This window comes from Myxine glutinosa, chromosome 9 (genome assembly GCF_964187855.1).
Source record: "Myxine glutinosa chromosome 9, kmMyxGlut1.1, whole genome shotgun sequence".
In the NCBI taxonomy this organism is placed as follows: Eukaryota; Metazoa; Chordata; class Myxini; order Myxiniformes; family Myxinidae; genus Myxine; species Myxine glutinosa.
The window spans coordinates 71,965,390-72,037,478 of record NC_136269.1 but is presented as its reverse complement, the minus strand read 5'-3'; the positions used below and the strand labels follow the sequence as shown (position 1 = coordinate 72,037,478).

Below are 72,089 nucleotides of genomic sequence, written 5' to 3'. Positions count from 1 at the left end.
AGATACATTCAAAGTACACCGCCCCCATGCCAAATAATTAAATATCCTACAGCGCGGCATTGCCGGGGCGCCTCCGGCGCCCGGCAATACCGCAGTGCACCTCACAGAGGCTGCATTGGGAGGGAGAGGTGTACACTAATTGATTGATTAATCATATAATTAAAATCAATAAAAGATTATCACAAAATATTTTCTTAATCAATTAGCTAATAGCATAACTAAACCACTAGTCCTTCATCTGAAGATGTATCTTTTAGAAATTTAATTAAATAAGTCATTAATAAAAAATTAAATTATTAATTGATTAATCAATAAATAATTAATCGATTAATCAATAAATAATTAATTGATTAAATGATTAATCAATAAATCAAAAATATCCTTGATAGCCACATCACTTGGTCACTGTCATGTCCAAATATTAGCCTCCCAGCTCAAAAGGTGCCTGAGATATTGGCCAAATGAGAAAGAAAATAAATAAATGATTAATTAATGAAAATAAATAAATAATAATCATTAAAAAATTAAATTATTAATCAATTCGGTCATAGAACACATAAACCACCACCATTTCATCAGAATCTGTAACTTTAAAAAAAAAAAAAAGTAGTCATTAAACGAATAATTAAATAATTCATTGATTAATTGATTAATTAATAAATCAAAAATAGCCTTTGCAGTCAAATCACCTGGTCATTGGCATGTCCAAATATCAGCTTCCTAACTCAAAAGGTGCCTGAGTTAGTGGTCAGAAGAGAAAGGAAATTTGATTAATTAAATAAGTACTTAATTAATCGTTAATAATTAAATAACTCCTCAATTAATTGATTAATCAAAAAACAAAAAATACAGTTTTTCACAAAGGACTTGCTCACTATTGTGCCGAAATTTCAGCTTCCTAGCTCAAAGGATGGCTGAGATATCGCCTGGACAACCAAGAAAAGAAGAAAACAAACAACCAGAGTGAAAACTGAGTACTCCCTTTCAGCGTGCGTCACTGCCGAGCCCCCTTCGGTGCCCAGCAATGACGATTTGCAATGCCTGGAGATGGCATAGGAAAGGAGCGGTGTACAACAAACAAGAAAACAACCAGAGTGAAAACTGAGTAATCCCTTTCAGCGTGCGTCACTGCCGAGCCCCCTTCGGTGACCAGCAATGACGATTTGCAGCGCCTGGAGATGGCATAGGAAAGGTGCGGTGTACAACAAGAAAGAAAACATCCAGAGTGAAAACTGAGTACTCCCTTTCAGCGTGCGTCACTGCCGAGCCCCCTTCGGTGCCCAGCAATGACGTTATGCAGCGCCTGGAGATGGCATCGGAAAGGTGCGGTGTACAATAATTCTAGTAGCGGGATCCGAATCCGATTTTCTTCACCAAAATCTAATCATTTAGTCCTTGTGACATATGCTACATCTCTGCCAAATTTCGTCTGAATCTGTCCACAACCTTTTTGATATATCTTGTTCACAAACAGCCCAGCCCGAAGTGGAGATCGGTTTCTGAGGTTTGGGACATGGAATGTAGGGACAATGACAGGGAGATCAGGAGAAGTGGTGGAAGTATTGGTCAGAAGAAGAGTGGACATATGTTGTGTGCAAGAGACGAGATGGAAGGGAAGTGGTGTGAGAATGGTGAAGGGTAGGCAGGGACAGAAATACAAGTTTGTGTGGCAAGGGTGCCTGGAGGGCGTGAATGGTGTTGGTGTCCTGTTTTCTGAGGAGTTTGTAGACAGTGTGGTGAGTGTGACTAGAGTGAGTGATAGGTTGATGATGGTGAAAATGGGTCATTCCATGTCAAATCATCAAAGAATCTGCCGTCATCTCTCAGATTTTTGTAAAACTTTGGGAACCAATTGGGACCCATGAAAAACGGCAAGAACTCAAATATTTTTGCTAACAGCCTCTTAATTAGTGAGATACAGACTAACGAACTTTGGACTAATTAGCGCGACGTCGCAAATTCAAATGGCCATATCTCTAAAAGTATAACACCTAGAGAGCTGGTTTTGGTGTCATTTTAAAGGTATTTTCATGCCCTATGAATTTGTCTGGGCAACATTTTCCTACCTCCAACCACAAAAAGTTATCACAAAATATAAACTTCAATTGTGAATCCCCAACAAATGTATCCTTCAAATTTCCTCAAATTCATCCCAGAGGTACCTTATGATGTCAAGAAGCTTCCACATAAATTTTGTGATGGGCACTCCAATAGTTTCTGAGATATGAGCAATAATGTACATGTACGTATGGCATATAGGTTCGAAAATCAGCATTTGTAATGTATTATACAATCAATAAGTGAGTTCAAGTACACAGTGTTCACTAACCTGACTTAGGCTTTCAATTTCCTCTTCAATGCAGCAACAGCAGCACTTGTTTCTTTCTTGGAAATACAATATGTCCTTCCAGTTGCAGTGGTTGGTTCAACAGTAGTAAGCACATCCTGGTAGTCAATAGTGAGAGGGTCTGCTGGTTCCGGAAATGTATATGATGGGGATGGTCCATGTGGATGGAGGAACTTAACATCCACCTCATGCCTCTCTGGGGTATGTTCCATGACACATGCAACCCACCAGTGACCATCATAATCCACTGTAACATAACCAGTTATGGCTGAGACATTGTGATCGATCATCCCAGGTGTAAGTTTCACATGTTCCTTTCGTTCTTCGGCTGAGAACGAAAAGGCTCGAACTGTGACTTTTTCCTTAGACACAGGAACAAAGCAATGTAGCTTTAGTGTACCTGGGATTGTGCGGGTCTCTTCGAATCTTGCTTTGAGTAGTTTTGATTCTTGTTCATACTGTTCTGCTGTTGCAAACTGGCAGTTGACATTTGCAATCTCTGAATCAGCAAATTCAAAAAGTTGGCGAGGAGTGATGATCTGTTGATCATATGGTCGTTGGAGACTGGCTTTAGCTGCTAACCGCTTAATTGTCCCGCCAACTCCATCAGATGGTCCCTTCCCATGCGACGTAGCAAAAAAGTGCCATTCAGCTGGGACACCGAAATCCTCTTCATGGAGGCATAAATTGCTGAAGTTCTTCCGATTCTTGTACTGGGCTGCACATCCGTCGGAGAAGTAGCAAACCTTTTTAGGGCGCTGTCCAAATTTGGTGGTTAGGAATTGAAGGAACAGTTTTTGGAACAGATGAACTGCCACGGTATCATGAATGTTGCATTCTGATATGATGGCAAAATTTATGTGTTGAGGAGTTTTATCTTGCATGCTTTGCCGATAGTAGCACACAAACGGGTGGATTGTGGCCTGCAGGTTGTTCCAATGGAATGACTGAGATGCATCCTGAACTACAAAACTATAGTTCTCCGCAAAGTCTGCAATGACCAGGAACACACCAGGCTCAAGTGTATTCTTCAGATTCTGTAGGTAACGCGACTGCTGTTTGGCAATGAAACTGTGTGGTAACAGTTTCTGAAGGCTGCTTTGGAAAGAATCCAGAAAGTCAGCAACTGTCTGAACTTTCGTCTCAAGGTTCGACCGATCAGTTGATGTCCACTGTTTATACTGCACCTGGTCGATCATGTTCTCTTGCATATATGTTTCAAGCTTATCTCGAAGACCCGCCATTCCGGGACACTCTGAACACTTGCCAAAAAAACACTCAATGCGAGGTGGGTTGCACTGAATAGCTGCAAGACAGTGACTGTAGTCTTTAAACTCACCACCGGTCACAGAATCCAGTTTTGCTCCAGTGAACATGAGCTTTACATTTTGATGTGTTGTGCAAACACAGACCGAGTGTGTTCCACTTGATCCTGCTAGAACACACTGCCTTGGACGGAGTTCAGCAAATTTTGAAAATCCAATCTTTACATTCGGATGGGCCTCCTTGAAAAGCTCATATGCTTCCTTCAGATTACATAGCACTAAATGTTTTTGCATATGTTGCTTTTTCCCATTGACTAGAACAGAAACAAAGTCTTTCATGCCAGGCATTTGTCTGCTTATGGTCTCTGACAAGTAGAATTCCCTGACCTTTTCCTCAATTTCCTTTGAAATCGCTTTTCCCGTCTTTGGGTTAGGCATGGTGAGAATTCCTTGTTCTCTGACCAATGCCTTTGCTTTCCTAGCCATGTAGCTTGACACATCAAACTCCTCTGTGATCTCAGCAATTGTCCAGCTTTTTGGCAGAACAGTCAGCACCTGCACTTGTTCACTTTTCTTGGTCGTTGATTCAAACTTGTGCTTGAGTTGTTCTATCATCTCCTGTCCTGCATCCTGGAGTTTGTTAGATGGCAATCCTGTCGCGATTTCCAATTTTTTCTTCACAGTGTCACCGATTTTCTTGGTTTTGGATTTCACATATTTATCTGCAGCAAGTCTCTTTTTTGGAATAGGTGATTCTCCAATCAATCCCAAAGACTCATTCAGTGTATTCAGTTCCATTTCAGGAGAATGAAATTCAAACTCCCCTGAACTGCCTGGTATTGGTGATTCACCTCCACCATCATTGTCCTCACTACTGCTAATAGCGCTGCTGGTCACTGGTAATGGTATTTCACTCTGAGTCTCTACCACACCTGGTTGCCTTTTTGCCAGTTTCTTACGACACTGGGTACAGATTTTCTGTGCACTTTGCAGTTTGAGGCTTGGATGAGCGGCTATGGCTTTTTGGCTAACAGCTCTCAAGCCAGACGACTTTGGTTTTTCATGAGCTCCAAAGGGATTGCAGCAGGATTTCTGCTTCAAGATGAACTTTTCCTTGGCAGTCGTCATTTTTCTGCAGCTCCTTCAGAAGTGAACTGCCAATTTCTGTTGGTGGCAGGCCTAAGCATTACACTAAGCCAACTTGGACTTTCCCTGGGGATCTTAGACTGTGAAAGTTGCATCACCTCGAATTACCCACATGGGAAATCCCAGTTGGAATTCCCCAGATGAGAATTCCCCTCAGGCCCAGTTGAAAATGAAAGTATATGATACTTCAAAGCAATTGATGGTTGTTCCCTGTGTTCCCTGTCATGGCTAGGTTAGAATGATTGTATAATACATTACAAATGCTGATTTTCGAACCTATATGCCATACGTACATGTACATTATTGCTCATATCTCAGAAACTATTGGAGTGCCCATCACAAAACTTATGTGGAAGCTTCTTGACATCATAAGGTACATCTGGGATGAATTTGAGGAAATTTGAAGGATACATATTTTTTGGATTCACGATTGAAGTTTATATTTTGTGATAACTTTTTTGTGATTGGAGGTAGGAAAATGTTGCCCAGACAAATTTATAGGGCATGAAAATACCTTTAAAATGACACCAAAACCAGCTCTCTAGGTGTTATACTTTTAGAGATATGGCCATTTGAATTCGCGACATCGCGCTAATTAGTCCAAAGTTCGTTAACCTGTATCTCACTAATTAAGAGGCTGTTAGCAAAAATATTTGAGTTCTAGCTGTTTTTCATGGGTCCCAATTGGTTCCCAAAGTTTTACAAAAATCTGAGAGATGACGGCAGATTCTTTGATGATTTGACATGGAATGACCCAAATGATGATTGGAAAGCTCTTGGTGAACATCATCTCATATGATAACGTCATATGCTCCGCAGGTTGGTCGGAGTGATGAAGAGAAGGACAAGTTCTGGTGTGCGATAGAGAAGCTGATGGAAAACGTGAAAGATGAGGAAGTTGTTGTGGTAGGAGGAGACCTAAATGGACATGTGGGAAGGAGTATGGATGGTTTTGACGGAGTTCATGGGGGTTACGGATATGGTGTGAGAAATGGAGAAGGTGAAAGGATTTTGGAGTTTGCTGATGGAGCTGATTTGTTGATTTGTAATACTCAGTTCCAGAAAGAGGATAATAAGCTTGTTACATACACGTCAGGTGGGTCGACGACAACCGTTGACTACCTGATGGTGCGTAGGCGAGATAGGGGGCACCTGCGAGACACAAAGGTGATCCCGGGGGAGGAGGCTGTTTCACAGCACCACTTGATTGTCTGCGACGTAAGGGTGAAAGGTGCGAGGAGAGCTCGGCGGGTGAAGTACCAACCGAGAATGAAGGTGTGGAGGTTGAAAGAGGTGACAGTAAGGGAGGCATTAAAAGAGAGGCTGAGTAGGGTCGAGGATGATGTGGTTGAGCTTGAAAGTGGTTGGATGTCAATGAAAGCTAGTCTGTTGGGAGCCGTTGGTGAGGTATGTGGATGGACAAAAGGACCACCGAGGCACTCGGAAACATGGTGGTGGGATGATGAAGTTGGAAAGAGGATTGACGAGAAGAGGAAGAAGTTCAAGGAGTGGCAGAAGGCGAAGGGTACGGGAGCAGAAACAGCAGAGCATGAAAGTTATAAGGCAGCCAGGAAGGCTGCAAAGAAAGAGGTAGCAAAGGCGCAGGAGGCATGTAGGAAAATGTTCGGAGAACGCTTGGATTCGGAAGAGGGTCACAGAGCGGTATTCAGGATTGCAAAGCAGATAGCGAAAGAGAGGTGTGATGTGATGGGGGTGAGCTGCTTGAAGGATGAAGTGGGACAAATCGTTGTCGACCCAGATGGAATTAAAGGAAGATGGAAAAGATATATGGAAATGCTGTTGAATACAGAGAATGAATGGGATGGCAACATAGAGAGTAACCCAGTTTTAGGACCGGCAGAGAAGATAACTGAGAAGGAAGTTGAGGAAGCGATAAAAGCAATGAAGGGTAGAAAAGCGGGAGGGTCGACGGGAGTTGTGGGAGATATGTTGAAGGCAGCAGGAAGTTGGGGTGTGAAGAGAATGACAGAGATCTGTAATCTGGTGGTGAAAGAAGGCCGTATTCCAGTGAATTGGGAACTGAGTACCCTCGTCCCTCTATACAAGGGGAAAGGTGACCCTCTGGAGTGTGGCTCGTACCGAGCGATAAAGTTATTGGAGCATGGAATGAAGGTATTGGAAAGGGTGTTGGAGAGGAGGATAAGGAAGAAAGTGAAGATCGACGAAATGCAGTTTGGATTTATGCCAGGAAGAGGAACGACAGACGCGCTTTTCATTGTGAGGCAGTTCCAGGATAAGTACATGGAGAAGAAGAAGAAGTTGTTTCTTGGGTTTGTTGATCTGGAGAAAGCATTCGATCGGGTTCCACGCAAAGTATTGACATGGGCATTGAGGAAGTTAGGAGTGGAGGAATGGTTGATCAGAGTAGTGATGGCAATGTACAAAAGAGCGCGCACAGCTGTAAGGACGAAGGACGGGAACAGTGGTGAGTTTGAGGTGAAGGTGGGAGTGCATCAGGGGTCGGTACTAAGTCCACTACTATTTGTAGCTGTGATGGAGGTGCTGGCTCAGAATGTAAAGGAGGGTTTACCCTGGGAGTTGTTGTATGCAGATGATCTGGTGTCGATTGCGGAAAGTATGGATGGACTGAAGGAAAAGATGAACACGTGGAAGGAATGTCTGGAGACAAAAGGTCTGAAGGTGAATATCGGAAAGACGAAGGTGATGGCAAGTGGTAAAGCATGTGGTGAGGTGGAAAGAACTGGGAAGTGGCCCTGTGCTGTGTGTAGGAAGGGTGTCGGAGTGAACTCCATTCAGTGTACAATGTGCGCTGAGTGGGTTCATCAAAAATGTCGTGGTCTGAGAGGGTCATTAACCAGTGTGGCAGCTACATTCAAATGTAATGTGTGCACAGAGGGAGCTGCAGATGGAGGAAATGTTGAGTTGGATCTTGGAGACGGTGTGAAGCTGGAAGGTGTGAAAACATTTTGCTACCTCGGAGACATGCTGAATGGAGAAGGTGGATCAGACTCGGCAACGGTTGCTCGAGTGAGATGTGCATGGAAGAAGTTTCGGGAATTGAGTGGCGTGCTGATGATGAGGGGAGTGTCGTTGAAGCTGAAGGGAAAGGTGTATGCTGCATGTGTGAGAAGTGTTATGATTTATGGGAGCGAGACATGGGTAATGAACGTAGAGCAGCAACGAAGGTTGGAAAGGGTGGAAATGCGAATGGTTCGACGGATGTGCGGAGTATCGTTGAGAGAGAGGAAGACAAATGATGAATTGCGAAAGATGATGGGAATAGAGCCTGTGATTGATGCTGTGAAGAGGAACAGGTTGAGATGGTTTGGTCATGTGTTGAGGAAGGATGAAAGTGACTGGTTGAGAAGAGTGATGGAAATGAATGTAGAAGGAAGTAGAAGACGGGGAAGACCGAGAAAGACTTGGCTAAAGATGGTGGAAGAAGAAATGCGGGCAAGGGGGTTAACAAGGAGAGATGCAGAAAATAGGGCAAAATGGAGAAGATTGTCATGGGGACCGCAAGGCTAACCCCCGCTCTAGCAGGGAAAATGGCCTTTTAAAATGCATGTTGTGTTGTTGTTGTTGTTGTTCACAAACAAACGGACAGACAAACAGAGAGGGGTGAAAACATAACCTCCATCCACCTTTGGTGGCAGAAGTAACTATAAAGAGCAGCAATGATGAAAAGGTACAAAGCTGGAAATTCAATTTCATTAAAAGAACTAAAAAATAATAATAGTAATAAAACTTGTTCGGAAGTCACCAATTCAACCAGGAAGAGGAAGCACCAGGGGTGTGTTCAGTTACTATTACTAAGTTTCTTGCGGAGCGCTCGCCAAGCGGCTTAAGCACTCAAGCAAGAACTGCAGTCAAACCCGTTGGTAAGGAACAGCCGGCTTGGCAAGCAACAGCTAGCCGCTTGGAAACTGAACACACCCCCGGATAGGCATGACAGATACGGTCGGGGCCCGGGGGTCCAGTCCTTCATTTATCGACTTGCATTTCATCACAGACGAGTCTCGTCACCCCTGCTGTTCACATAAAACACAGAAGAAATACACAAAATGCCGGGTGGGCTCTTCCACGAGCTTCGATCACGTATAATTAATGCTGAATCACCGCGTCGTCCCGATGGTGTGACCGGAACCCAAATGGGATTGCGAAGTGACCACATCGACCGGAATGCTGCATTCCTGGAGGATATGTCAGCAATCAAGAGTACCCACCATTAGTTTAGATTCATAACTTTTTTTAAAGTAGAGCATATTTCACCCGGTGTCGATAAAGTGTACCCACACCGCTCACCTGCCGCCGTGAGAAGCATGGCGCCGGCGGGAAGAGTCGAGCAACCAGAGGAAATGATTCCGTGAAAGGCAGAACAGCACCAACAATGCGAGAAGCGAAGCTGGAGAAAGAGCTTAACTGCAATGGGAACAAGCTCACAAAGTTCGACTCATCGGACTAAATGCCCAGGCCTCTGAAGGACCGCGAAGGACCCCGTAGGTGGAGGACCTTAAAGGGCGGTCCGAAGCGAGCCTGATCAACATTGCGCTAAACCTCACAACAAATCATCTGCATGAAATCTTGAGGTAAATATATTGTATTATTGATAGAGTTTACAATTCACTGTGAACAATTACCACGTAACTTTGATATTCCAGTCAAAATATTCCGTTAAAAGTACCCTGGCAGTATTTTCGGGCGATACGATGACAGCGCGTAGTAGTGAGGATCATTTGAAAAGTGAAATCGCCCTGAAGGTTGAAACTGCATGAAAAAGTGCCTTGAAATCACAATTTTTTTCCACGGGGAAAGAGGGATGATTGTTGGAGAGGGAGGACGTGCGCGCAGCTAACAGCTGAGAGGGCTGATGGAGTTATGAAGGAAACGAGGAGGATTTCAGGAGGTGGGAAGGATAAGGGATTTAGTTAAACTAGGGCATGCCCGTACTATATATAAGCTAGGACGTGCCCGTACGTGGGTGCCCGTTCCTTGCCAAAAAAAAAAAAAAAAAAAAAATTTGTGTAGGGGTGTGTGTGTGTAAACATCCTAGGGCGTGCCCGTACGTGGGTGCAAAAAAACATGCGTGCAAACAACAACAACAAAAAAAAACTTTGAAACCACGTGGCAGTAACGACCACAGAACCCCCCCCCCCGGCCCCCTCTATTTACATGAATGGTTTGGTCCATTCGCAACGACCACAGAACCCCCCCCTCTATTTACATGAAATGGTTTGGTCCAAAGCGAACGGCTTGCGGTGTTTGGTAAAGAAATCGCCATAGCTCGGTAACTACTTGTCCGATTAATTTCAAACCTTGAAAAGGCACATCCTCGGGTCCCCAGCAATATACCTGGCAAGTTTAAAGTATATCGGACCCGTGGTTGTCGAGAAACAGCGGTCACAGACAAACATACACACATACACACATACACACATACACACATACACACATACAAACACACATACACACAGAGATTAATGGAATTATAGATAGATGTCTCGGGAGAACCGTCTGTGTTAGTTGGTGCTAGGTAGGGACATGCGGTTGCCACAGAAACTGTGACTGTGTGTGTGTGTATATATATATATATATATATATATATATATATATATATATATATATATATATATATATATATATATATATATATATATATATATATATATATATACACGTATATATATATATATATATATATATATATATATATATATATATACGTATATATATATATATATATATATATATATATACGTATATATATATATATATATATATATATATATATATATATACGTATATATATATATATATATATACGTATATATATATATATATATATATATATATATATATATATATATATATATATATACGTATATATATACAATATATATATATATATATATATATATATATATATATATATATATATATATATATATATATATATATATATATATATATATATATATATATATATACACAGTGAAACCTTGACTTACGAGTGCACCAACTTACGAGTTTTCCGAGATACGAGCTGTTGCTCGGGCGGTTTTTTGCTTTGAGATGCGAGCCGAGATCTGAGTTACGAGCTTACGCCACCCGCCACCAGGTGGGTTCCGGTCACGTGGTTAGCTTGCCGTGCAAGCATCTCTGCCGTATATCGCTGCTGTTTTGTTTTCGCATTTTGGTTATTTTGGAAAATTTCTTACTTTTAACCGTGGGTCCTAAGAAATTGAGTGCCAAGGGCAGTACTGAGAAGAAGAAGAGGATGATGTGCTTGGATATAAAACACGCAATCGTCGAAAAACATGAGCGAGGTGTGCGTGTTGTCGACTTGGTGAGGCAGTACGATCGTAGTACTTCTACGATATATACGATTTTGAAGCAGAAGGAGTCGATAAAGGCTATAACGCCAGCCAAGGGTGTTAAGATTATTTCAAAGCTCCGGACCTCTATCCATGAAGAGATGGAGAATTTTCGAAACATTTTGAAAGGGAGGAAGAAACAAACCTCGTTGGACAGGTTTTTATTGAAACGCCCTGCAAGTGAAAGCGAGGAAAGTGTGGCGAAAAGGGCAAAAGTTATCTCCTCCACCTCCGCCAGCATCTTCGTCTGGTCTTCAAGGTAAATACACTGTAGCGCGATGCTGCGCACGCTAATGCTTACGCAAGGAGCAAGCGGACAACGCGGTTCATACAAGAGTCTTTATTCAAACTGCAGCACTAAGCTGCTCAAGGCTGCGCGCCCCGTCTATATCCTGAGGCCACGCCTCTCTCCCCGGCGTGGCCCACCCCCACTTAGTGTGCGGGGTGATGTCACCATGTCAGTGCTTTCGTGTCCGCCACAACACTTAATAAAACCAGTTTATTTCTTTACATTGAAGGAGTCTGGACTCCAGCAGAATACGGATAAAAGGATGGCAAGGCACAAACTCGTCCGAGAAGATGTTTATTCGTAAAACCAACTCGGGAACACTAAAAAGCCCGTTTATCGGGCTGCCTTATAAAGCAAAACCAAAAACCCAAACCGAAACCGAAAGCCACGCCTCTCAAGCGAGGCGTGCTTCGGTGGTCACGTGATCCACAGGTGTAGCTCATTATACCCGCACGCGCGGGACGCTTTGGCGGTCACGTGACCAGCCACTCTGGCGCCGGGGATCCCCGCCGGTGACGTCACCGGCTGGAGCAAGGAGATTCTGATGCCGGTCTTGCTTGGGGGACCCATGGGTCGCTACAACATTCTCTTTTATTATGAACAGTATATACGAGGTCGTGCTTGTTTATACATTATTTGTTATTTATAAAGTACATTTTTCTTATTTAAAAACACGTAACAAAAAAAATTGGTTTGGTTTTTTGGGGGCTGGAACGGATTAATAGCATTTCAATGCCTTTTAATGGGGAAATTTAATTTGAGAAACGAGCAAATTGAGTTACGAGCTCGGTCACAGAACGAATTAAACTCGTAAGTCAAGGTTTCATTGTATATATATAGTTACGTTTGTGGGGGTAGGTAAGAGATTACCATAGGAAAGGTAGGATTGAATAGGAAACAGTATGGACCCTGTGACGTGTAGGAGCATCTCGATGTACATAAGTAGGGAAAATGTAGCTTAAGGTTGTGTTTAAATGTCATTATACAAGAGATGATGCCGTGTTTATTAGTAGTAGAGTTTAAAGCTAATTCCACTGTTCGTGATACCCTATGTGGCCATCCTTAACATTTAAAACAACAACCAACCGGCCAAGCAAAACAGCAGCCGGCTAGTACTCACGCTCCATGGACACGATACGGCAAAGACTCGCCCAGTAGAGGCGGAGATACAATGTCTGGTGGGCGAGGGACAGGACCGGCAGGCCACCCTCCTCTCCCTCCCCCCCCCCCCAACCCCCCAATTGGTTCATCTGGAGGGAGAGCGCAAGCAAGAAGCTTAGCCATTTTTGTGTACTTGGGAGAGAGCATTTTGTGTGGCGATAGTGAGGGAGCTTAGACTGCTGGCTCTTGGGGGGGCCATGAGGCCGTGCCATGCTTCCCCAAATGGAGGAGAAAGGAAAGAGGGCCGTCTACGTGAATGCTTTCGGCGAGCAGCGTTCGACATCATCGCCATTTTGCCAAGCTTCCCACGCAGGTGGCTCCGGGATTCGACAGCCGCCATCCTTACCAGGGGATCTATTTTCGGCCAGCTAAATGCCAGAGAGGGACTTTTATTTTCTTACCTTACCCTGTGTTTGTGTTTGTGTCTGTGTGGAGGTAACTTACCGTAGCATTTTACCTCAGCTTTATTTTCATTGTTTTCATTCGGCGGCTTATTTTCTTATAAATCATTATTGTTACATTTTTGTTGTGTTCTTGGTGGCGTTTGGGAATAAACCCATGTGTTGGTGAAGTTAAACGCTTCGTGTTTCTTCCATCCCGTATGCGTCATAACCGCCAAATTGGAGATTGCCTCGAGAGTTAAAGCTGGTTCGCTTCATCTGTCCATGGCTGGTGATAACTAACTGCAGACATGACAAAATGTTGCTCAGGAGTGGGAATTTCGAACCTCCTGGCACCATATGACAAATGGTGTCAGGAGTGTGATTTTTGAACCCATCAGACAACCACGACCCGAGTGTGCTCAGCTTGGGAAAATTTGGAATTTAAATTGCAGGGATGGGATCACCTCTGTCTTTGAGGGAGGGATGATTTTGTAGTGCACGAGGAATTCTAAAATTGATGGTTAATTGGTGTCAGAAGAACACAAAACAGCGCGTTGGAAATTTAAAAGAAAAAAAAATTTTCTGAGAGGATTAAGCGCACGCTGGAAGAAGCTGCTGTACGGATAATGGTGTATGTGAACAAAATGGCGGATTGGCGGGAAGGCAGCGAAGATGAAGGGAGTGAGCCGAGGGTTGAAGGTAATGATGAGGCTGGGGTAGGAACCCTAGTAGTAGAGCTTGTAGAGGGGAATAGGTTGGGCTCCTTGGTGTGCGTGGCCACCTCCGTGGTGTGCGGCTCTGCGCTCGTGGGTACGTGGTTGGACCTGTTGGGGCTTCTGACATGCCCGGGACCGACAGTGGACAACGCGGCTCCAGCTCAGAGGTATGTACAGGTAGCCAAACCTGAGCCGGCGAGCCAGGTATCGGAGCGCGCGGGCGAGCTTGTGCAGGATGAGAGCGAGGCTGCGTCCGTCGCCGTGGGTGAGCTGGGGCCGGCGGTAGTCGTGTTGGTTCCCGGGGTGTTCGGGACGGACCCTGTTGGGGTCGACTCTGCCCGGGGTTGTCGACTCGCCACGCACGGGGTGTGTTAGCAACCACGGGGCAGCGGGTAAGAAAGAAAAAGTTCAATGGTAGGGCACTTAGAAAGAGACAGGCCATTGTTGGATGGTGTCAGTGTGAGCCTCATTTGGAATTTGTTTTCACACGCACTTGTTTGTTTGCTGTAGGAACTGTGAGTTATGAGCAGCCTGGGGCTCATGACAATGGAGAAAGGTTGGGATTGGAACGACATGAATCTCAATGCCAGGGATGGCTGCAGGAAAGGGGCAGAAAAGTTCGAAAATAACAATGGGATTATATGCAGCCACGTTTGGATACACGAGGCCTGGGATTTTAAAATTAAATTTAAATGGGAGTTAAATTTGGAGCAGCCTCGGAGGCCTCATTCATTCCCGGGCTGTGTAATTCGGACCAGAGGAGGCTAATGGGACCGGCCTAGTGGGACATTCCCCCCCCCCCCCTTCAAATTGGGTTGTGCCAGGCAGTTGGGGAGCTGCACTGGCAGAATTTGGACATGGGGTCCGACCACGGGTGTGGTGGCACGACCCGGGCCCCACGAGGAGTCTGGTGGAGTGTGGCGTCCTTTGTCCATCGGGGCGCCGTCCGAGCGTGTGTCTCGGGATGGTGGGGTCGCCAGAACCTTGAGGGGTTTGAGACCTCCAGGGGTCCAAGGTGGTTACTCATGGGCACCTAGCATGGTGCATCATCAGGACCACTAAGGGGAGGTGTTGCGGGCCGCGCTTTGGTGGCGGCACCACAGAGGGACTCATGTGGTGACCGCCCGGGCATGCGGCCTGGCAGCCTTTCCCTGAAACTCTGAGACAGCCAGCATGTGATGGCCTGCCATGCTGTGCTAATCTATGGACAGGGGTCAAACCGCATGTACTGGGTACGAATACAGCCCACCGGACAATCATTGGAGCATCTGTGGAACATGATGGAGTGATTGGGAAAGGCCTGGTGAGGTCTGCATGATCTTCCATAGGTGGTCCACTGAGATTTATGGCCTCTCGGCTTGGAAAGCGAGCCCTGGGTTGGATTGGCAAGTAGACATGAGATTGGCAAGGGAGACATGAGATTGGCTGTAGCAGGCACCCTGATATTGAACGTGCACCCCAGTGGGATGGGATTAGTGACAAATTTACCTTTCCCCATTGTTACAACTCGCCATGCTTTGCATTTGAGTGTATGCAGGTGAGTTGGAGAATTGGTATGTGTGATGGGCAAGAGTGGCCATGAGAGCGAAGCAGGTGGATCGGGCAAAAAGGGTTAAAATGTGATGTGCGTAGTTGCTAAAGAATTGTGTTTTGTGAGTGTGTCGATGATTCGTGTGTATGCAGGCCATGGCATGTAGGAACACCATTTTTATGGCGTAGCCCATAGGGCAAAGCCGTCTAGAATAGTGTTTGTCCATCCGTATGTATGTATGTATGTATGTATGTATGTATGTATGTATGTATGCATGCATACAGTCACGTGAAAAAGTAAGTACACCCCATGTAAAGTTTTGATTTTTTCAACATATTTCAACATACAGCTATTTGATCTTCATTTCAACAATATTGATAGATAAAGGTGATATAATATAACAAATATCATGAAACATTTACATTTTGTAGTCCATTGTATAATTTAAATAAACATAAATGCAAATTTCGCATGTGGAAAAAGTAAGTATCTTTTTCGTATCTCTCTCTGTCTCTCTCTCTCTCTCTCTCTCTCTCTCTCTCTCTCTCTCTCTCTCTCTCTCTCTCTCTCTCTCTCTCTCTCTCTCTCTCTCTCTCTCTGTCTCTCTCTCTCTCTCTGTTTCTCTGTCTCTCTCTCTCTCTCTCCCCCTGCCGGCTGTTGTGATTTGGGTGTAGCGTCATGGCGGCTGTGAGCAACTGCTCTGTGTTGTGGTGAGCCCTTTGTGTGTTTTTCTCCTCTCCTGCCCTACCACTCCCTCTCCTTTTCCATCCTGTGTGCTTTGGCGTTTTGTTTTCATCTTTTCTGTACTTCTGTCTGTGAGAGAGAGAGAGAGAGAGAGAGAGAGAGAGAGAGAGAGAGAGCGCACAGTTCGGTGTTGAGAGGGTCCTAAGCCGGCGGTCTGGCATGGCCACCGGGGGGAGGTCTTTTCTTCACTTTGTGGCTGTTTTTAATGGCTTTGGGCTGTAGCTGATCTGTTTGTTGGTGTTCGACAAACATTGGGTTTTCTCGGTTCTCAGTTACGAACTTGTCTTTGGTCGAGTTAGGATGGCGGGCGAACGTTTCCGCATTGATACCTACGAATCGCTAACTCGTAAACACGGGCTAGTTTGTGTTCCTCCCAAAGAGGTGGAAATTAACGATGTGCTTTCCGCCATTGGAAACATTGTTGGTGCACATAGTATTCGCGCTGCCTCTCGTATGAATAAGAAATTCGTCCTATTTTTGTCCGAAGAGCACATGGTCGCGAGTGTAGTTGAACAAGGCTTGTTCATTGAACCGAACACGTTCCTCTCTGTTTTCGCTTTACAAGCCCCTACGGTAAAGATTAACATCAGTAATATCCCGCCATTTATTAGAAATGAGGATTTACGTGAACAATTAAGCAAGTTCCGTAAGGTCGTATCGAGGATTTTGATGGTGCCGATGTGAAATGTTTGCGATCGATTCAAACATGTCATGTCCTTCAAGAGATTGGTGTACATGATACTGCCTGCAAATGTAAAAACGCTCAATGTCATGTTGAGTGTGAAAATCGATCGCTTTGAATACAAAATGTTTGCCTCCTTGAAGGCTATGACGTGTTTCGAGTGTGGGGCTTACAGGCATGTGAGGAGTGCCTGCCCCAATGCGGTTACACCGCAGGAAAGGTCTGATTTAATGTGCCAAAAGGTCTGATTATGAAGCGAGGAAATGATTGCAATCGGAGATTTTACATCTTCAGAGGGTCACAGGACATAATAATAATGTGCAAAGAGACTTAACCGAAAAACAGTCTTTATTGAAAGAAATAACTGAGAGAAATGCACGTGGTGCCTTAGTTCAGATGAGGGTGCAGCACCTTAACGAGGCAGACATACCAACTAAGTATATATTTTTTTCTTTAGAGAAACGCCTTCCGAACAAACAGCTCTCTCATCTGCGATTAGCAGACTCATCCATCACTTTCAACCAATCAGTTATCAAACTTTTCACAAAGGAATATTTCTCTAAAATATATTCGATGGGGCAAATAAATCCTGTCAGTGTCGCCTCTATCTCCATAGGCCTGCCAGTTTTGTGTGAAGGTGGATGTTCCCACCTGGAAGGGCCCATTACCTTGGACGAACTTGGCGCCGCTCTGCACAGCCTTGCTGTTGGGAAAGCACCTGGATTGGATGGACTCACAATTGAATTTTATAAGAAATTCTGGCATCTATTGGGTCTCGAACTCCTCAACACCTTGAACGCAAGCTTCCAGCTTGGAGAGCTCCCTCAGAGTTGCCGACAGGCTATTCTCACCCTCATTCCAAAGAAAAGAGACTTGCTCTATAGTCAAAACTGGCGCCCAATCTCTTTGTTATGCACAGACTATAAGTTATTCTCGAAAGCCCTAGCATCGCGACTTACTCCTCATCTCTCCTCATTGTTGAAAGAAGACCAATGCTATTGTGTACCCAAACGCTCCATCTATGGCATCTCCCTTGTAAGGGACATGATCAAACTGTGCAAAGAAAACCCCACAGATTTGGGACTTCTTCTCCCTGATCAGGAGAAGGCCTTTGATCATGTTGATCATTGGTACCTCTTCAAAGTGCTTGAACGGTTTGGACTTGGTCCGACCTTCATTTCTTACATTGATGCTGTACAATAATATTTATAGTGTGCTTAAAATAAACAATGAACTTGTTACACCCTTGCCTGTTAACAGGGGAATTCGACAAGGTTGCCCCCTCTCTGGCTTGCTCTATGCTCTTTCCATCGAACCCTTACTGGTATATTTGCATACTCGACTAACCGGGGTTGGAGTTTCTCATCTTGAACGACCCATTAAGGTGCTGGCATATGCCGATGATGTGTGTGTCTTTGCGCGGAACCTCAATGACATTAACGTTGTCCGGTATTGTCTATCCATGTTCGAAAAGGCTTCTTCAGCCAAAGTGAATTGGGACAAAACGAGCGCCTTTTGGCTTGGTCCTTCGTGTCACTTGGCACCAAGACTTCCTGCTCCTCGCTCATGGGCCATTGATGGCGTGAAATACCTTGGAGTGTTCTTGGGTAATGACGCCACAGTAGCAAAGAATTGGGCTGGTCTGTCGGATTTTGTTGAAGGAAAACTGCAAAAAATGGAAAGGTCTGATCACACAACTGTCTTATCGTGAAAGGGTCTTGGTGATCAACAGTTTGGTGGCCTCTAGCCAATGGCACATGTTCTTTGTGCTGCACCCTCCAGTAGTGTTGCTTCAACAGCTCCAGAAGTGCTTTGTGTCTTTCTTCTGGGGTGGAAAGCATTGGTTGCGACCCGAGGTCCTCAGTTTGCCACTAACCGATGGAGGCCAAGGCCTGATTGACATAAAGAGCCGGTTAAAGTGCTTTCGACTTTCGGTTGTTCTACGCATGCTGTACACACACCCCTCTCCACCATGGGTTAACGTTGCTCGTCGCCTTTTGCAGCAGGCGGGGAAACTAGGCTATAACCACGCTCTATTCTTGATGGATCTTTCCCATCTTGATATGTCTCCCCTCTCTAGTTTCTATCAGAGTGTACTAAATGCATGGTGAGCCCTAACGACAACAAGAGCCACACATTCGTACACAAAGCAAATGTTCCTGACAGAGCCTTTGTTTTACAATTCCAATTTCCACTATATGCCTGCTGATAGGTGTCTTGTCCAACGCTTTGTAGCGAAGAACATAAAATCGGTTGCCGATCTTTTAAGCCCAAATGGCAGTTGGATTGGAGCTGACGCACTGGCAAGCCTGGTTGGCGTGTGATCCTCCAGAGTTGTGGAACGTATGTTACGTAGTGTGCTTCGTACCGATGCACAGCTTGCACCTAATTGGGGGTGAGGCCAAGCAGACAATGAACAAGGTGCTTCTCCTTCTACCTTTCCTGAACTCATTTGCAAGTTTTCTCTTGCTAACGCTCCTCCTTGTACCCCTTTTAGCATAGGCTTCAATGGGTTTCCGAAACAAAGGTTTATATCATCCTCCTGTACCGCCATGACATGGCGACCTCCAATGGAGACTTGCACACTGGATCCTCCCTTCTAACCACTTGCTGCACCGCTTTTCAAATCTTCTGGCAGATGAATGTCCCTTTTGTAGAAGGTCTGAAAATCTCTTCCATATCTATGTTGAATGTCAACGGTTGGCTCCTTTATTTATTTTTCTTCAGAATTGTTTTATTAGGATTGGTTTGGTTTTCAACACTTGTGTTTTCATCTATGGCTTGGACATCTCACACAAAAATTTGAACGATGTGTTAGCTAATTTCCTGCTTGCTCAGGCAAAAATAGCAGAAAATAAATCAAGAAAAAGAAAAATTGATGATCTCAGAGCTAATGAGAAAAATGCCTTGTTCTTGTTTAAAAATCTTGTGATGAGCCGTGTAAAGTTGGACTTTGCGTTTTTCTCAATAACAGGAAGGCTGCCACAGTTTGAGGCCAAATGGTGCGTGAAAGAAGTCATTTGTAAAATCCTGGAGAAACGTTTATTGTTTTGTGAAATGTTTAGCACATAATTTCACTATCAACTTTTTGTTTTCTGTTTTCCTGCTTGAAATGAGAATGTGACCCCTATTTGTGGGTTTTCTTTTCTCTTTTTATAATAAAAAGTCTCTGTCTCTTTCTTGCTCTCGCTCTCGCTCTCGGTCTCGGTCTCTGTCTCTGTCTCTGTCTCTGTCTCTGTCTCTGTCTCTCTCTCTCTCTCGCTCTCGGTCTCTCTCTTTCTCTCTCTCTCTCTCTCTCTCTCTCTCTTCCTCTCTCTCTCTCTCTCTCTCTCTCTCTCTCTCTCTCTCTCTCTCTCTTTCTCTTTCTCTTTCTCTTTCTCTTTCTCTTTCTCTCTCCCTCTCAATGTTTCGCTTCATTTAATTAAACGCTTAATTTGCTCTTGATGTGGCATAGCTCATAGCTCTTGCTTGAGCATTTCCTTTAAAATTGTTTGTGGTTTTGTTTGTGTCTTCACCTTTGGTTTGTAAAATTTTTATACTTGCTGGTTTCCTTTAAATATCCTTTGCTCCTTTTGGTGAATTCATGATCCTTACGAAATGTTTCTTTAAACTGGTTGCTTTGCTTACAACCGCTTTGTGGAATGGCTTGTATTTTTATAATAAAAGGGCACAAAAGTCTGTCTATGTCTATGTCTATGTCTCTGTTTTTCTCTCTCTCTCTCCCTCTCCCTCTTCCTCTCCCTCTCCCTCTCCCTCTCTCTCTCCCTCTCTCCCCCCCCCCCTCCCTAATCATCCACGAATGCAAGAGGCGCCCTATGTCTAATTGTTTTGTGACAAGGGTAAGTACTTTTTCTCCTGTGTCTTTGTCTGCTTGTCATATGGACTTTGTGAATTGCTCCTACTTGTGATATGTGCCTGTAAATGTTTGACTCGTGCTTACTTCTTGACTACCTTTTGACTGTGTGAATATTGCTTTGGAAATGCATGCTTGTGACAATTGCTTTTGTATGTGCTTGTAAATACATGCTTTATTGTAGGTGAACTGCTTTCAAACCTGCTTGATTGTCTTTCTTCAGTTGGTTCGACATTGTGTGCAAACACTAGATAGACGGGAAGTTCTGCCCCAATGATTGGCTCCAATAGTTCAGCCAACCTCCATCCCACGGTTATGCTCGGCCGTACATAATAAGTAGACAGATGGGTGTTGAGGGTACCATCCCCAATTGGGATTACCAAACCAACCATAACGTAATGTGTTAATAAAGGAGTGAGAACCCTGCTCGGTTTGGTGGTTTTAATCGGCGTCCGTGGTTGACTAGCAACTTACCGGACAGTGGAGTTATCCTTGACCGGTGACCTCAGATCCGGAGTTCAGGGAGCGTGGCCGAGGAACCCCTGACCCCAGTTCCGTAACAATATTTTATAGTCGTACTGTATTCACCATTTTGAGAAATCAAAAAAAATGCTATTAGACGTTCCTTTATAGGATTTAATTCAAACAAAGCATTTTACACAAAAATAACCAAATAAAAATATTTCCCACTGCCGTTTTTACAATCAAAGTGAGGGAGTTCATCAGACACTGAATAGACAAGTCAAAAAGAAGACATTAACTGAATAAGAGTAAGAGGGAGTATCAATCAAGAACAGACATAAGAACAAGCTGTGGAGACCCAGGATAAAGTTGATGGGTTGGTGAGAAGCTGAAGAAGGTGTGGTGATGCTCTCCATGAATGGGTCACGACATCACCTTTATGCGGTCTTACATCACACCACCCCGTCATCCTGCACCCGCAGACACAAAACACTATCATCACCAAACTGGAGATTAAAAAAAGAAAATCTTAGCTCATGGTGGAGATAAACGAAAGAGGGCAGCAAGTTCACAGACTGAGGATCAAAGGGACCCAAGGAGACAAATACATCACACATAAGTGGATCAGTGGCAGAAAGGAAACGGGTATTGAAGGGGAAGGGCCAATGAAAATAGGCGAGCAGGGGTAAGTTTGGGAGAAAGCATGAGGTGACAATGTGCAGTTCTCTTGAATGCCTGTGGAAAAGGGCATGAGACAACATATAGAGAGCCTTCTTCTTCTTCTTACTCTTTGTCGTCGTTTGAATGTAGCATATGGCTGTGAGTAGCATCATCAGGAGGCACAGCTGTGCCACTGGTTGAGCAGAGCAGGAATTAGGAATTTGTTTCATAGTGTCGGCGATAGCTCGCCGACTCTTTGCCAAGGACACCGTGGGATCTTTAATGTCCCCCAACTAATGCCGGCAGACGTAACATCCATCCGAGGGACGGCACACACATTGATTAATCATCCTGTGCAAAACACCAGGGTGAGTTTACAACTGGGCCGAGGAAAACCCATGGTGTTTAATTTTTCTCTCTCCCATTAGACAAATTTTCTCTGTTGTGGAAAACCCATGGTGATGAATTTCACCGATTAAATGGAATGCCGCAAATGGAACATTTATTATTGAGCCTAAATTCCCACAGACACTTCTCATGGGTATTTCACAAAAGTCAATCCTCAGTTGTCAGACGCAAACTTGAAAAGAAAGTTTAAATCCATTGAGATGTTATTTAAAAGTGAGTTCAACCGCAAACAAATATTATAGTAACGTAGTCACACACATCAATTTGAAAAATTCAAAGAACAGTGATCATCATTATCTCAACAAAAAGTACAAGTAGAGCTACATTTAAAGTACATCACCCCCATGAAAGAAGAAAGAAATACCACCTTTACAGGCCATTTTTCCCTGCATAGCAGGGGTTGGCCTTTTTCGGGCATCGTGGTCCCCTTTTTGAAGCAATGTTTTCTGGCCGGATGCCCTTCCTGCCGCCAACCCTGTTAGTCGCATCTTGCCAACCCGATTCTTCACCGAAATTGAATCGATTCTTCCTTGTCACACACACAACCTCTCCACAAAGTTTCGTCCAAATCCACCCATAACTTTTTGAGATATCCTGCTACATATCATTTTTGGTCCTATCTCCCAATGGTGAAGAATCACTTTAAAAATTTAGTAGCCGGATCTTCACCAAAATCGAATCATTTCGTCCTTGTCACATCCGCCATCTCTGCCAAATTTCGTCCAAATCCGTTCTCAATTTTTTTATTTATATTTTGTTCACAAACAAACGGACAGACAAACAGACAGGGGTGAAAACACAACCTCCATCCACCTTTGATGGCGAAGTTAATGAAGGCACCAATTACATCATCATCAACATATCTTATTCCCCATGGTGAGCCTTGTTTAAACTTTTTCCATTGAGCGGTTTGAGAGATATCGAGGTGTAGCGTTTTTCCAATATGGCGTCCATTACCACGTGACCTTTGACGAATTATGAATAAAAGAATTATACAGAATTATACAGGGATTATACAATCGGACCAACAGTTGCCGAGAAAAGGAATTTTAAAATGCAGACATGCACGTACGCCACACGCACGCAACCGAATACCTAACCCTGCTTTTCGCTTCACGAATGCAGGGTAATCACCACCATTTCATCCGAACTTTTAACTTTTTGAAAATTAAGTAAATGATTAATCGAATAATTAAATAATTAATCGATTAATTGAATAATCAATAAATCGAACATACCCTTCACAGCGAAATCACTTGGTGAATGTCATGTCCAAATATCAGCTTCCTAGCTCAAAAGGTGCCTGAGATATTGCCGAGATGAGAAAGAAAATAAAGAAGTACTTAATTAATCGATAATAAATAATGAATTAATTGATTAATCAAAAAATAAAAAATATATTGTTTTTGCCAAAGTACTTGCTCACGATTGTGCCCAAATTTCAGCTTCCTAGCTCAAAGGATGGCTGAGATATTGCCCAGACAAAAAACAAACAAGAAAACAAACGGAGTGAAAACTGAGTACTCCCTTTCAGCGCACGTCATCGCCGGGCCCCATTCAGTGCCCAGCGATGACGTCATGCAGCGCCTGGAGATGGAAGAGGAAAGGAGCGGTGTACAAGAAAAGTTCAACTCAAATAGAAAGCATGCATAAGAAGATCGTTTCACATTTAAAGAGGCCAATTAAATAATCTTAAAATTTGAGAGTTCAGTCCTCGAGTGATATATATCATTGGTAAATGTTTCCACAAAGGTAAAATGTACGTACAGACATGCAGGTGCCACAAAGTGTGCCGAAGAGCCCGTTGATGATCTGGATTGCGCAAAGGATCATCTCAATACCACCGAAGATGATAAGCATTGAGAAGAGGACAATGTTCCATAGCACAACGTTGGGAGGTTCGAAACAGATGCTCCACCAATCTTGATGAAACAGGTAGACATCAGTTCTGTAGTACAACAATAAAAAAGCCAAATAATTATAATGAAGGAAAATCTATTCGATCCATTTGTTATGGACAGAAATATGGCAGAATATTTTAGCCACACATCCTGCATCCCCACCTTTATTTGTCCTACATTGATAAAGGGGCCATCTATTCAATATGTCCAAATTGGATGGTCAGGGCGACTCACTCCTCCAATCTTTCGTTCCTTTTTCTCTGCACTGCCCTACCCTACATTCTTCTATCATCCTTCCTTCTCATTATTTTCACAATTTCAATCTTCTCATTGTTGCACCCTCCGCCCCGCCCCCCATCCCACCAACCCATCTATGGGAGTTGAGAAATGAAGAAGCACTCCTTTTGCATCTTCAGATGCAAAGGGATGCTGAGGCAGTTTTTCATTGGATAGGAGAAACAATTCTGGATGGGTCGCTACTTGGAAGCATGATCCTCGATGGGCTCATTCTTCCCAGTAAGCTGGTACTCATTTTGCCGACCTCGGAAGGATGATCAGGCTGAATCAACCCACCTGGTGTTAATTCGTTGCCTTGACAGGGGCTTGAACTCAGGACCCTAAGATCTTAAGCCAGGTACTTTAACCATTAAGCCAACACCAGGCTAGGAAATGTGAGTAAACAAAAAAGGAAGAGTAATTTACCGTACAGATTGTGATATGTTCTTCAATATTCCATGAATGTACAGTGCGTTCAGGAAGTATTCACACCCCTTGACTTCTTTCACATTTTATTGTTTTACAGCCTGAATTTAAAATGGATTAAACTGAGATTTTTGTCACTGATCTACACATCTTACTATAATTCACCAAATGTCCGTCCGTCTGTCCGTTCGAAGGTACCGCAAAAACGGCTGAACCGATTGCAACGATATTTTGGGTAGATAATCCTAGGACCCCCTGGAGTAAAATAGGCTATATTGTTTTTCCGAATTTTCCAATTTTCCAGTTTTTGCAAACACGATGGAATAATATTTACCGATATGAACAGTGATGTGACTTTTGTTGAAATTCTACAAATACTGTTTGGATTTTGATGAGAATTATGAACCTGCCGCGAATGCGGAAGTGGACAGTTTACCAATGCACGGGTTTGATAATATCCCAATACAACCGTCATTCAATCGTAATGTTAAATCGTTAAACGTTAATCATGTTAATCGTTTTGTTAAAGTATCAATTGATGATTAGAATTGAGTGAATACAATTACGATTTTGAATTCGTAATTGTGTTCACCCAACCGTACGGAACTCCACATCAGGATTTAAATATTTGTTTAGGTCACGAATGTTGTTGAAAGTTTATTATATTAATGTTATTTAATTTGAGATTGGAGTTATGCTGTTTGGAATGAAAAAAGAGATATCGAGTTCAAGTGAATGACGAAATGCCGTGACGGTTTCTACTTTCTAAACGTGAATTCACGGATCGCCATATGCAGATTCGCCATTGACTGGGAATGGGACACACGTACCTATTTGTTTGCAAACAGGTACGTTTTTCATGGAAGTCCTTCACGAACTTGCTGTCCATGTCTGACGTGCGAATGAAGGTGCTACAGTCATGTGGAATTTATTGGTTTCATGCTTTAGCATTCACCGTTTCTGCATTGCCTGTTTGCTTCTGGCCTCCCACACATGCGTAGCACGGGTACCTCACTAGTACGAGTAATACACCATAATGTCAAAGTGGAGGGTTTTTTTTAGACACTTTTACAAATTAATTAAAAATGAAAAGCTGAAATGTCTTGAGTCAATAGTTATTCAACCCCTTTGCGATGACAACAAATTGAGCTCTGAGATTTGTGATGTGGCATATATCTGGGGAAGGGTATGAACCAATTTCTAGAGTGTTGAAAATTCCAAAGAGCACAGTGAGCTCCAAGATTATGAAATGTAAAGAACATGGAACTACCCAGATTCTTCCTAGAGCTAACCGTCCGACCAAACTGAGCAATCAGGCAAGAAGGACGTTGGTCAGGGACGTGACCAAGAACCCAATGACCACTCTGACAGAACTACTGAGTTCCTTGGCTGAGATGGGAGAACTTACCGGAAGGACAACAGTCTCTGCAGCACTTCACATATCTAGGCTTTATGGTAGAGTGGCCAGACAGAAGCCACTTCTGAGAAAAAGGCACATGACAGCACACCTGGAGTTTGCAAAATGGCACGTGAAAGACACAGAGAATGAAGCAAAATATTCTGTGGTCTGATGAGATTAAAATTGAACTTTTGGCCTGAATGCAAAGCGCTACGTCTGGTGGAAACTGAGCACAGCTCTTCACCCATCTAACACCATCGATAACGTGAATCATGGTGGTGGCTGCATCATTCTATGGGGTTGCTTTTCAGTGGCAGGGACTGGGACACTTGTGAGGATCGAGGGAACAATGAATGGAGCTAAATACAGGAAAATCCTTGAGGAGAACCTGCTTCAGAGTACAAAAGACTTTAAACTGCGGTGAAGATTTACGTTCCAACAGGACAATGACAAAGCAACATTGGAATGGATTCAGAACAAGAAACTGAAAGTCCTTGAGTGGCCCAGCCAAAGCCCAGACTTGAATCCCATTGAGAATCTGTGGAAAGACTTGAAGATTGCTGTTCACCACCGCTCCCCATCCAACTTGACAGAGCTTGAGAGAATCTGAAAGGAAGAATGGGAGAAACTCCCCAAATGCAGATGTCCAAACCTGATACAGACATACCCAAGAAAACTCGAAGCTGTCATCAATGCCAAATGCACTTCTACGAAGTAATGACTCAGGAGCTGAATACTTATGTAAATTAGATATTTCTGTATTTCATTTTTAATTACTTTGTAAAATAACTCTAAAAAATAATAATTCCTTTGACATTATGGGGTATTATGTGTAGATCAGTGACAAAAAATCTCAATGTAGTATACACTCGGAAAGATCTGAGCAAGTCAAGGTTGTCAAGCTTATATTGCATTGAAGCAGTGGCATACTCCAGGTGAAAGATTTGCTTCAAGGCAAAAACGGTAATACAGTAATTCAAAGACAACAGATATGGCAAATGATGGACATGACAAAAAATAAACCAAAGATTGACCGACTCGTTGAAAAGAGATCCAATTAAAGGTTTGCTCCCTCACATGTTTCTGGTTGAATTTAAGAAGAATGGGTAGGTCCATTTGTTGTCAATGCTGTTGTTGCATTTAGGACCCTCGACCATCCCTGTTATAGAGATAGCAAAGCAATAGAGAGCACCAACAAAGCCGATCCCCGAAAACAGGATGGAGCAAAGCATCTGGAAAACAAAGAGTTAATTTTTTTGACATCTGTAGGAAAGAAAAATCCTTCACATAATCTGCAATTTCAAATAACATGAGGACGAATATCAAAAAAGACGTCATATACAGTCACGTGAAAAAGTAAGTACACCCATGTAAAGTTTTGACTTTTTCAACATATTTCAACATACAGCTATTTGATCTTCATTTCAACAATATTCATAGATAAAGGTGATATAATATAACAAATATCATGAAACATATCCATGTTGTAGTCCATTGTATATTTTAAATAAACATAAATGCAAATTTCGCATGTGGAAAAAGTAAGTACACCCTTGGCTCTAATAGGTGGTATTGCCCCCTTTGGCAGAAACAACCTCAAGTAGGCGTTTCTTATAACTGTCTACCAGTCTGACATCGACTGAGAGAAATTTTTGCCCACTCCTCCATGCAGAATTCTTTCAGCTGTGCGATGTTTGAGGGGTTTCTTGCATGCACAGCTCGTTTCAAATCCCCCCACAACATCTCGATGGGATTTAGATCCAGGCTTTGACTTGGCCATTCCAGAACCCTCCATTTCTTTCTTTTCAGCCATTCCTTGGTGGATTTACTGGTATGTTTCGGGTCATTGTCATGTTGCAAGGTCCACCTTCGGTTGAGCTTTAACTTTCCGACAGATGGCCTCACATTATCCTCAAGCACCCTCTGGTGCAATGAAGAATTCATAGTGGATTCTATGATGGTGAGCTGCCCAGGCCCCGATACAGCAAAGCTGCCCCAAACCATAATATTTCCACCACCATGCTCTACAGTTGGTATCAGGTTCTTGTGATGAAATGCTGTCTTTGGTTTTCGCCAAACATGTCTTCTGGTACTGTGGCCAAATAGCTCTACCTTTGACTCATCTGTCCAAAGCACATTGTTCCAGAAGTGCTGGTCTTTGCCCAGGTGTTCATTGGCAAACTTTAGTCTTGCCCTGATGTTCTTTCTGGACAGCAAAGGTTTCCTCCTGGCACACCTCCCATGTCGATCAAATTTGTGCAGCCTCTTTCTAATGGTAGACTCGTGCACTTTGACATCAACAGTGGCAAGAGCTACCTGTAGGTCCCGTGATGACATTCTGGGGTTCTTCGAGACTTCTTTCAACATCTTGCGGTCTGCTCTTGGGCTGAACCTGCTGGGGCAGCCTGGCCTGAACAAGTTGGCAGTTGTTTGGAATCTTCTCCACTTGTAGATGATCTTCCGGACAGTCGAATGATTGATTTCAAATTGTTTGGAGATCTTTTTAAATCCCTTCCCAGACTCGTAGGCATCTATAACCTTCTTTCTGAAGGCCACAGAGAGCTCTTTTGATCTAGGCATGGTGACGCCACACACTTCAACAACAAAGAGCAAACCAAACGAAATGTCTGAGGTTTAAATAAGACAGGTTCCTCCAAGATCCTCTCTAACGATGTTCTAATCATTTGCACCTGAGCTGGTGCACCTGATTCTAATTTTAGGTATTTGAAGTAGTGATAAATGTAGGGGTGTACTTACTTTTTCCACATGCGAAATTTGCATTTATGTTTATTTATATTATACAATGGACCACAAAATGTAAATGAATGAATGATCGTTTTAAGGCCATTTTCCCCGCTGGAGCGGGGGTTAGCCTTGCGGCTTTGCGGGCCCCATGACAATCATGGTTCCCTGTTTGAGGCAATGTTTTTATGGCCGGATGCCCTTCCTGATGCCAACCCTTGGTCGCCTCTTAAGATGCACAGGGATATGGTGTACCTATTCTAAACCAGGGTACACACCGTGATCATTCATCCCAGCAAGCTGGTACTCAATTTGCCGACCTCGGAAGGATGAACAGGCTGAGTCAACCCCCCTGGCTTTAATTCAGCGATCGATCGGGATTCGAAACCAGGATTCACTAGGATCCCAAGCCGGCACCCTAACCGCTAAGCCAACGTTTCATGATATTTGTTATATTATATCACCTTTATCTATCAATATTGTTGAAATGAAGATCAAATAGCTGTATGTTGAAATATGTTGAAAAAGTCAAAACTTTACATGGGGTGTACTTACTTTTTCACGTGACTGTATGTGACAGCTATTTGATGAATTTGAGGCCCTCTAAACTTAGAATGTCTGCTTTCCTGTTTACATTTTAGATTTTTTTTTTTTTTTTTTTTTTTTTTTTGTTTTGTATACAAGATCGAGGCTCGTGAAAGAGCTAACATTAATCACACAAAAAGACAAACCGACACACAAAACACAAAAAACAAGGGGAGCGGTAGACAAGATGGGGAGAGAGGGGGAAGGACACAAAAGAGAGGGGGAAGGACACAAACACAACATTTGAGAGCAGGGACATCGGGAGGACTTGGGGGGAGGTGGGAGAGGATTAAAACATATGAACACTGCAAGGACTCTGGGGTGAATTACCGGGGGTAGAAAAGATCAAGGTTTTCGATGGGGGAAGATAAGAGATGGTGGTGAACAGCTGTTTTAAAGACCTGGAGGGAGGAGTGGGATTGAAGGGAGTGGGGGAGTTTGTTCCAGAGGCGGGAGAAAAGGGGAATGAAAGAGTGAAGGTGAGCAGAGAGCCTAGACTTTGGCAGTTTAACCAGAAGAGGGTTGCAGGCAGATCTTGTGCGACCTGAAGGAATATTGGGGGGACAGAGCACAGAGAGAGCTGGGGGAGCAAGGCCGGAGAGGAGTCGGTAGAAGACAGAAAGACCACCAACCTGCCTGCGGTGAGTGAGTGAAAGGCCCTCGGCGTTGACTACATCGCAGGAGATTCCAATGATTCTGAAAGCTTTGGCCTCAACAGCGTGAAGCCGAGCAAGGTGTGAGGCAGGAGCACCAGCCCAGAGGGGGGAACAGTATTCCATTGAGCTGCGGATGAAAGCCTTGTATGTGGTGAGGAGCTCAGGTGTGCCAAGGAAGGACTTCGCACGACGGAGGATGCCCAGTCGGCGACTGGCTTTGGAGGCCAGCTTGGAAATGTGGTTTTCCCAAGAAAGATCATGGCAGATAGTGAGACCCAAAAGCTTGAGCGACAGAACTTCTTGGAGAGGATTGTTGAGAAAGTAGATGGGAGGGTTGTCCAGTCGGTCCTTTCGGAGAGACATTGTAAGAGTGTGAGATTTGTCAGGATTGAAAGACATGTTCCACTTGTTTGACCAGTCTGTGATTTTGTCCAGGTCTGCAGAGAGTGAGGAGGCTGCAGACTGCCGATCTGAGGGATGAGGAATGGAGCGACAGAGAGTAGAGTCGTCAGCAAAGAGATAGAGAGGATTTTCAAGAGAGTCAGAGAGATCATTGATGAAGACCAGAAAAAGCACAGGGCCCAGAACACTACCTTGGGGAACTCCAGCCTGAACAGGAAGAGGAGATGAGAGAAACCCATTCAGGGCCACACGTTGACTACGACCAGAGAGGAAGTCCGCCAGCCATGCGTGGAGATTTCCATGGATACCAAAGGAGGAGAGTTTGGAGAGCAGAGCAGGGTGCCAGACCGTATCGAAGGCACGTGAAATGTCAAGGGAGACAGCTCTAATTTCCTGTTTGGCGTTGAGGACCTCCATCCATTGTTGAGAAAGCAGAAGCAGCATGTCCAGAGTAGAGTGACCAGGTCTGAAACCAAATTGATGATCAGAGATCAAGCCGTTGGAGAAGAGGAAAGATTTAATATCTGAAGCAATGATGGATTCCATGACTTTGCTGATAATTGGGAGAAGGCTGATTGGTCTGTAGTTGCTGGGATCTGTTTTTGCACCTTTTTTGTGCAAAGCGGTGATGTTGGCTGATTTCCAAGCAGATGGCAGATGACCTTGAGCAAAAGAGAGGGTGAAGAGAACAGAAAGAGGGAGTGAAAGTGCAGAAGCACATGATTTTAGGACCCGTGGGCTGATGCCGTCAGGACCAGTTGCAGAATCAGAGTCGAGGGTTGCCAGAAACTTTTCCACCTTGTCAGGAGGAAAGGACACAGAGTCCAGGAGCAGCTGGGTACGACTGGGTACGGTGGGTACAGAGAGGGATGGGTTTGGGACACAAGATTTAGAGGCAAACACAGAGTTGAGGCATTCAGCTTTTTCACGTGCGGAGTCAGCCGTTAAGCCGTTTGAGGTGAGGGAGGGGATGGAGGGGGAACAAACACCAGAAACAGATTTTACCAGACGCCACCAGGATTTGGAAGGGGGAGACAGATAAGAGAGTTCGGTCTTGAGAATGGTGAGATATTGTTTCCTGGCTCTCCTGAGGGTGGACACACACTTGTTTCGGGCTTTGTGAAAGGAAATGAGATTTCCTTCCGTTGGATTTGCTTTCCAGGAGACGAAAGCAAGTTGTTTCAGGGCAACAGCCTCACCACAAGATTCTGTGTACCATGGACGGGAGGAAGGGTATGACAACTGAAGACGAGATGGTATAAATCTGTGCATGAGAGAGAGCAATTTACTTTGAAAGAATTCCCAGGATGAGTTGATGTCAGAGGCGGTAGAGATGGGAGACCAGTCCAGATGATTGATGGCTGCTTGAAGACCGTGCCAGTTGGCCTGAGTGAAATGCCAGACTCGTCGACGCTGAGGAGGCTCTCTGAGAATGGTCAGAGAGATGTCCACTTTGACAAGCACATGATCAGATGAGCCGATTGGAGCAGAAGAAGAGCAGCAGACATTTTCAGGGAAGTTTGTCATAACCAAATCCAGAAGAGAAGTTGCTCCGTTGACTGAGATCCGGGTCGGGAAATTGACAGATTGTGTCAGTCCCAGTGAGTCGCAGAAGTCCTTTGCTGAAGAGCCATGGCTGGTGAGAGAGGTACCCACACCCAGCCAACTGGCATGGTGACAATTGAAATCACCACATATGAGGAAGAGAGAGTTGGGATGGGTAGATAGAAGTTGGTCCATATTATCAGACAGTGAGATGTAGATGGAGTCATCACTGTTTGGTGGACGGTACAACACACATATGAACAAAAGGTGGGAGCGAAGGGGAAGCCGTAGCCAAAGGTATTCCTGGGGGTGAGGTGGAGAGAGGGCAGTGCAGGGCGAGTGAGGAAGAGAGTTTTTTATAAAGATAGCAACCCCCCCTCCAGGACGAGGCTCAGGTCTATCATACCGGAGGAGGGAGTAACCTGGGAGAGATACCAAGGAATCAGAGACATCATGAAGGAGGAAAGTTTCTGTTAAGCAGATCACGTCTGGTTTGTCAGAAGCAACCTGTATGGAGAGATCAGTCAAGTTTGAGCGAAGGCCCCGGATGTTTGAGGTCCATACTGTTAAAGAAGAGGAAGGGGGAGCATCGGATACAGAACAGGGGGAGGGAGCGGTACGGTATGATGTGGAAGAGGAGGAAGAGCTGTTAGGGAGAGCTGTTGAAGGTGCGTCAGAGATTTCAGAACAGCTTGGAGAAAGGGAAGTATGGGGCGGACAAAAGGTTTGATGGTGAATGGGTGAGGCGCAGTGAGGTGTTGTTTGAGGAGGGGGAAGAGTGAGGCAGAAGGTTGAGGGAGCTGAAGGTGAGAGTTGGAAGGGGGAAGAAGTGGGGAGGACGCTTTGAGGAGGAGGGGTTAGAGGGGAGTCTAGGAGGGGAGGAGTGAGGGAGGGTCTCAGAGGGGAGGGGTGTGGGGGGAGTTTAGGAGGGAAGGGGCAAGGGGGGAGATCTGAAAGGGATGGGTGATGGGGAAGATTTGGAGGGGAGGGGCAAGGGGGAAGATTTGAAAGGGATGGGTGATGGGGAAGATTTGGAGGGGAGGGGTGAGATTGGATTTTGAAAAGTGTACGATTAATGGGAAACGAACATTTATTGCAAAATGAGTTTCTTGAGACCTTCGAGTCAAAAATACGTTTGAGGATGCTGAAGGATGGGTGGAGTTCTGGAGAGTTTAGGGAATAACTTTTGTTTGAAAGTTTGTTCATGGTGTGGGGTGATTCCTCATGGAGATCACACAAAACTGTACCAAGTGCCCTTTTGAGATGTAGTTATATCATATATAACAGAGTTTGCTTGCTTGATTCAAGCTCCACCCCTCTCCTCAGCAAGAGGGTGTGGAAAGCTCTGCTACTCTCCTCAGTAAGAGGGTGTGGAAAGCTCCACCCCTCTCCTCAGCAAGAGGGTGTGGAAAGCTCTGCTACTCTCCTCAGTAAGAGGGTGTGGAAAGCTCCACCCCTCTCCTCAGCAAGAGGGTGTGGAAAGCTCCGCCACTCTCCTCAGCAAGAGGGCGCGGAAAGCTCCGCCCCTCTCCTCAGCAAGAGGATGTGGAAAGCTCCGCCCCTCTCCTCAGCAAGAGGGTGTGGAAAGCTCCGCCCCTCTCCTCAGCAAGAGGATGTGGAAAGCTCCGCCCCTCTCCTCAGCAAGAGTACGTCGAGCAGGAGTATTAATTTAGTACATCTATTAAGTATGTAGTTCAACGTGATTACTTGTGTTAACTGTGTAATATAACCCTGTTTATTAACATTCCCACTTGCATAGGAGGCAGTCGTTGCTTTGAGAAGATAAGTTAATCTTCACTTCAAATTCACATTCCATACCCACGCATAGATAGGATCACGGGAATGGAAGGGGTCGGGGGGAGAGGGAGGTGGAACGCACATTTTGCCAAAGCATTCTCATGTGTGTTGCTGCATTGGAATATCAAGGTACATTTTAACAAGGATAATGAAATTGGTCTTTATGAAGCAAACATCTCACGCAGCCTCCATTCCTCATAATCTATTTTACTTTTTCTAATTATGTTCATCTGTACATTTTGTCCTGTTAACAACCGCTCAATTGTCAATATATCAACCTGTCATCCGTAGTCGCTTAGCTCCTCTATGTTTATAAATATTTATCTATCTATAATTCCAGTAATCTCTGTCTGTACGTTTGTCTGTGACCGCTGTTTCTCGACAACCACGGGTCCGATATACTTTTAACTTGCCAGGTATATTGCTGGGGACCCGAGGATGTGCCTTTTCAAGGTTTCATATTAATCGGACAATTACTTACCGAGCTATGTCCAAAAAACGATTCAACCAATCAGAGAGCAGCGAACGATCGCGTGTGCCGAACGTGGAGGACACACTCTGCCTCGGATGGCACATTTGAGAGCGTATTCATTTATTTCACGTTTGCAAACTATGTTGGCGTTAAACTATGTTTTACAACTAATAAAAACGAATTTGCGATTCATTCGCTTTCCTGCGCGTTTGTGCACGCGATGGCGATTTCTTTACCAAACTCCGGAAGCCGTTCGCTTTGGACCAAACCATTGCATGTAAATAGAGGGGGGGGATTGTCACCACTCGCAAGCCGTTCGCTTTGGACCAAACCATTTCATGTAAATAGAGGGGGGGGGATATAATTTTAGATATAGATATAGTACGGGCATGCCCTAGTATATAAAAAACCTACAAGATGACGGTAGAAGCCCCAAGAACCAGTCAGATGATGTCGTCACTTCAGTATAAAACGAGTAAGGTGGCTTCAGGACAATCTCTCAGCATTGTTCACATCAGATTCACAGTTAGAGAACAAACTTTTTGGGTTTTCGACATGGACTCTCCTCATGCACCTTCTAAACACCACTCACTGTAACCCTGCTGCCCCCCACATTATTTCATCCTTTGGCTCATCAACCCTTCCTTACCCCGCAGCGATTTCCACAACAGCCATCTTTGCCAGCACTTTTGATGAAGCACGATGGGATAAACATCTGCAGGATCAACAGGACATCAGAACAGATTGAAAAACTCAAACAAATTACATTACAATTCTCCTCTCACCTTTCAGTGTCTGTTCCAAAACGAATGACAGTTTCACCTCTTTACAACATACAAAGATAATCAGAACCCCAAGAAACAATATTCTGATATAATGAGGGTAGTCAATGAAAGGTATTGTCAATGAAAGGTATAGTCAATGAAAGGTGTGTAGTCAATGAAAGGTATAGTCAATGAAAGGTGTGTAATCAATGAAAGGTGTGTAGGCAATGAAAGGTATTGTCTATGAAAGGTGTGTATTCAATGAAAGGTATAGTCAATGAAAGGTATAGTCAATGAAAGGTATAGTCAATGAAAGGTGTGTAATCAATGAAAGGTGTAATCAATGAAAGGTGTGTAGTCAATGAAAGGTGTGTAGCCAATGAAAGGTATAGTCAATGAAAGGTGTGTAATCAATGAAAGGTGTGTAGGCAATGAAAGGTATAGTCTATGAAAGGTGTGTAGTCAATGAAAGGTATAGTCAATGAAAGGTATAGTCAATGAAAGGTACAGTCAATGAAAGGGGTGTAGTCAATGAAAGGTATAGTCAATGAAAGGTGTGTAATCAATGAAAGGTGTAATCAATGAAAGGTGTGTAGGCAATGAAAGGTATAGTCTATGAAAGGTGTGTAGTCAATGAAAGGTATAGTCAATGAAAGGTGTGTAGTCAATGAAAGGTATAGTCAATGAAAGGTGTGTAGCCAATGAAAGGTATAGTCAATGAAAGGTGTGTAGTCAATGAAAGGTATAGTCAATGAAAGGTAGAGTCAATGAAAGGTGTGTAGTCAATGAAAGGTATAGTCAATGAAAGGTGTGTACTCAATGAAAGGTATAGTCAATGAAAGGTGTGTAATCAATGAAAGGTGTAATCAATGAAAGGTGTGTAGGCAATGAAAGGTATAGTCTATGAAAGGTGTGTAGTCAATGAAAGGTATAGTCAATGAAAGGTGTGTAATCAATGAAAGGTGTAATCAATGAAAGGTGTGTAGGCAATGAAAGGTATAGTCAATGAAAGGTGTGTAATCAATGAAAGGTGTAATCAATGAAAGGTGTGTAGGCAATGAAAGGTATAGTCTATGAAAGGTGTGTAGTCAATGAAAGGTATAGTCAATGAAAGGTGTGTAGTCAATGAAAGGTATAGTCAATGAAAGGTGTGTAGTCAATGAAAGGTATAGTCAATGAAAGGTGTGTAGTCAATGAAAGGTGTGTAGTCAATGAAAGGTGTAGTCAATGAAAGGTGTGTAATCAATGAAAGGTGTGTAGTCAATGAAAGGTGTGTAGTCAATGAAAGGTGTGTAGTCAATGAAAGGTATAGTCAATGAAAGACGGGTAGTCAATGAAATGTGTGTAATCAATGAAAGGTGTGTAGTCAATGAAAGGTACAGTCAATGAAAGGTGTGTAGTCAATGAAAGGTATAGTCGATGAAAGACGGGTAGCCAATGAAAGGTGTGTAATCAATGAAAGGTACAGTCAATGAAAGGTGTGTAGTCAATGAAAGGTATAGTCAATGAAAGGTGTGTAGTCAATGAAAGGTATATTCAATGAAAGGGGTATAGTCAATGAAAGGTGTGTAGCCAATGAAAGGTATAGTCAATGAAAGGTACAGTCAATGAAAGGTACAGTCAATGAAAGGTGTGTAGTCAATGAAAGGTATAGTCAATGAAAGGTGTGTAGTCAATGAAAGGTATAGTCAATGAAAGGGGTATAGTCAATGAAAGGTATAGTCAATGAAAGGTGTGTAGTCAATGAAAGGTATAGTCAATGAAAGGTGTGTAGTCAATGAAAGGTATATTCAATGAAAGGGGTATAGTCAATGAAAGGTGTGTAGCCAATGAAAGGTATAGTCAATGAAAGGTGTGTAGTCAATGAAAGGTATAGTCAATGAAAGGTATAGTCAATGAAAGGTGTGTAGTCAATGAAAGGTATAGTCAATGAAAGGTGTGTAGTCAATGAAAGGTAAAGTCAATGAAAGGTGTGTAGTCAATGAAAGGTGTGTAGTCAATGAAAGGTATAGTCAATGAAAGGTGTGTAGTCAATGAAAGGTGTGTAGTCAATGAAAGGTATATTCAATGAAAGGGGTATAGTCAATGAAAGGGGTATAGTCAATGAAAGGTACAGTCAATGAAAGGTACAGTCAATGAAAGGTACAGTCAATGAAAGGTGTGTAGTCAATGAAAGGTATAGTCAATGAAAGGTGTGTAGTCAATGAAAGGTATAGTCAATGAAAGGGGTATTGTCAATGAAAGGGGTATAGTCAATGAAAGGTATAGTCAATGAAAGGTGTGTAGTCAATGAAAGGTATAGTCAATGAAAGGTATATTCAATGAAAGGGGTATAGTCAATGAAAGGTGTGTAGCCAATGAAAGGTATAGTTAATGAAAGGTGTGTAGTCAATGAAAGGTATAGTCAATGAAAGGTATAGTCAATGAAAGGTGTGTAGTCAATGAAAGGTATAGTCAATGAAAGGTGTGTAGTCAATGAAAGGTAAAGTCAATGAAAGGTGTGTAGTCAATGAAAGGTGTGTAGTCAATGAAAGGTATAGTCAATGAAAGGTAGAGTCAATGAAAGATACAGTCAATGAAAGGTGTGTAGTCAATGAAAGGTATAGTCAATGAAAGGTGTGTAGTCAATGAAAGGTATAGTCAATGAAAGGTGTGTAGTCAATGAAAGGTGTGTAGTCAATGAAAGGTATATTCAATGAAAGGGGTATAGTCAATGAAAGGGGTATAGTCAATGAAAGGGGTATAGTCAATGAAAGGGGTATAGTCAATGAAAGGGGTATAGTCAATGAAAGGGGTATAGTCAATGAAAGGGGTATAGTCAATGAAAGGTATAGTCAATGAAAGGTATAGTCAATGAAAGGTGTGTAGTCAATGAAAGGTATATTCAATGAAAGGGGTATAGTCAATGAAAGGTGTGTAGTCAATGAAAGGTAGATTCAATGAAAGGGGTACAGTCAATGAAAGGGGTATAGTCAATGAAAGGTATAGTCAATGAAAGGTGTGTAGTCAATGAAAGGTATAGTCAATGAAAGGTATAGTCAATGAAAGGTGTGTAGTCAATGAAAGGTATAGTCAATGAAAGGTGTGTAGTCAATGAAAGGTATATTCAATGAAAGGGGTATAGTCAATGAAAGGTGTGTAGCCAATGAAAGGTATAGTCAATGAAAGGTGTGTAGTCAATGAAAGGTATAGTCAATGAAAGGTGTGTAGTCAATGAAAGGTATAGTCAATGAAAGGTGTGTAGTCAATGAAAGGTATAGTCAATGAAAGGTGTGTAGTCAATGAAAGGTATAGTCAATGAAAGGTAGAGTCAATGAAAGGTACAGTCAATGAAAGGTGTGTAGTCAATGAAAGGTATAGTCAATGAAAGGTGTGTAGTCAATGAAAGGTATAGTCAATGAAAGGTGTGTAGTCAATGAAAGGTGTGTAGTCAATGAAAGGTATATTCAATGAAAGGGGTATAGTCAATGAAAGGGGTATAGTCAATGAAAGGGGTATAGTCAATGAAAGGGGTATAGTCAATGAAAGGGGTATAGTCAATGAAAGGGGTATAGTCAATGAAAGGGGTATAGTCAATGAAAGGTATAGTCAATGAAAGGTATAGTCAATGAAAGGTGTGTAGTCAATGAAAGGTATATTCAATGAAAGGGGTATAGTCAATGAAAGGTGTGTAGTCAATGAAAGGTATATTCAATGAAAGGGGTACAGTCAATGAAAGGGGTATAGTCAATGAAAGGTATAGTCAATGAAAGGTGTGTAGTCAATGAAAGGTATATTCAATGAAAGGGGTATAGTCAATGAAAGGGGTATAGTCAATGAAAGGTATAGTCAATGAAAGGGGTATAGTCAATGAAAGGTATAGTCAATGAAAGGGGTATAGTCAATGAAAGGGGTATAGTCAATGAAAGGTATAGTCAATGAAAGGTGTGTAGTCAATGAAAGGTATAGTCAATGAAAGGTGTGTAGTCAATGAAAGGTATATTCAATGAAAGGGGTATAGTCAATGAAAGGTGTGTAGCCAATGAAAGGTATAGTCAATGAAAGGTGTGTAGTCAATGAAAGGTATAGTCAATGAAAGGTATAGTCAATGAAAGGTGTGTAGTCAATGAAAGGTATAGTCAATGAAAGGTGTGTAGTCAATGAAAGGTAAAGTCAATGAAAGGTGTGTAGTCAATGAAAGGTGTGTAGTCAATGAAAGGTATAGTCAATGAAAGGTAGAGTCAATGAAAGATACAGTCAATGAAAGGTGTGTAGTCAATGAAAGGTATAGTCAATGAAAGGTGTGTAGTCAATGAAAGGTATAGTCAATGAAAGGTGTGTAGTCAATGAAAGGTGTGTAGTCAATGAAAGGTATATTCAATGAAAGGGGTATAGTCAATGAAAGGGGTATAGTCAATGAAAGGGGTATAGTCAATGAAAGGGGTATAGTCAATGAAAGGGGTATAGTCAATGAAAGGGGTATAGTCAATGAAAGGGGTATAGTCAATGAAAGGTATAGTCAATGAAAGGTATAGTCAATGAAAGGTGTGTAGTCAATGAAAGGTATATTCAATGAAAGGGGTATAGTCAATGAAAGGTGTGTAGTCAATGAAAGGTAGATTCAATGAAAGGGGTACAGTCAATGAAAGGGGTATAGTCAATGAAAGGTATAGTCAATGAAAGGTGTGTAGTCAATGAAAGGTATAGTCAATGAAAGGTATAGTCAATGAAAGGTGTGTAGTCAATGAAAGGTATAGTCAATGAAAGGTGTGTAGTCAATGAAAGGTATATTCAATGAAAGGGGTATAGTCAATGAAAGGTGTGTAGCCAATGAAAGGTATAGTCAATGAAAGGTGTGTAGTCAATGAAAGGTATAGTCAATGAAAGGTGTGTAGTCAATGAAAGGTATAGTCAATGAAAGGTGTGTAGTCAATGAAAGGTATAGTCAATGAAAGGTGTGTAGTCAATGAAAGGTATAGTCAATGAAAGGTAGAGTCAATGAAAGGTACAGTCAATGAAAGGTGTGTAGTCAATGAAAGGTATAGTCAATGAAAGGTGTGTAGTCAATGAAAGGTATAGTCAATGAAAGGTGTGTAGTCAATGAAAGGTGTGTAGTCAATGAAAGGTATATTCAATGAAAGGGGTATAGTCAATGAAAGGGGTATAGTCAATGAAAGGGGTATAGTCAATGAAAGGGGTATAGTCAATGAAAGGGGTATAGTCAATGAAAGGGGTATAGTCAATGAAAGGGGTATAGTCAATGAAAGGTATAGTCAATGAAAGGTATAGTCAATGAAAGGTGTGTAGTCAATGAAAGGTATATTCAATGAAAGGGGTACAGTCAATGAAAGGTGTGTAGTCAATGAAAGGTATATTCAATGAAAGGGGTACAGTCAATGAAAGGGGTATAGTCAATGAAAGGTATAGTCAATGAAAGGTGTGTAGTCAATGAAAGGTATATTCAATGAAAGGGGTATAGTCAATGAAAGGGGTATAGTCAATGAAAGGTATAGTCAATGAAAGGTGTGTAGCCAATGAAAGGTATAGTCAATGAAAGACGTGTAGCCAATGAAAGGTATAGTCAATGAAAGGTATAGTCAATGAAAGGTGTGTAGTCAATGAAAGGTATAGTCAATGAAAGGTGTGTAGTCAATGAAAGGTATAGTCAATGAAAGGTGTAGAGCCAATGAAATGCTTGACGAAAGGCGGGTGGTTAATTTAATAAATGAAATAAAGGTGAGTATCTACGGTTAGCCTGTGCCTATTGTTGTACAACTCTCTCCTGGTATTTAACAAAAACAGGGTTCACCTGGTGTAAGCAGCTCTCAAAGAGGTATTTGCAAAGATCTTTATATGGAACTTTACGGTACAAAGACATATGGTCGACATCATCCTGTGGTTGCTCCATTATGTCATTGTGAAACAACACAATTTATCAAAGTTATCCTACGATTAGTCATTTGACATTTTGTTTTCCATAAAATAAAGTCCAGATGACAGATAGAAATTCCTTTTTATCAACAGTAGTTTTGACCAGCTTCCATAGTCATACAATTTAAAACTCATATTTAACTGTAATAAACGCTGTCTTGGAAATCTAAGTGTCAGAAATTCAAAAGCAACAAGAAAAAGAGCAATCAGAGATTGCAAACCCTCGCCATGATGTATTTTCAGTGGTTTTTAAGGCTTTTGTGTTTTAAACAAATATGGCGGCCGAACCACGTGATCGATGACGTCATCATTATTTTTTTCTCCACCAATTTATGTTTAAATGATGTTCAAGAAATTTCATCTTGATCGGATGAAGTTTTGTAGTTGTCGAATTATGACGTCATAATGGAGGCACCTATGACATCATCATTAACATATTTTATTCCCCATGGAGAGTTCTTTACAATGAGCCATGTCTCAATTTTTTCTATTCAAGGCTTTCGGAGATATAGAGGTGCAAAGTTTTTCCATTTTTTCCAAGATGGCGGCCGAACCACGTGACCTATGACGTCATAATTATCATAAAAAAATTATACAGATGGAATTGCACCTATGGTGAAAATTACCTGTCAATCGGACCAACGGTTGCAGAGAAAATCATATTTATTCTGTGCGGACAAACAGACAAACAAACAGACTCAAATACAATACCCTCTCCTCTGGCGAGGGTAATAAGGTTTTCAAGTCACTTACCAGCAAGCCTGCTCCAACGATACCCTCAAAATACCAAACTTTATCTGAGAGTTGGTCTGGAGACCAGACCTGTCCATTGGGAAAGAACAGTAGGATGTTGGCGATTATGGATAGAATTGCGAGTGGGATGAGAGACACCCCGATACACTTGGCACACTTTCCCGTGCACATGGTTACAACCTGAGGGTGAGGGAGGAGCAGATCGGGGTGAAGGGGAAAACCACATTACCTTGAACTCAAACAAGAATCCTTTTTCAGGATAATCACAGTGGACAAACCTATGTGATAAGCAGCAATAATGAGCTGAGTACAATGATTAGAAATTTTGAGAAATTAAATTTAATCAGATAGCATCAGGACAAGACAATTTGAGAACACATTGCAGGATTGAATCACTAACACAATGCATCACCAGCAGCATATCATCATAATCTTCATGTTGATAATAAAAACAATCCACTGGCATTTGGTAGATCACAGAACTATAAACATTGTCCTGGATGGAGTTTGCCTTATTTGGCATTCCCATCTGAGCACTTACCTCATGCTGGATCAGTTTTAAATCCCATGTTGAGTACTGTGTGGGTTTATCCAATGTCTCTAATACCCTTGACCCTTGTCCTCCATGTGATTTATATGCAAGTTCATCCATGAGCCTAGAACACTAAATGTGACCTCAATCTACTGCATTATGACTAACTGAATGAATTGATGAAAGTTATATGAATCATCCAGCAACATATAATGATAAGAGATGCCATGAAATACTGTTGGAATCACCCAATATGCCACGTTGCACCATTTACGAATCGGCATGACGGCGCATATTGAGTTTGTGCCCAGATCTAACTTTAAAGATGACACTCAATAGTAAAAAGTGAACAGCAACAGTCATGTGACACTCAACAGCACTCATCGCTTGACGTTCACCACCAACGATCATCACATGACACTCCCACGTAAGAGTGGCCAATCCAACTAAGGTCACTGCCAGCTGAAGCTGATTAGGTGGTTAACGCCACATATTGAGTGAGTCCAATTCCAGTATTTCATCTCATCTCTGATCACTATCTGAACGCTTTGTGACGATTCAAACTTATTGTTACGTAAATGTTGTTTGTTTGGTTGTTTTATTGTTTATCAAAACTTTGCAGCCTCAAGGCTGAATTGTGAATGATTTGGAGGATAACAAGAATGACCGCACAGTGGTTACAACCTGCAACAAAATCCGGTCATGTGCCAATTGGGAAACACTCATTTAAAAGATTAACTCGACACTCTTATCCATGTCACCCTCTCCACGGTTATATCAGAACGAGCTGATTCGTCATAAGGTCGCGGATTGCTTAACCTCAATATGGGGCCGTACAAAAATTACATAATGCTATTTTTTTTGTATAATTTGCAGAACACAACACTTGATTAAGTAACGTAATGCAACGCTTGATTACCATGCGTTCTGGCGGACTTGATAAAACCTTACTTTTATTCGACATATAATAAGATTTTATGGGGTCCCTCATCGTGAGTAACACCTGATCAAAACAAAGCCAAAGGAAACCAAAACAAAGCCAAAGGAAACCCAAACAAAGCCAATGGAAACCCGGGCAGTGTATAATCAGCAAAGGCCCACAGGCCTAACGTGTTAGGCCCACCAGCGCAAAAAACAAGATGGCGGCTATATAATTTCATCTCGGTGTTATGGTGGGTGGAGTTAAGTGACAGATGTGGGTGTGGTCTGTCAGCTGTCCAACCAATGGGTGCACATTTCAAAAACAGACCCCCTAAGAAGAAATCCAACAATAACAAGAACCGCCATGCGGAGCTCTTGTAGACCTGTGAAAAACAATTGGAGATAACAACATAACAGCAGAACAACATATGAATCAAACCAAAAGGGCATTCATGCCATCGTTCAACAGTCTGATATAATATAGGGCATTGTACTTTTTCTGTAGTGTTCAGTTCTACATTCCATTTCACAGATTATATCACCATGACACAGTTATCCACATACGGATTGTTTTTCAGGTAACCAGTCTGGAAATCTACTATGTAAAGAAGATGCAAAGTTTTTACAAAGTTGTTCACCACATCTCTGTGAGGAGTTCAGCGGGCAGGTGCTCAGGGCATGATGGCAGGATTCATACCTAGTGGCCAAGACACTCAACAGTGTGTGTTTTTGTAACACTTCAGTCATAACTATCTTCTGTTGTGTCAGGAAGGAATGATATACTGTACAACAACACTCCAACATCAGTCTGATGCAAGATGTATGCACCACGACCAGATCCTCTATCAGAATGCGGAACCTCCTCAATCATCGAAGGGTGTGCAACTTTCTCGAAACCTTTGAGGTAATAAAGTTTACATGATTAGCCCACTTGAGGTCATTGCTCATTACAACACACAGTAATTTAACCTGCTGACTTTCTTGTCATTGGACATTATTTAGTTGGTTCTGCGATGGAAGGAGCCGACGATGAAGGAAAGAAACCCGCATGGCCTGACACTTAGCGAGGTTAAGTTGCATCTTGGAATCCGTACACCATTGTTCAAATTACATAAGGACCGACTGAAGGGTACATGGAGAATGTATTTGACGTGACTCTGCCAATGTTAAGTCATCCACGTATTTCCATCTCCTGATGTCAGATGATTGAAGAGCATCCTTGACGACAGTCAGAAAAATGAGCGGTCCCAGACGCGTCCCTTGTGGAACACCACCTGTTACTGTTAAAGGTATAGAAAGTACTTGCACGGTGCTAAAGAAAGCTGCACACCCATTGGATCTTTCTCCCATAGTATACAGTTTGTTAATACCTACTGCAGGACTCAACATCAACTGGTGTTCGGGTGCGTGGCAAGGATGGTTGTGGAGGCCTATCGAATTTTATAAACAGGAACCCAAACTTTGTAAGTGGTTGCGTTTTGGATACCTGGCTGAGCACCCTCCAAATCGCATAATGAATATCAATTTTGAACCCAAATTTCATGATTGGAGCCACGAGGTTTTTGAAATCCACTTAGTATGACGAAATATTGCCAAATATCGCATGTGGTCTGCAGGACAAGACTATGGCCATTTCTAGAAACCTCACACGACTAGAACCTACGAGTGATCGAAAGGGGATCGTAGTTTTGATTCCTATAGATTTGGGTGAAAAATTGCAAACTATCTGCGGTTAGCATAAATTAAGTAATATTAAAAATAATAATTATAATTAATAATATGATAATTTAATATTAATTAATTAATTATAATTATAATAAAAAATCATTATAATTAATTAATACTTATACTTATCTAAAATATACTTATCTAAATAAAATACTTATCTAAAATAATTAATTTGATACTTAATTAATTAATTAACGGGATTAAAAATTTTTTTTTAAATAAATTAATTAATAAATTAAAATAAATAAATTAAAAATTAAAATAATAAATTAATAAATAAATAATAATCTATATAATAATACCGTAAGGACTCGACTTTGTTATCCCTTTTATGCCGCACCCAGTGACCCGATGCCCACGGCACTCATGGATTTACGATCTACGAACCGCGCTCTTTGTTTATCACGTAGACATACTCGAAAAATCTGAATTAGCCGATGTTGGGGCCCAAAAGCATCCGATTAACGGCCGATACGACGCCATCTTACGACGCCATCGTATTGGCGTCTGCTGGGCAAAGGCGAAGTGAGCCGTCCGCTGATTGGACAGTCGAGTGGTGTGAACATGGGTGGTGTGAACCAAATGGTCTTTTTATTCCCTTGAACATTTTAAATTAGGATATATAAGGAAACGTCTTTATCGTCATTTTAATAAAGTCAAATGGAGTGACGTTGCGATACTCGGGATGCGTTGCATAAATCCTCGTAACTCAGAGAGGTGTAGCAGGTGGCGAGATGTAAGGAAGCTTAAAGATAACGAGCTGAAAACAGACGAAGGATATGTCAATCTCTTTCTACACCGAACGGAAATAAAAGTATGAGAGCGGGAGGGCATGGCCTGAGCACTTCGAGCAGAGAGGACTGATTGGACTAAACTTAAAGAGAAAAAATTGGAGCTTAACGGAAGAAGAAGATCCCATGAGCGCTCCCCTATGCCATCCATAATGGTACACTCTATCCATACACCACATCCTCCCTTCCGTGGATGTTCCACGGGTTTCGGCTAGTAAATTAATAATTCTTATAAAAACATGTTCATTTTTACCGCATGTTGTGACAATTCACTACGCTATTGCATATTATAAAGTACTAGCAGAAGTACCCGGCATTGCCGGGCGGGGGAGGGGAGGGGGGGGGCGAAGGAGAGGGGAGGGGAACGGGGGGAGAGCGAGCCCCTTGGTAAAGCGAGCGATTTTTTTTTTCATAGCGTCATAGCGTTCATAGCGTCATAGCTATTATAAAGTACTAGCAGAAGTACCCGGCATTGCCGGGCGGGGGAGGGGAGGGGGGGGCGAAGGAGAGGGGAGGGGAACGGGGGGAGAGCGAGCCCCTTGGTAAAGCGAGCGATTTTTTTTTTCATAGCGTCATAGCGTCATAGCGTTCATAGCGTTTCATAGCGTCATAGCGATTTTTTTTTCATAGCGTCATAGCGTCATAGCGTTCATAGCGTCATAGCGTTCATAGCGTTTCATAGCGTCATAGCGATTTTTTTTTTCATAGCATCATAGCGTCATAGCGTTCATAGCGTCATAGCGTTCATATCGTTCATAGCGTCATAGCGTTTCATAGCGATTTTTTTTTTCATAGCGTCATAGCGTCATATCGTTCATAGCGTTCATAGCTTCATAGCGTTTCATAGCGTCATAGCGTCGTATCGTTCATAGCGTTCATAGCGTCATAACGTTCATAGCGTTCATAGCGTCATCACGTAATCGCTCTGAGCGAATCAGCGCCCACCTGCTCTGATTCCGTTGATTCCGTGCGCTGAAATGCGCTGAGGTAAATATGAATAAAAAATATGGATCGTCAAATATTTTGAGTTCGGCCATGTTCGTCCCAGGCTCAATGGCCATGTCTATGCCAAATATCAAGCAGGTAAGCCTCTCCGTTTAGGAGTCTATCAGTAACATTACACACACACACACACACACACACACACACACACACACACACACACACACACACACACACACACACACACACACACACAAACTGTGTTTTATATCTATCTATAATTCCAGTAATCTCTGTGTGTATGTATGTATGTATGTATGTATGTATGTATGTATGTTTGTCTGTGACCGCTGTTTCTCGACAACTACCGGTCCGATATACTTGAAACTTGCCAGGTATATTGCTGGGGACCCGAGGATGTGCCTTTTCAAGGTTTCATATTAATCGGAGAAGTAGTTACCGAGCTATGTCCAAAAAACGATTCAACCAATCAGAGAGCAGCGAGCTATCACGTGTGCCGAACGTGGCGAACAGACTCTGCCTCGGACGGCACATTTGAGAGCGTATTCATTTATTTCACGTTGGCAAACTATGTTGGCATTCAACTATGTTTTAAAACTAATTAAAACTAATTTGCGATTCATCGTAACTGCGATATGCGACCTTCCGGACAGTGAAGACTGCATTTCCGGCAGCCAATCACAGAACGCGTTGTTGCATAGGCGTGGCCGATGTGAGAGCGAGCCGAGCCGAGCGCGTGCGCCATTACGGTTCGTAATTCGATTTCTTCCGGAGAAAATAATAATTTCTCGATTTCTTATGCGCATTATTTCTCCCAATTCAGTCAGAGCGAAGGGCGGAAGCGAAGAGCGTTGTTTTTTTTGTTTACGGGCGTACGGGCGTACGGGCGGGGTAGAGCGTACGGGTAGCGTTTTTTTTTTTTTTGGCAAGGAACGGGCACCCACGTACGGGCATGCCCTAGTATATAGATAAACTGTCAAAATTCAAGCTCGCATTCTATTTCCCCCCTTCATTCATCATAACGCAGGAACCCCATACCCAGAGAAAGATGGATCATCGCGATATGTAATGATGTCGAGATTCATCAATTTCACCAGATCATCAATAATTCATAAACATCAAAAATTGAAACAAAGCCCCTCTACAGGGAAATGTTGCCCCAATGGCTTTCATGCTGGACGCAATTCATCGGATGCTACTTACTCGATCAGAGTTTGGAGGAAAAGTAATGAATTCAGAGTTTTTTTTGGAAACAACATCCTTACGATAAATCTTAGTGGCGTTGGATTGAGAATATTTTATCACCAGTATGGTAAATGAGGAGGCCTACATCAGCCAGAGGTAATAATGCCCATGCGGACTAGTCTGGAGAATGAGTCGGTTTAGTCTCCGAGCAGTGTTTACTGATGTAAACACAACCACAGACTCACATCGTTCTCTCATTTTGATCTTACGCAGTTTCATGGTCAAGCTTATTTATTCAAAATATGGAAATGAGCTTTTGGGTGGGGTTGGGGGGGGGGGCATTACATGTATGATAGGGGTGAAAATGAAGCATGAAGAAGGCAATGAATTGAAGTTTTTTGTGAAATTCATGAAAAAAAAATCATGGAAATGGATTTTTTGGCAAAAATACCAAAAATGAAGCAGAAGGCACCTGAAAATATTTAGTGGGCCATTGGTCCATGGTAAATTCAACTTAAATTAGTCATAATAACAGTGAAATGAAAATTTTCTGAAAGTCAACATTTATAGAGAGATATTACAAAATAATATTACATCAATGAATGCACATGCCACCCTCTTAAGAAGGCCAGGTTAGATCAATCGATTGATATAAATCAGAGGAATGAGTCAGAAAAAACTCTCAATTCAGCTTCACAACTGTGAAAACAAAATGTCGAGAGTGTGGCAGAAAGTCGAGACGAGAGTGTTCCTGATTCAGCAGGAGGTAGACAAGTTCAGGTGGATCGAGAGGAAATTGTGCCCTCGTGTTCGGCTGGCATATTATTGAGCTCGGCTGGTGCCCCTGCCAGTGGCATTACGGTTATGGGGTCAAATGGTGGGACTTCCGATCCCAAGAAGCAGAGTGACGAAGAGAAGAGATCGCAAAGAAAGTTTCAAGTAGCATGGAAGGAGGAATCCCAGTGGCCTGAATACGATCCAGAGAATGATAAAAGAAATCACATTTTAAAAATGACATTTTACCTGACTTCTGATACTTCCAGTGTCTTGAATGTTTCCTTGTTATTTTATGTATATATATATTGTTGCGGAACCCAACGTCGGCCTCTGTTCCCCTTAGAGGGGGGATTAATCCCCTCTTCTATAACTGACCGACGTGGTCCCTGACACTGCCCAGCTACCCCCGGAAAGGTAGGTGGCACAGCCCCGTTCGTACCGTGGACAGATGTTAATTGCCGAGCGGTTTTAGCAACCGCGGCACGAACTATTAACAGATACTGAACCCGATCCTTGAACGTTGGCCAAATCGTGCCACAGGTTTTCAAAGGGGGAAAAGACAAAGACGACGGATGTGAAGAAGAGGAAGACGAATGCAAAAGGTTGGAAATACGACTATTATTTATTACTACTATTTACACAATGAAAGAAACCAAGGAAGAAGGAAGGATAATAAAAGAATGCAGAAAGAGGGACGGACCAGAAAGACACAGTGAAACTCTAGCTTACCTATTAACAGTCTTACTTAAACCCCAGGACAACACAGAAGACGGACGAACAATCAGACTTACATGGGGGATGATGGCAGGAACGAATGGCGGGAAGGGTCCGGGTGGTTGGGATGATCGCGGCTCGAGTTGGGCAGCCGCCGGCTCTCCTCAACCGTCTCTCGTACGGCAATTCCTTTGAAGCTGCAACTGCCGTCACCGCTCAAAGCTGCCATGGTCAAAAACTGTGGTGGTTCCCAAGCTCCGTCGGTTCAAGCTGCTGTGGTGTGCCGCATCTGACGTGGGGGCCTTGCGTGACGGGTTCTCTCTCTCTCTCAAAGGCTTGCTGTCTCTCTGCCGTTTCTCTGACGCAACTCTCAGGACTCCCCCAAAGGCTTCCGCGCGCGCTTATATAACGCCTCGGGCGATCAAGCCGCTGGCCTCCAGGACACGCCCATCGGTGAGCTCGCCTCGGCCCTGATTGGTCGCAAGGGCTCACCGATCCCGCCCTTAGAGGAGGCGTTGGCAAGGCCACGCCTTGTTCCCGGCGTTGGGCCGACTCCTCCCACCTTCCGCTCCGAGATGACCTCGTGGCTAATGGAGTCTTGCAGTGAAAAACCACAACCCCACAGCAGCAGCAGAATGCAGCAAACCGCCCAATGCAGTTGGCAATTGACGAAAGGGGAATGTGAAGGGAATCTACCTTGTTTGAATTTGGTGCAATGGAGTGTTAATTAATGGAAGACACAGCCTTAATCTAATACACATAATAAGGAGATAACTACTGAACAAGGAGGAAATGTATGATTTGCTACGTGATTGTTTATGGAATAACTACGGGCACGACCTTTGACCTTTATACAACAAATGGAGGAAGGAGGGTGATGTTTCCATATACACAAAAACACAATTCTCAAATCCATAACAACATATATATATATTTGCCTTATCCTTATATTTTTCTAACCTTACCTTAGCTCCTTAACTAGGGTGGCTTTATGCCTTGTTTGGGGCGATTTCCATAAAAAAGAAACATTTTCAACCTTGAATATCATAGAAAGTGAGGTGTTGTTTTTTGGCACCTATAAAATAAAAATAAAACTCCCCAAAAATGGGTGTCCTGCAGAGCACCCAAAAATAAAAGTTAATGTGGAGCCCTACCTACTGTATGGTCCATTGAGTCAAAGACCTGAGAAAAATCGGTCAAAACAATGGTACAAAGTAAACCAGGTAATTTGTTCAGGGCGCCGGCGATAACTCGCCGACTCTTCGTGAAAGACACTTTTCATTATCAGCTGCTCCGGCTCACACATCGACGCCTCCCCCTGCTTGTGAAACACTGGGAGGTCGACAGTTATAGCTGGGCTGAGATTGGAACCCAGTGCATAATGTGCCAGTCCTGTCTATCGACTGTGTTAAATCTGACAAAGAAGAGTATTTCAATAAAGAAGATATGTCAAATCAAATTCAACGTGTTTTATTTTCGCTGGTTACTGTTTTCAAAGATCTGATGAACAACAGAACTTAATAGCAAAAAATAATCAAGAGGTTGAAGGAGCTCGGGCTCCCACGTCGAACGGAAGAATGGACGCGACAAAAAGCTGGAATTCGTCCGAGTTGCTTTATTCAAACAAAACACTCAGGTACTCTGAAAAGCCCGTTTATCGGGCAGCAATATATATACACACATTATCCCGGAGCGTTTGCCCAGGAAAGGCGAGAGGGGGCGTGGCCGAGCGTCCTGGCTGCGGCCTGGCAAGTTGAGGGCGAGCCTGCCCAGGCATGCCCGGGCATGCCCGGGTGTCCCGACCGAGGCCTGGCAGGTTGAGCGCGGGCCTGCCCGGGCGTCCTGGACGAGCCCGGCATGGTGATCGCTCCGCGTCCTTGATAGGTGCAAGGCGATTGTGAAAACCCAGCGGTAGCCGCTACACACGTCCCCCCAGAATCGACTTGCACCGGCAGGGTCAATTTGAGGGGGGTCCTGATGACCCGGCCGAAGCGACCCCTGGCGGGTCGTGGGGGGGGGGGGGTCCGGTGTGGTGGTGGGCGGTCGAGTGGGGGGCACCGTGGATGGGGGGTGGCCTCGCCGCGGCAGAAGGGCCACCCGTGGTGGTTGGTCGACGTCCACGTCCGCCGGCTTGAGGCGGTCCACCGCAATCCAGTCCGACCTGCCGCCGATGTCGATGACGAACGACTTGTCGTCCTGACGCAGGACCCGGAAGGGCCCGTCGTACGGCGGCCGGAGTGGCCCCCGATGTGCTTCGTGACGCACAAAAACATACTCCGCTGTGCGAAGTGCTGGGGGGACGTAGGACTGGGGGTCACCGTGGTGGGATGTTGGCACGGGGGCAAACTGTCGGGCGGCTTCCTGGAGGTCCGAGCGCTGGTGAGCTGCGGACCAGGGACTGGTAGCGTCGGGCACGAATTCGCCCGGGACGCGTAGCGCCTGGCCGTAGACAAGCTCGGCGGTGGATGCCTGGAGGTCCTCCTTGGGGGCCGTGCGGAGGCCCAAAATGACCCACGGCAGCCGGTCGGCCCAACCGCCGTCTTGAAGGCTGGCCATGAGCGCGGCCTTCATGGAGCGGTGGAATCGCTCGCACAACCCGTTTGCTTGGGGGTGGTAGGCCGTAGTATGGTGGAGCTTGACCCCCAGGTTGCGGGCGACCGCGCCCCACAGCTCGGAGGTGAACTGTGGTCCGCGGTCTGATGAGATGTCCGCCGGTGCGCCGAATCAGGCGACCCAGGTGGCGATGAAAGCCTGTGCCACATCGGCGGTGGTGGTGGAGATGAGGGGAACGGCCTCCGGCCACCTGGTGGTCCTGTCCACCATGGTGAGCAGCTGTGTGAACCCCCGTGACGGGGGGAGGGGGCCCACCAGATCCACGTTGACGTGGTCGAAACGTCGTTCGGGCATATTGAAAGGTGCCAGCAGGGCCTGGGTGTGTTGGTGGACCTTGGCCCGTTGGCAGGCTGTGCAGGTGCTGGTCCAATCGCGGACGTCCCGACGAAGGCTGTGCCAGACGAATCGTGCCGACACCAGCTTCTGGGAAGCTTTCCGGCCCGGGTGGGAAAGGCCATGGAGGGAGGCGAAGATGCGGCGTTGCCAGGTGACGGGCACGATGGGGCGAGGCTGGCCTTGGGAGACGTCGCAGAGCAGGACAGTGTCCACGAAGGGGATGTCGGCCAGGCGGAGGCCCTTGTCCGCCGCCCCGAGGGCTTGCACCGTGGTGTCGGTGGTTTGGTCCGCCGCCATAAGCGCGAAGTCCATGCCCAGGTGGACCGCGTTCGCGCTGGCCCGGGAAAGACAGTCGGCCACGGCGTTGTTTTTGCCGGCGACGTGCCGGATGTCCGTGGTAAACTCCGACACGGCGGAGAGGTGGCGCTGTTGGCTGGCCGACCACGGCTCCGTGACCTTGGCCATTGCGTAAACCAATGGCTTGTGGTCGACGAACGCTGTGAAAGGTCGGCCTTCCAGGAGGTGGCGGAAATGGCGGACGGCCAGGTGTAGACCGAAGAGCTCATCGTCAAACGTGCTGTATTTGAGCTCGTTCGGCCAGAGCTGCCGGCTGAAAAAAGCGAGTGGCTGCCAAACCCCGTTCACCCATTGCTCATGTACGGCGCCCACCGCGTAGTCGGAGGCATCCGTGGTGAGGGCGATGGGAGCGTTGAGCACCGGGTGAGCGAGCAATGTTGCGTCGGCGAGGGTCCGCTTTGAGCTTTGGAAGGCCTCGTCCATTGCTGTGGACCAGGCGATGTCGTGCTTGGCCGGCTTGCCCCGGAGGGCTTCGTAGAGGGGCCGCATGAGTTGAGCAGCGCGGGGCACGAAGCGGTGATAAAAATTCACCATTCCCAGGAATTCCTGCAGGGCCTTTATGGTGTGGGGACGCGGGAACGTGGTGATGGCCTCGACCTTGGTTGGCAGCGGCACGGCCCCGTTCTTGGTGATGTGGTGGCCCAAAAAATCAACGGCCATCATGCCGAAGTGGCATTTGGCCAGGTTGACGATGAGGCCGTGCTCGCTGAGGCGCCCGAACAGTGTTCGGAGGTGGAGGAGGTGCTCGGCCCGGGATGTGCTGGCGACGAGGATGTCGTCCAGGTAAACGAAAAGGAACGGCAGGTCACGAAGCACGCCGTCCATCAAGCGCTGGCACGCCTGAGCCGCGTTCTTGAGACCAAACGGCATCCGTAAGAATTCGAATAAGCCGAACGGTGTGATGACTGCCGTTTTAGGGACGTCGGCCGCCCTGACAGGTACCTGGTGATATCCCCGTATGAGATCAATTTTCGAAAAAATGACCCGCCCTGCCAGACGGGCGGAGAAGTCTTGGATGTGCGGGAACGGATACCTGTTGGGGGTGGTAGCGTCGTTAAGGCGGCGGTAGTCACCACATGGGCACCAGCCGCCCCCTGGCTTTGGGACGATGTGTAGTGGCGAAGCTCACGCGCTATCGGAGCGCCGCATGATGCCGAGGTGTTCTAAAGCATCAAACTCGGCTTTGGCCACGGCGAGCTTGGCTGGGTCGAGGCGGCGGGCTCTGGCGTAGACCGGCGGGCCCGTGGTTGGTATGTGGTGCTCGATCCCATGCCGTACTGCGACGGCCGAAAACGTCGGCCGCGTGAGGGCCGGGAACTCCGTGAGCAGGCGAGCAAACTCGTTCGCCGCCGGGAGGGCGCATGCCAGCTCGGTCAGCGCGGAGCTGCTCAATGTGCATACCAGGGAGCTGAAGGTTTCGGCGTTGATTAAACGACGCAGTTGGATGTCCACCAGCAGTCCGTGTGTGCAGAGGAAGTCGGCGCCTAGCAGAGCCATAGGCACGTTTGCGGTTACAAACGTCCAAGCAAAGCGTTGGCTGCCGAAGCAGAGGGTGATGTTGCGCGGGCCGAAGGTGCGGATGGCCGATCCATTGGCCGCAACCAAGGAGGGGCCACAAACCGCGGACTGCCTGTCCTGGTCAGAGGTGGGTATGACGCTCAGTTGGGCGCCAGTGTCGCACAGGAAGCGCCGTCCGGACGCTTTATCCGTGATGAACAGTAAGTTGCCCGTGTGGCCGGCGCTCATGGCTGGTAATGAACGCCGGCCCGGCCGTTTCCCGGCCTGCCGAAGGTGCACGGGGGTCGGCATGTCCAGGCCTTCTGTCCGAACCTGGCATGATAATAACACCACGACTGGTCAGGTGGAGGCTCCGGTCGTCGTGCTGGAGGTGGTCGGCTCGGTGTAGCGGCCGCCAATTGCATCGGCAGTTCGGTCGTCGACCGTGCCGGGTGCTCGGGCGCCATGGGTGTTGCGTCGGACGGCAGTGGGCCCCAGGTCGCTGCTGCGATGCGCTGGCCTGCGGCAGAGATCTTGTCGGCTTCCCTGGCAAGGGCACGGGGATCCGTGATCATCGTGCTTGCCAGGGCGAGGCGTACCGGGCTAGGCAGCTGACGGAGGAACAGCTCCCGGAACAGGAATGCCGGAGAGTGCTCGCCGAGCAGCGAAAGCATGTAGTCCATTCGCTCGGAAGGGCGCGTGTCGCCGACCTCGGGCAGGTCGAGCAGGCGCCGTGCGCGTATCGCCGATGGGAGGGCGAAAGCGTCGAGGAGGAGCTTTTTAATCGCGCCGTATTTGTCAGCGGCTGGCAGGCTCTCGAGGAGGCTCAGGGCGCGGGCCGCGGTGGCTGAACCGAGCGCTGCTACCACATGGTGGAAGCGGGTGTCGTCGGCCGTGATGCCTCGCAGGGCGAACAGGGAGTCCGCCTGTGCGAACCAAACCGCCGTGTGAGCCTCCCAGAAGGTAGGCAGTTTAAGGGCCACTGCCCTGTCCATGTCGGTAGGTCACCAATGAAGGAGCTCGGGCTCCCACGTCGATCGGAAGAATGGACGCGACAAGAAGCTGGAATTCGTCCGAGTTGCTCTATTCAAACAAAACACTCAGGTACTCTGAAAAGCCCGTTTATCGGGCAGCAATATATATACGCACATTATCCCGGAGCGTTTGCCCAGGAAAGGCGAGAGGGGGCGTGGCCGAGCGTCCTGGCTGCGGCCTGGCAAGTTGAGGGCGAGCCTGCCCGGGCGTCCTGGACGAGCCCGGCATGGTGATCGCTCCGCGTCCTTGATAGGTGCAAGGTGATTGTGAAAACCCAGCGGTAGCCGCTACAAGGTTATTAAGACCTTAAAGCGCTTGGAACCAAAACTCTAGAGAGAGACCGTTTCTGAAATGCTCCATATTGTCTCCCACCGATTGGTGAGCAGGGAGTCCAGGTGCATAGAAATAATTCATTACATTTGAATTGACCTTGCAGGGTTCAAAATTCAGAATTTAGCAAATGTAACTGCACAACACATAATAAACTAGATGGTATTCATAGAATATTTACCCTGCGCAGTCAACTTGGTGAGAGCCAACTCTTCTATTTTTGAACGTTTCTTTTTTTTGATCCAATATGGCTGCCAGACCACGTGAGCGATGACATCATAAATATATATTCTCTAAATAATTGTTGCATAGATCATGTTCAATAAATTTCAAACTGATCAGACTAAGCGTTGTCCCTGTAGAATTATTACGTCGTAATTATAGCACCAATGACGTCATCGTTAACAGCACCTATTCCCCATATGGAGTTCTTTACAATGAGCCACGTTTGAATTTTTAAAATGCTGACACGGCACACACTTTACTTTACTGAAATACAGACACAAATGTTATATTTTCGTCAAAAATCGTCGGAATTTTGCCAAATCTGTTTTGGTCATGTGTTAATATATCTCAGCGATCGACAAATATGAAATCAGAATTTTATTTGAGGTCAAAATGACCCCATGAGGTCGTTCCATACTTTCCCTGCTCGTCATTTGCAGTGTGATAATTAATTCCATGCCCACTCTAGAAGACTCTTCTTCTTCTTCATGCAATAACAACTTCGAGCTTCCAGACCTTACATCCAATCATCTTGAAATTTTGCACACATGTTACACTTCATTACCTCTACTATAATGTAGTAGAGTTTCACGTCGATCAATGAAGCGGTTCAAGAGTTATAATTTTAAAAAATATTGTCGTGTAATTATTTAGATCTTCAAAACCACATGACCTATCGCAAATTCCAAAAGGTCATTTTAGTAGACTGATATGCTGAACACATCTGTGAAGTTTCCCCTCAATAGGTTCACAAATGAGGGAGGAGCTTGGTTTTTAAAGTGTATGCCTAAAAACGTCATAACTCCGAAACCATGTGACGCATGATGTCATGCTCGTTGACTTTTTTGTTCGTCATGGGTATGCGATTCTGCCTGCAAAGTTTGGCCTCGATCTGTTCAATCGTTGAGGAGAAAATTGGATTTTAGTGGTTTTTCACTAAAAACAATATGGCGTCCGAACCACGTGACCTACGACGTCATTATAATTTTCTTTCTGCATAAATTTTTACCGAGAAGATGCTCAAGAAATTTCATCCTGTTCGGATAAAGTTTTTTACTTGTCAAATTATGACGTCATAACGGCGGCACTGATGACGTCATCATTCACATATGTTATTCCGCATGGAGAGTTATTTGCAATGAGACCTGTCTCAATTATTTATGTGCATCGGTTTTTGAGATATAGAGGTGCAATTTTTTTGTTTTTTTCCAAGATGGCGCCCGTACCACGTGACCCGTGACGTCATAATATTCACTAAAATATTCTACAGGAGGAGTCCCTCCTATGGTGAAAATTTCATGTCAATCGGACCACCGGTTCACGAGAAAATGAATTTTTAAAATGCAGACACGCACACACGTACGTACGACGTACGGACAGACCCGAATGCTTAACCATGCCTTTCGCTTCGCGAGCGCAGGGTAACTTGAGCGCCACTCAGTAGAGAGGATACCTCGGCCTGGTTGGTCATATCACTCAATGGTGAAGAATCACTTTAAAAATTTTTACTAGCTGGATCCGGATGATCTGGGTCTTCACCAAAATTGAATCAATTCTTCCTTGTCACACACACAACCTGTTCAACAAGTTTCGTCAAAATCCGTCCACAACTTTTTGAGATGTCCTGCTATGTATCGTTTTTGACCCCATCTCCCAATGGTGAAGAATCATTAAAAAATTATCAGATCTGGATCTTCACCAAAATCGAAACATTTCGTCCTTGTGACATACCTGACCTGTCCACTAAGTTTTGTCTGAATCTGTCCACAATCTTGTGAGATACGCTATATATCGTTTTTGGTACTCTCTCAATGGTGAAGAATCATGAATAAATTATCAGATCCGGATCTTCACCAAAATATAATCATTTCGTCCTTGTCACATACACTACCTCTCCAAATTTTGTCTGAAGCCATCCATAACTTTTTGCGATATCCTGTTAACAGACAGACAAACGAGCAGACACACAGGTGAAAAACACAACCCCTGCCCACCTTGGTGGTGGAGGTAATTAACAAAATGCAAAAGTTTGAAGTCTCCAGTTTATAATTTCTTAAGTGGTTTAGAGCCTCATCTTATGATGCATTTACATCACATTAAACCTTCATAAAAAAAGCTGACAACCTTTCCTTTTGTGTGGCATCACAAGGAAACATTTTAAAGACAGAAAAGACCAGATCTAGCTTAGAAATGCATCATATTGCTGTACCTTTCATGTAGTATTGTACTTTTCATTCTTTGACATCAGGTAAATACACCGACTCCCAGTGGATAATGAATCATTAAGCATCCTTTGAAGCATGTGAAGTGCAAATATTAAGTTCACATGAAACATCCTCCACCCAGAGCAAACAGATGAGGAAGGGCATCGATCCTTTTCAATACCGTCATTGTTTGCAAATGTCACTTAGTCATGCTACTTACTTAAAGACTATTTGGCATTCCCAATGAGCACACAGTTCATGTCCTGGCAATATGTGGCAGGGATTGTGAAGTTACCTTTTATCTTTCTACCCTGGATTTGAATCCTGACCCGGCTATAAAAACTTTCGGTCTGGTGTTTCGCAGGAAGGGCCTTTCATCAAGGTCCGTGCTGTCCCTCGGAAGGACATCAAACTGGGTATCCCGCCTGATAGTCAGTGGACGTTAAAGATCCCACGGTGTCCTTCGCAAAGAGTAGTCCAGTTATTGCAATGTTCACATGAAAGTCCCAGGTGAGATGAGTATAGATGACTAAATTTCAAATTCCTGTCACTTTCAGTCGAATGGCGGGCCTGGCAAAGCAACATCCCCAAGACCTCACACCTAGCTCGTCTTCACGCTGTTGAAACCAAAGCTTTCAGAATCATTGGAATCTCCCGTGGTGAAGCTACCTCCGAGGGCCTTTCACTTACTCACCGCAGGCAGGTTGGTGGTCTTTCTGTCTTCTACCGACTCCTCTCCGGCCTTGACCCCCCTGCTCTCTCTGGGCTCTGTCCCCCAAATACTCCTACAGGTCGCACAAGATCTGCCTGCAACCCTCTTATGGTTAAACTGCCAAAATCAAGACTCTCTGCTCACCTTCACTCCTTCATTCCTCTTTTCTCCCGCCTCTGGAACAAACTCCCTCACTCTCTTCAATCCCACTCCTCCCTCCAGGTCTTTAAAACAGCTGTTCATCACCATCTTTTATCTTTCCCCATCCAAAACCTTGATCTTTTCTAGCCCCGCTAATTTCACCCCAAATCCACTTTTTTGAAATACCAACTTCCTTCCTGGAAGTCCTTGATGTTCTTGTGTTTATATTTCTCCCACCCGCCCCCCTCCCACGCCACCTCCCCCCCAATCCCTCTCCCTCCCACACATTCCCGATGTCTCTGCTCTCAAATGTTGTGTTTATGTGCTTCCCCTTCTCTCCCCATCTTGTCTACTTCTCGCCTTTTTATAGACTTTGTTTGTTTGTCTGTTTGATTTGTTTGTGTGATAAATGTTAGCTTTTTCTCGAGCCTCGATTCTGTATACAAAAACAAAAAAAAATAACCCCCCCAAAAAACCGATCCCATAAGAATGTGGGAATAATACAGGACTTTCGGAATGACTAAGGAATGCTAAAGTGGTCTTTCGTGCATGCACTGTGTGCATTTCTCGTGACTCGGTTCTGTTTGCACCGACACTTTTAACTTACCATTGCTAGCGAGAAATGCGTCAATCAAATCGTCTTTTTAACATAATTTTCAGCATTTAGACAAAAGAGTGGCAATTTCAAGATGGTTAGAACAATAATGGTTCGGTTCCTGAATGCAAACCGGACTCACAGGAATATAGGAAATACCAGAAATATCAGTGCATGCAATTTGTCAATTTCCTACAATTTCCTATTAATACAAGTGGCAGACACAGACACACAGACAGAGACACAAAGACACAAACACCTCTCCTTTTAGCAATAGATGCAAAAACCGAATAGAATGTCTCCTGTGGTACCGGAACCAAACAAATAATATATTTATAACATCCCTCATAGTTCCCACGCACCTACATGACTAATAGTAGATATCAACATTTTAAACATACCTGTGCATTCACAAATCCCAGATATGACCTCCCTATCAGTATCAGAATCACACAAACCAGATAGTGTCTCCCTCCAAGTCTTTAGTTGTGCAGAGGCACACCCCAACCTTCTCTCATGTACTTTTCCAAGTATTTTCGGCATCTTTTATAAGCTTTTGCGAGTCATTTTAGGTAACAATCCCTGTCGTGTGCATCATAGCAGTGCATGTGCCCTGACGATCACCATTGTTTAGGGGTTTCTGTGCAAGCACACCAAGCATTCTGGTGCAGATTACATCCTTTCAAAAACTCCATGTTGTCAATTTATTTGTGACGGAATTACACAACTGGTACGTCGGCCGTCTTCCGTTATGGAGGAGAGGGCCAGAGGCAAGACTTAATTCGTCAAGCACAGAATAGTTTAGTTTGACACCGTTTTACAAGTCATCACCTTGCATTTAACAACAACAAACCTATAATTATCATTTTTGTACGTTCTTTTGTTAATTTCCCATCATTCCAAAATGGTGGGCTTCCAGCGAATTGGCCAGATGTAGTGATGTCACAGAAGACTATCAATTGGGACCAGTAACATCTTAGAAGTAGTAGTAGTAGTAGTAGTGCTTGCTTTAACAGCTTTAAAACAGGGCGGTCAACAGCTTTAAAACAGCTGTTCATCACCGTCTCTTGTCTTCCCCCATCCAAAACCTTGATCTTTTCTACCCCCGCTAATTTCACCCAGATGTACTTTTTTGAAATGCCGACTTCTTTCCTGGAAGTCCTTGCAGTGTCCTTGTGTTTTATACTTCTCCCCCCCCCCCCCTTCCCCGCCTCCTCCCCCCAAGGAGGCCTCACTGAGTGTTACATTTCCTTCTTTGTATGCACGCACATGGCTGCGGGTGCATCATTTGCTGGAGGTGCAACTGGTAAAGCAGGAATTTGGACTTGTCCAGGGGTGCTGTTGATAGCTCACTTACTGCTTGCGAAGGACATCGTGGCTTCTTTAACATCCACCAACTAATGCCGGCAGATCACGGGACACCCAGTTTAACGTCCACTAGAGGGAAGACACACACATACTGATGGATCACCCTGCATGCGAAACTCCAGAGTGAGATTTTACAGGTGGGTCAGGAAACTCCAGAGTGAGATTTTACAGGTGGGTCAGGAAACTCCAGAGTGAGATTTTACAGGTGGGTCAGGATTCAAATCCATGCTCGATAGCTTAGAGGTGTATGTGTGTACCTCCAGGTCATCCTCTTTACTCCCGCCTCTGGAACAAACTCCCTCACTCTCTTCAATCCCACTCCTCCCTCCAGGTCTTTAAAACAGCTGTTCACCACCATCTCTTATCGTCCCCCATCCAAAACCTTGATCTTTTCTACCCCCGCTAATTTCACCCCAAATCCACTTTTTTGAAATACCAACTTCCTTCCTGGAAGTCCTTGATGTCCTTGTGTTTATACTTCTCCCACCCACCCCCCTCCCACGCCACCTCCCCCCCAATCCCTCTCCCTCCCACAGATCTCAAGATGTCCCTGCTCTCAAATGTTGTGTTTGTGTGCTTCCCCTTCTCTCCCCATCTTGTCTACAGCTCCCCTTATTATATATTTTGCGTGTCTGTTTGATTTTTTTGTGTGATAAATGTTAGCTCTTTCACGAGCCTCGATCCTGTATTTAAAAAAAAGAAAAGAAAAAAAGTAGTAGTAGTAGTAGTAGTAGTAGTAGTAGATGATGGTCCTCAGTATTTCTTGATAGGCAGTACATAGTTATTTGCAAAACACGAGGCTTTGTACCTCAACAATTCATTCATTCATTTATTTATTCATGTACCACATTCTATGCAGAAAGTTGTTGCTGCTGAAACAGTTTCTTAGCTAGATTATAGTTTAGGGTTAGGGTTTTTTTTTGGGGGGGGGGGGGGGGGGGGGGTTGTATACAAGATCGAGCCTCGTGTAAGAGCTAACATTAATGACAAAAAAAACAAACGGACACATAAGACGAAATAAAGGGAGCGGGAGACAAGATGGGGAGAGGGGGAAGCACACATGTACAACATTTGAGAGCAGGGACATTGGGAGATCTGTGGGAGGGAGAGGGCTTGGGTGGGGGAACGGGAAAGGGGGGGGGGGGGGGGGGCGGTGGGAGAGGTAAAAAAAACACGTGGACACTGCTAGGACTTCCAGGAAAGAAGTCGGTATTTCATAAAAGTGGATCTGGGGTAAATTAACGGGGGTAGAAAATATCAGGGTTTAGGATGGGGGAAGATAAGAGATGGTGGTGAACAGCTGTTTTAAAGACCTGGAGGGATGAGTGGGATTGAAGAGAGTGAAGGAAGTTGTTCCAGAGGCGGGAGGGTTAGCTTTGTGTATCCTATGTGAAAGTTTCTTAGCTAGATATGATTTTACAGAATATATTATTGTTTGTGATGATGATATTTAATTAATACATTTTGTGGTTGCCCGAATGAGAATGATGGAAAATCCAAATGGACAGACCTAAATGCATCCATCAAAAAGTATTCAACACTAATATGAGACGTGACGAGGTTCCCATGGTGGTGTGATTAATCTTTGAGCGGTCACCTGGCCTGTTTCACCAGGTCTGCCTTTGGTGTGATATAGCAGAACAACGCCCATGACAACTACACGACAACTCAACATATACATTCTCAATGCCAAATTAACGTTGATGTAATTTAGTTTTCCAATGGCACATGAAATACATTATTTCGACAAAGAAAATTGAAACATGTGTCATTTTACCCTCAGCCATTGTAAAAGTACTGTTTGGGGCCTGAATGTATGTACTTTGTACCGATTGTAACAGTAACAGATATTATATGGACTTTGGTATGTTGCGTGCTGTTATCTGCACGAATGAGTTTACACCCTCTCTACACAGGAGTGTAAAGGCTGTTTTCGACCCATACTTCAAAACGAAAGAGAACATTAATCACATAAACAGTAATGGCATGAGGGATTGAACAAACAGACATATTCATTCACCTGGATACAGAAACTGGTAATAGAAAAAGAACAGCTCGGAAACAGTAATTTCAGCAAGAAAACAAATAATTGTTGTAATGCACGAACTACAGTTTTATTGTGAAATCATGAAGCCTCACCACTTATCTGTGGCGTTACTAGTAAACAAAACAAGAGAAACAGGAAGGGGAGAAAGGTTTAATAAATGTCTACAGAGAGTGGAGAACCACTTAGAGGAGGAGCTTGAGAGAACACCAAACAGGTGTGGGAACAGGTGTGGGAACAGGTGTGGGAACCGCCACCTGCATACGTGAGCATCAGAAGAGCCATTAAATTACTCATAAAAGAAGAAACTAGAAATCACTCTGCAGAGAGCATACCTCCGCCAGGCTGAACAGTTTACATTTCGTATGCAACTGATCGGCCGGGTCTGGATTTGCACCTGAACCAAAATCGAAATGGCTTGTTGTTATCACTTCATCTCATCCACCTAGTTTTGTCATAATCCGTCCATAACTTTTTCAGATATCATGCTACTGTATATATCGTCTTTGGCCTTATAACTCATTGGTGAAGAATCACTTAAAAATTCTACTAGCCGGATCCGGATCCACATCTTCACCAAAATCGTATCGATTGTTCCTTGTCGGACACCCAACCGGTCCACCAAGTTTCGTACAAATCCATCCACAACTTTTTGAGATATCCTGCTATGTATCGTTTTTGGCACAAACGCCCAATGGTGAAGAATCACTTAAAAATTTATAGTAGCCGGATCCGAATCCGGATCTTCACCAAAATCTAAAGATTTCGTCCTTGTCACATACGCTACCTCTCTGCCAAATTTCGTCCAAATCCGTCTACAACTTTTTGAGATATCTTTTTCACAGACAGACAGACAGACAGACAGGTGTGAAAACATAACCTCCATCCACCTTCGGTGGTGAAGGTAAAGAGATGGGCTAGTAAAACAGCCCCACACCGGATAGATAAGAGGTCCCCATAAGTCTGTGGTCTGACATACAGGTGGAACAAATGAATGAATGTTCACTTAAAACGATTAAATTGCTTCAAAATAATGTAGAGATCGAACTGTTTCAATACCAGACCATGGACTTGTGATTATATTATTACCTGCGCCATCGAAAGTGGACGGACGTTATGTTTTCACACCTGTCTGTCTGTTTGTCTGTCTGTGAGCAGCATTTCTCAAATAGTTATGGACAGATGCGGACAAAATTTGATGGATAAGTTGGGTGTGTGACAAAGACTAATTAATTCTATTTTAGTGAAGATCTGGATTCGAGAGTATTTGTAACTTTTTAAGTGATTCTTCACCATTGAGGGATGGCGCCCAAACACGATAAAAATCACGATATTTCAATAAAGTTGTGGATTGGTTATGACAAAACTTGGTGAATTGGTTGGGTAGGTGACAATATGAGGCTTATTCGATTTTGGTTAAAGTCCGGATGCACATCCGACCTATCATTACCTCCGCCACCAAAGGTGGACGGACTGAGGTTATGTTTTCACCTCTGTCTTTGTCTTTGAGCAGTATATCTCAAAAAGTTATGGACGGATTCAGATGAAACTTGGTGGACAGGTTGTGTGTGTGATAAGGACTAGAAAAGGTTAGATTTTTTTGAAGATATGGATTATAAATATAGTTTATAGTAAATATAGTTTTTTTATATTGGTTATAGTAAATATAGTTTTTTAAATATAGTTTATAGTAAATATAGTTTTTAAAAATATCGTTTATATAGTAAATATAGTTTTTTATATTGTTTATAGTAAATATAGTTGTTTTTTTTATTGAGAGTAAATATAGTTTTTTTATATAGTTTATAGTAAATATAGTTTTTATAAATATTGTTTATAGTAAATATAGTTTTTAAAATATAGTTTATAGTAAATAATTTTTTTAAAATATCGTTTATAGTAAATATAGTTTTTTATATTGTTTTGAGAGTAAATATAGTTTTTTTATATAGTTTATAGTAAATATAGTTTTTATAAATATTGTTTATAGTAAATATAGTTTTTTAAAATACAGTTTATATAGTAAATATAGTTTTTTATATTGTTTATAGTAACTATAGTTTAAAAAAATATTGTTGATAGTAAATATAGTTTTTTTATATAGTTTATAGTAAATATAGTTTTTTATATTCTTTATAGTGAATATAGTTTTTTGTAATATAGTTTATATAGTAAATATAGTTTTTTATATTGTTTATAATAAATATAGTTTTTAAAAATATAGTTTATATTGTAAATATAGTTTTTTAAAATTGTTTATAGTAACTATAGTTTTTAAAAATATTGTTGATAGTAAATATAGTTTTTTTTATATAGGTTATAGTAAATATAGTTTTTTAAAATATAGTTTATATAGTAAATATAGTTTTTTATATTGTTTATAGTAACTATAGTTTTTAAAAATATTGTTGATAGTAAATATAGTTTTTTTATATAGTTTATAGTAAATATAGTTTTTTATATTGTTTATAGTAAATATAGTTTTCTAAATATAGTTTATATCGTAAATATAGTTTTTTTATATAGTTTATAGTAAATATAGTTTTTAAAATATAGTTTATAGTAAATATAGTTAAAAAAAAAAAAAGTTTATAAAGTAAATATAGTTTTTTATATTGTTTATAGTAACTATAGTTTTTAAAAATATTGTTGATAGTAAATATAGTTTTTTTATATAGTTTATAGTAAATATAGTTTTTTAAAATATAGTTTATATAGTAAATATAGTTTTTTATATTGTTTATAGTAACTATAGTTTTAAAAATATTGTTGATAGCAAATATAGTTTTTTAAATATAGTTTATAGTTAATATAGTTTTTTTATATTGTTTATAGTAACTATAGTTTTTTAATATTGTTGATAGTAAATATAGTTAAAAAAAATAGTTTATAGTAAATACAGTTTTTTTTATATCGTTTATAGTAAATATAGTTTTTTATATAGTTTATATTAAATATAGTTTTTTATATAGTTTATAGTAAATATAGTTTTTATATTGTGACTAGTAAATATAGTTTTTTAATATAGTTTATAGTAAATATATTTTTTTATATTGTTTATATTAAATATTGTTTGTAGTAAATACAGTTTTTTATATAGTTTATCGAAAATATAGTTTTTAATATAGTTTATAGTAAATACAGTTTTTTATATAGTTTATAGTAAATATAGTTTTTATATAGTTTATAGTAAATATAGTTTTTTATATTGTTGATAGTAAATATAGTTTTTTAAATATAGTTTATAGTAAATATAGTTTTTTATATTGTTTATAGTATCTAGTTTTTAAATATAGTTGATAGTAAATGTAGTTAAAAAAAAAAATTGTTTATAGTAAATACAGTTTTTATATATAGTTTATAGTAAATATCGTTTTAAAATCGTTTATAGTAAATATAGTTTTTAATATCGTTAATAGTAAATATAGTTTTTATATTGTTAATAGTAAATATAGTTTTTTATATTGTTGATAGTAAATATAGTTTTTTAAATATAGTTTATAGTAAATATAGTTTTTTATATTGTTGATAGTAACTATAGTTTTTAAATATAGTTGATAGTAAATGTAGTTAAAAAAAAAATGTTTATAGTAAATACAGTTTTTTTATATAGTTTATAGTAAATATAGTTTTTATATAGTTTAGAGTAAATATAGTTTTTTACATTGTTTATAGTAACTATAGTTAAAAAAAAAAAAAAAAAAAAAAAAAAAAATATATAGTTGATAGTAAATGTAGTTTTTTAAAATATTGTTTATAGTAAATATAGTTTTTTAATATAGTTTATAGTAAATATAGTTTTTTATATTGTTAATAGTAAATATAGTTTTTTATATTGTTTATATTAAATATTGTTTTTTATATTGTTTATAGTAAACATAGTTTTTTTTAAATCATAGTTTTTATATTGTTAATAGTAAATATCGTTTTTAATATTGTTTATAGTAACTATAGTTTTTTAATATTGTTGATAGTAAATTTAGTTTTTTAAAAATAGTTTATAGTAAATATAGTTTTTTATTTTGTTGATAGTAAAAATAGTTTTTTTATATAGTTTATAGTAAATATAGTTTTTTATATTGTTGATAGTAACTATAGTTTTTAAATATAGTTGATTGTAAATGTAGTTTTTTAAAATACTATTGATAGTAAATACAATTTTTAAATGTAGTTGATAGTAAATGTAGTTTTAAAAAATATTGTTGATAGTAAATACAGTTTTTAAAATATAGTTTATAGTAAATATCGTTTTAAAATCGTTTATAGTAAATATAGTTTTTTATATCGTTAAGAGTAAATATAGTTTTTTATATTGTTTATAGTAAACATAGTTTTTTGTAAATCATAGTTTTTTGAGATGACCTCGTGTATCATTTCACGTTACTTATGCGGAAAAATTGACATGCATATGAAGTTTTAAAATGAATGAAAACAATTACAAAAGTTAGAGTTGGTATGACTGGAGGTTGTTGAATACCTGCCATGTTCAAACACGACTTTGTGCCAAATTCTAACATTTATTCAAGTATTGTTGGTCCGCTCGTGGTGGCATCTGAACTTCTGGCTCATCATGCAGGGAATCCAGGTTCAAATCCCACATACCGTAAGTGTGTTTGTCCATTGTCTACTCATGGCATGTGTCGTACACTGGTGATTTGTATGCAGGCTGCTGGTTGCATCATTTTATGGGTCGTGGCTGTGTCCCCCATTACCATTAAACTGTTACTCATTTTGTCGACCTCGGAAGGCTGAGTCAACCCACCTGGTGTTAATTCAACTGAATTAACAGGGGCTCGAACTCAGGACCCTAAGATTCAGGTAAGAATGCCAATTTATGGAATCTCAAGCCAGCAACCTTAACCGTTAAAGTAGTTAAACCAACAGGTCCAAGATTGTTGTATTAAAAATAAATTACCAATTCAATTTAATCAAATTTATCTTATGGAAGCAGCAACTCGATGTGGCGTTAGTTAGGAAATGATAATGAATGTTTCTTACAAATCAATGTCCCGGAATTAAAGAAGCAGAAAAACATTTCATTGAAAGATCGGTGTGTCCGTTGTGCTTGAACGTACGTACCTACGAGTACCAGGTTGCACAATGACGTCACAGAAGTAACCAACGATGGTGCCCGTCCGTCTGTCCGTCACGATGATGCTGTCTGCTTGTCTGTAGCTGTCTGCTTGTCTGTAGCTGTCTGCTCGTCTGTAGCTGTCTGCTTGTCTGTACCTGTCTTGCCTGTACGAGCCCGTTCGTTACCTTCTTCACCTGTGGGACGAACTTCCGATGTATTTATGTAATCTCGAGCCCATCCCTTTCATACGACCTTGGGCACCTGTGGCTAGAGAATGAACGTTGTTCGTGTTTGTCTTCAAGTTAAACATCAACCGGTTAAAAACGCGATATCGATCCCGTTTAACTCGCCAAAGGAAATGGAAAGTTTCTTTTTTTTATATAAGATCCGCGGAACCGCGTCAGGTTTAGGTTCGAATCCGGGCAGACAAGATCCGACTACAAATAGTGAAGCCGGTGCTTATTTCGAAGCAGAGAAGAACGTTAAACCTGTCTCATGGTACCTCGTGGAAAGAATGCCAATGTGTGCCGGCACGGGCGGTTACTCGACCACAGTGAAATAATGAAAAATCGATCTGCATGCCTTGTGCAAATAGGATTGAATAATTACGGCTTAAACATGCGTTGTACAAAACCCAATTTATCTTCATGTCCGTCATTTGTGTTTCAGGGCTGATCGACAATGAACACATGTCGATAAACATATCCAAAACCCACATTTATCTCCTCTTCCTCTTTTGGGACATATTGATGCACATCAATACCGATTATTATTATTATTATTATTATTATTATTATTATTATTATTATTATTATTATTATTATTATTATTATTATTATTATTATTATTATTACAACAATAACTAGACAAGCCACCTACGCTGAGCCACTTTATAACTGCGGGCAGTTATGACCGATATCGAATCTGCCACGCTTTGATACAACCCCGCTTTCATCGGACACGTGACCTATGACGTCTTCTTTTTAAACCAAATTCAGAATTGGATTTTAAATATTAAAAAACATATTGTTGTGGATTTGAGAATGGTGTTGTAGTTTTTATTATCGTTGTAAGTGTAATGAAATTGTTGTAAATATCACCCTCCTTCCTCCATTTGTTGTGTATAAAGGTCAAAGGTCGTTCCCGTAGTTATTCCATATACAATCACGTAGCAAATCATAGATCTCCCTGTTCAGTAGTTATCTCCTTATTATGTGTATTAGATTAAGGCTTTGTCTTCCATTAATTGACACTCAATTGCACCGAAGTCAAATAAGGTAGATTCCCTTCGCAGTCCCCTTTTGTCATCAATTGCCAACTGCATTGGGCGGTTTTCCGCGTGCGGTTTTCTGCATTCGCCGCTGCTGCTTTGTGGTTTTCGCCGCAAAACTCCATTGAACACGCGGTCGGTTCGGGGAAGAAAGGCGTGGCCCCCACCTCATCATCAAGGGTGGAGCCCCGAACGACCAACCACAGGCTAGGTGGGTATGGCTTGGTGAGGCGTGGCATAAAACCCGCGGCGGGACGCTCGCACCTCAGATGAGGGAGGGAGAGAGAGATGCGGCAGATGAGTCCAGAGGAAGGAAGTGACAGAGCCCCACGAGCAGTACCACGCAGCTTTGACTCCACCACGCAGCTTCGACTCGCTGCTACGTGGGAACCAGTTTGCGGTGGCATCGGTGGCATCGGTGGCCGTCGAGGTCCAGGCCGACGTCCCGTGCGGGATCAAGCCCCAGCCAGCGTCCAGCTGAACCTTCCTCTCCCTCCAGCCATCCACCTCCTGCCATTCCTGTCATCATCCCCCGTGTAAGTGTGCTTGTAGTCTGTCTCTTGTCTTGTCCCTGGGTATCAGTTAAGCCTGTTTAGATAAGTTAATATTTGCACTGTGTCTCCTTCCATTCTTTCTGTCTTTATTTTCTTATTCTTCCTTCTTCCTTGGTTTCTTTGATTGTGTAAATAGTAGTAAATAAATCATATTCGTATTTCCTACCTTTGTTCTGCTTCTTCTTCACATCCGTGTCGTCTTAGTGATTTCCTTCATTGACTACCTGTGGCACGATTTGGCCAACGTTTCGGAATCGGGTTAGTTTCTGTTAATAGTTCGTGCCGCGGTTGCTAAAACTGCTCGGCAATTAACATCTGTCCACGGTACGAACAGGGCTGTGCACCTGCCTTTCCGGAGGTAGCTGGGCAGCGTCAGGGACCCCGTCGGTCAGTCAGAGACGAGGGGATTAATCCCCCCTAGGTAAGGGGAACAGAGGCCGACGTTGGGTTCTGTAACAATATATATATTTAAACTTTTGCATCGTCTGGGTCTTTTGGGTCATCGGGGTCTTTTGGATCATCAGGGGCCTCTGCGTCTTTTGGGTATTTTGGCTTTTTTGAGTCCTCAGTGTCTTTTGTATCCTCAGGATATTCTGGGACTTCGGAGTCATTGGGGTCTTTTGGGTCCTCGGGGTCTTTTGGATCTTCATAGTCCTAGTCTTTTGAGTCCTCGGGGTCTTTTGGATCCTTGGGGTCTTTTGGGTCATCTGGGTTTTTTGGGTCCTCGGTGTCTTTTGGGTCCTCAGGGTATTTTTGGGTCCTCTCCGTCTTTTGGGTCCTCTGGGTCCTCTGCGTATTTTGGCTCTTTTGAGTCAACGGTGTCTTTTGGATCCTCTGGGTATTTTGGGATTTCGGAGTCATTGGGGTCTTTTGGGTCCTCGGGGTCTTCGGAGTCCTCGTCTTTTGTGTCCCCTAAGTATTTTGAGTCCTCAGGGTTTTTTGGATCCTCAGGGTATCGTGGGTCTTTGGAGTCCTTAGGGTTTTTGGAGTCCTCGTCTTTTGGGTCCTCGGGGTGTTTTGGGTCCTTGGGGTCTTTTGGGTATTTTGGGTCTTCAGGGTCCTATAGTTCTTTGTGGTATTTAAGGATCTTTGGAGTATTTTGGGATATTGGTGGTCTTGAAGGTCTTAGGGGGGTCTTAAAGGCTCTTCAAAGGTCTAAGGGGTCTAAGCAGTCCAAAGGGTCGAAAGGTACATTCCAATAGTACACAATTAATAGACAGGATGCCCCCGAGTTCAAAAAATACGTAATTAATATATATACAGAAAAGTCACAAGGGTGAAGATAATATTGTAGTTTCTTCTTCTTCAAACAATAAAAAATTCTGGCTGTGTGACTGATCATGTTGACATTTTAAATAAGTATTCCCCTTGACGACGATTTAATAATTGTGAAGTTTCACGTTGAAAAATGGAGCGGTTCAAGAGAAATAATATTTTAAAAAGATTTTAGTTCAATCCAATATGGCTGCCAGACCATGTGACTATAAATTATTCAAGATCGTCATGGTCTAGTTTCAAATGTTTTGTCTTGAAAAAATCATAGCTACCAAATAATGTGACTGTAGTAAAAATGAAGAAGAAGAAGAAGAGCCTTAAAGAGCGTGGGTCATATTGGATGCCTATTTCTGGGCGAGCGCTCGGTCAGAGAGGGGGTCAGTATCTTGTCTGCTGAATGAGTTTTGCAGAGATGAGCGCTGGATATTATTGGTAAGAAGTGACTGGGATTCATGACAAATGTTTAAACTGCTTCACTTTGCTTTATAATGCTTTATTAGATTTGTAGAAACTAGGGCATGCCCGTACTATATATATAGGACGTGCCCGTAAGTGCGTGATGTTACCGTACAATGAATGTATCGTCCCGACGCCGCAGCTCGGATGGCGCTGCAGTTAATCGGGCCCCCAAATTCCTCATCGACGATAACTAAACAATATATTATATGAATCGCACCGTACATACCTCCTTCTAGATCTTGTTCTTGTCTTGATATACTCACTCAGGCTCACTCTATCACGACTGAGTCCTCCCAGCTCCTCCAAATGGCGCCCGCTAGCCGCTACGTAAGTCCGGAAGTGACGTCCTCATTTGACTGTCCGGAAGGTCGCAAATCGCAGTTACGATGAATCGCAAATTAGTTTTAATTAGTTTTAAAACATAGTTTAACGGCAACATAGTTTGCCGACGGGAAATAAATGAATACGCTCTCAAATGTGCCATCCGAGGCAGAGTGTGTTCGCCACGTTCGGCACACGTGATAGCTCGCTGCTCTCTGATTGGTTGAATCGTTTTTTGGACATAGCTCGGTAACTGCTTCTCCGATTAATATGAAACCTTGAAAAGGCACATCCTCGGGTCCCCAGCAATATACCTGGCAAGTTTAAAGTATATCGGACCCGTGGTTGTCGAGAAACAGCGGTCACAGACAAACACACACACAGACACACACACACACACACACACAGAGATTGCTGGAATTATAGATAGATGATGA

At 43.0% G+C, this 72,089-nt stretch overlaps 2 protein-coding genes across 3 annotated transcripts in view; both read right to left on the bottom strand.

Moving 5' to 3' along the window:
• Window positions 1-9,245, bottom strand: part of PSMD1 (proteasome 26S subunit, non-ATPase 1) — a 398,075-nt gene extending 388,830 nt beyond the window's left edge. Inside the window, exon 1 of the mRNA XM_078784439.1 lies at window positions 9,046-9,245. Within this exon, the coding sequence (XP_078640565.1) occupies window positions 9,046-9,064 (19 nt within the window). The 5' untranslated portion in view covers window positions 9,065-9,245. The remainder of the gene's footprint in view (window positions 1-9,045) is intronic.
• An 11,850-nt stretch (window positions 9,246-21,095) lies between these two features.
• Window positions 21,096-68,349, bottom strand: LOC137435317 (transmembrane 4 L6 family member 4). 2 transcript variants are annotated; one of them, XM_068128998.2, is made up of 7 exons: window positions 67,779-67,989; window positions 60,645-60,724; window positions 41,632-41,811; window positions 34,854-34,919; window positions 27,083-27,237; window positions 23,771-23,951; window positions 21,096-21,405 (listed from the first exon to the last, which is right to left on the bottom strand). In XM_068128998.2, the coding sequence occupies exons 2-7, from the start codon at window positions 60,675-60,677 to the stop codon at window positions 21,388-21,390; spliced, it is 633 nt and encodes a 210-aa protein (XP_067985099.1). In that variant the 5' UTR covers window positions 60,678-60,724; window positions 67,779-67,989; the 3' UTR covers window positions 21,096-21,387. The 2 variants fall into 2 exon arrangements, with proteins under 2 accessions (XP_067985099.1, XP_067985100.1); XM_068128999.2 differs by lacking the exon at window positions 60,645-60,724 and having other exon boundaries at window positions 67,779-68,349.
• Window positions 68,350-72,089: the final 3,740 nt, after the last annotated feature.

Bases quoted from the DNA above. Each gene is read 5' to 3' on its own strand.
- LOC137435317 (XM_068128998.2), bottom strand. From the start codon at position 60,677: ATGTTAAAGAAGCCACGATGTCCTTCGCAAGCA. The intron at 27,238-34,853 runs GTAAGGAAGGGT...TTTGTTTTCCAG, and splicing joins GTTGTGGAAATCGCTGCGGG to ATGCTTTGCTCCATCCTGTT. The intron at 23,952-27,082 runs GTGAGGGAGCAA...GTTGTACTACAG, and splicing joins TTAAATTCAACCAGAAACAT to AACTGATGTCTACCTGTTTC.